The sequence below is a fragment of the Pongo pygmaeus genome, chromosome 1 (genome assembly GCF_028885625.2).
Source record: "Pongo pygmaeus isolate AG05252 chromosome 1, NHGRI_mPonPyg2-v2.0_pri, whole genome shotgun sequence".
Lineage (NCBI taxonomy): Eukaryota > Metazoa > Chordata > Mammalia > Primates > Hominidae > Pongo > Pongo pygmaeus.
The window spans coordinates 50,703,994-50,776,082 of NC_072373.2; positions in this window are offsets into that span (position 1 = coordinate 50,703,994).

Consider the following 72,089-nt stretch of genomic DNA (forward strand, 5'->3'; position numbering starts at 1 on the left):
CCTCAAGAATTTATCATTTTTTGATGGTGAGAATGTTAACAATCTGTTCTTTTTGGCGATTTTGAAATATACAACACATTATTATTAACTGTGGTCTCCATGCGATATGATAGGATCACTAAAACTTATTCCTCTAGACTAAGTGAAGCTTCGTAAACTTTAATAAACATCTCTCCTATCACTATTCCTCTCCCACTCTCCCAATCTCCAGTAACCACATTTTTATTCTGTTTCTATGAAATTAAATTGTTTAGATTCCACATGTATATAAGATCATACAGTATTTATCTTTCTGTGCCTCCCTTATTTCACTTAGCCTAATGTCCCCCAGTTTCATATATGTTGTCAGGAATAGCAGAATTTCCTTCCTTTTTAAGGATGAATAATTTTCCATTGTTTATATATGCCACATTTATTTTAATCCATTCATCTATTGAACACTTAAGTTGCTTCCATATCTTAGTTATTGGGAATAAAGTTGGAGTGAACATGAGATTGTCGATGTCTCTTTGACGTACCAATTTTCAATTCCTTCAGATATATACCCAAAAGTGAGATTGCTGGATCATACGGTAATTCTCTTTTTAGTATTTTGAAGAACCCCTATACTATTTTCCAAAATGGCTATACTAATTATTTACATTCTCCTCAACAGTATACAAGGGTTCTCTTTTTCTCCACATCCTCAACAACATTTCTCATTTCTTTTTTTGATAATGGTCATTCTAACAGGTGTGACATGATATCTTAATGTAGTTTAAACTTGCATTTACCTTATGATAAGAGGTGTTGAGGCTGGGCGCAGTGGCTCACGCCTATACTCCCAGCATTTTGGGAGGCCAAGGCGGGCAGATCACGAGGTCAAGAGATCGTGACCATCCTGGCCAACATGGTGAAACCCTGTCTCTACTAAAAATACAAAAATTAGATGGGCATGGTGGCACACACCTGTAGTCCCAGCTACTCAGGATGCTGAGGCAGGAGAATCACTTGAATCCAGGAGTCACAGGTTGCAGCGAGCTGAGATCACGCCACTGCACTCCAGTCTGATGATAGAGTGAGACTCTGTCAAAAAAAAAAAAAAAAAAGGTGTGAATGTTGGCCATGTGTATATCTTCTTTTGGTAAATGTTTGCTCAGATCCTTTACCCATTTTTTAATTAGGTTTTTTCTTTTCTTGCTATTGAATTGTTTAATTGGAATGCCTTACATATTATGGATCTTAACCCGTTACCAGATATATAGTTTGGAAATATTCTCTTCCAGTCCATGGATGAGAATATATAGATAGATAGATAGATAGATAGATAGATAGATAGATAGATACATAGATAGATAGATAGATAGATAGAGATATATTCTTATATATCTATATATATATTCTTATGTATCTATATATCACTTATGTGTCTCTTCACTCTCATAATTGTTTTCTTTGCTCTGCAGAAACAACTTAGTTTAATGCCATCCCACTTGTCTATTTTTGTTTTTGTTGTTTGTGCTTTTGGGGTAATAGCCAAGAAGTCATTGCTCAGACCAATGTTATGGAGATTTTTCTCTCTGTTGTCTTCTAAAAGTTCTAGTTTCAGGTCTTATATTTAAAGTCCTTTATCCATTTTGAGTTGATGTGAGTGTGTGGTATAAGATAAGGGTCCAATTTTATTCTTCTGCAAGTGGCTATCCAGTTTTCCCAACACCATTTATTGAAATAGTTGTCTTTCCCCCATCGTGTGTTCTTGGCACCTTTGTCAACAATCAGTTGACCATAAGTAGTTGGGTTTATTACTGGACTTTCTTGTTTCTTTGGTTGATGTGTCTGTTTTATGCCAGTACGATGCTGTTTTTGATTGCAATAGTTTTATGAAATCTTTTGAAATTAGGAAGTGTGATGTTTTAAAATGTATTTATGTATGTATGTATGAAGAGATTCAAAGCAGCATTATTTTAAAAATTTTAATAATAGCAAGCTAAATGTTCAAAAACGAGGAGTGGGAAAATGAATTATGACATATATGATGGAAAATAAAAACAACTATATTTTAATTAAAAATCCTGCTTATATTTAAGTATAAATTTTTCAGAACTCAGATAGAGGGTTAAATTCCAGCTTACTAGAAGAGTAAGCATGGGGAAATTAATTTTCCTAAGCTTGAATTTGTTCAACTATATAATTTGTATAATATTCCCTACATGAACATTGTTGCTTTAAGGATAAATAATTCATACAATGACTTTAGCATAGTGCCTGACATTTAGTAAATATTTAGTAGTAGTAGTAGACTCTATTCCTGTGTATGATCATACCCCAATACATAACAAGTTATTATTATTCTTTAACTCTTAGTGCTGGAATTTTGACCATTTTCTATCATATTCATTATATCTTCTACATTTCTGAGCTACAAATGTGTTACTTATACTCTTTTAGATAATAGTAAGCCACTAAATGATTTTATTTTAAAAATATCGTTATCATTAAATTCCAAATGTATTTGTTTATTGAACTAAAAGCCCTCCAAAGTGCTAGAACTCTAATACATACTAGTCACAGGGCATTGATGACAGTATTTAAAATTATTAAATGTTATAAAGCATGCATTTATTTAAACATAAACAACACACACACAGAAAATGATACAATGCTTTATAAAAGTGCTTTATTTAACTTTATTCTCATTCTAAATCTGAAGATAAACTCAGGTTCAAAATTTTAAGGTAAATAAGCATAAGTAAGAATGAGTTAGTTTGAAAGATTAAGTCAATTATGTACTCTTCTCTTTTATATTTCCTCTGAAGGAATTTGAGTGCTTGACAGTTAAATGATATAAAGTTCATTGATGAAAATTCCATTTAATAGTATACTTTTCATGTACATTGACTTGAATTCATAACATAAAAAATTAAAATGTTTAATTGACTACTCATTTGGCTTTGAATGTTGCTCTTGATTTTTCATAACATAACATAATCATTAATAATATAATGATTATTATTTCTGTAACTTAGTTACAAACTTTACCAGTTTTTTAATGAAAAATAAGAAGAATCAAGTCATAACTCACATGCTAGGATGTGCTTTTAAGTAATATTGGGCAGTCATTGCCCAACGGTAGCATCAAGATATCTTAAGAAAGGTATATAAAAAATTAAAATGTATTTCAAATATTTAAAGGAATTATTACAAGTGGGTATCTTTTATCACTAATCTTTCTTTTTCAGATAGTTTGAAAAGAAGAGAGAGTCTAATTTTCATTTGTGATTTCCTTTCAAGACCAGTCATTACCAAACTTTAGTTTAGTTAAAAATTTCTCTTGATGTTTGTCTAGATTTTGCCTTTTTGAGAAAATTTTATTTTAAAGTTTTCTCCCTTTTTTTGTTTTGTTTTAAGCTGACAACATATGCCTCTTTACTGTTTTAAAAGACTCTAAGTATTGGTTCAAAAAAATACAACACATGTTGTTGTTCACTTTTTATTTTTTTGTTTATTTATTTTTGAGACAGACTCTCACTCTGTTGCTCAGGCTGGAGAGCAATGGTGCAATCTCAGCTCACTGCAACCTCCGCCTCCTGGGTTCAAGCGATTCTCCTGCCTCAGCCTCCTGAGTGAGTAGCTGGGATTACAGGCATGTGCCACCATGCCGGCTAACTTTGTATTTTTAGTAGAGATGGGGTTTCACTGTGTTGACCAGGCTGGTCTCGAACTCCTGACCTCAGGTAATCGGCCTGTCTCAGCCTTCCAAAGTGCTAGGATTACAGGCTTGAGCCACCATGCCTGGCCTATTTTTCACTTTTGATCAATTTGCAAAATAAAGTTAAATGGGATTATTATTTACTTTATTGAATTCACACAATGATATGGCCACATGGTTTCCTTTAATCCTCACAAGAACCATTTGAGAAAGGAAATACTGTTCTAAAGGTGAGCACAAGATAGAAATAATATGCCTGATGCCCCAGAACTGATAGAGTGATGGCTCTAAGCTATGTTATCTACTTTACATTCAAATTTTGAGAATTTAGCTTGTAGTGAATAACTATTTCTAAGAAAAGAAGAGTAGTGTATTCCTTTAAAAACAATAACTAAGCTTGACTTCTTTGTCTCTGGGATTTAGGGCATGATAAACCTGTGATCCAAGAACAAAGTTTATACCCTCAGACTACATATTTGGAAACATGACACGCCAATTCAAGTGATTTAAGTCCTGGTTTTCCTTATTAATCATAGAAAAAAAATTTCTACAAGTCAGAGGGTTTACCTGCTTTGTTTGCTGCTCTAAGCCTGGCACCAACAACAATGTCAAACATACAATAGGAGCTCAATAAATATTAGTTGAATGAATGAGTCAAGAATGAATCTACTCATAAAGCATATAATCCAATGCTTTAGGTCTGATGCTGTGAGTCAAAGTTGAGTCGTTGGTGTCTCAGAAAACTACATACAAAGCATGGCATTTATTTCCAGTGGAGTCATAGCTTTTACTTATGTATTTACCATATGAGAATTTACCTACTATAGTTCTTCCTATCTAAGAAATAATTAATGGCAAGACAAACCATCATGAATGAAGTAGTGAAAGAAGGAAGGAAAGAAAGAAGAAGAAAGAAAGAGAGAAAGAAAGAAGAAAGAAGAAAGAAAGAAAAGAAAGAAAGAAATCCTCACTGTTATAATCGTAAAATGCTTTGAATCATAAGACACATCTTAGTTTCAGAGATGTTAAAATGTGAAAGATACATCTTAGAGTAAATGTCATACAGTATTTACCCTCAGAATGTCACCACTGATGGGTTGCATTGTTTACATTAAACAAGGAATATACTCAAATCTGAAAAGGTAATATAAGGAAGAAAAAAATACGGAAAGATTTTGGAAATAATTTTAATTTTATCTTTACCATTTTGTGGAAATGAAATGAATTGTTTGAACTTTACAACTATTTTAAAGACATCCAAGGGTTATTTTATTTGTATATGATTCTTATCCTATGTACTGATCTTAAAATCAAACTTTCTCCTTGACGTTCATGTCAGAATAACTTCTAGGTAAAATAGATTTTTCTTAATTTCTAATACTATAAATTATAGCTAGTTAGAAGGAGTAGCATTTATGTTGCAGACATATTTGTGCTTTTCCAAATTATTTCTTTTACTTTACTCATTGCTGTGACAATCGAATACAATTTTAAATGGTTTTAACCATATTTTCAAGTTCACTCATTCTTCCTGCTCCTTCTAAGAAAGCTGATTGTGAATATGCTGAGCTGCTTACACAGCCCCTCACCATGTAAATATTCCTGAAAAATCAACACCAAGTAGTAGGAATAAAAGATTTCTCTGTATTCACTGCCTGAGTCTCCCTAAGCCCTGGACAGACAGCTTGGACCCGTGGACATAAGGCTTTAGCTAGTGGCGCCAAATCCCACAAAGCCATTTTTAAGATGCCTGGGTTATGCTATCAATCCTCTTACCTTAGGCAACCCCCTCCTGCTTGTTAAGTGCTAACACATGCTTTACAACTGCAGGAAGGGATATGGTTTACAGATTAAAATTAGATGCAGAATTAAATTGCTTGAACACAGCAAAATAGAAGGGTAGTGGATGGGGTGGAGAAGACAATTTGAGCATGCCAATACTCACACACACTTAATTCCAAGACTTGGATTTCCATGAATTTCGATTAGAATTCTTTGGTTCAGGTTCTGCGTTCATTCCTGAGAGTCATTTTTAGAGCAGTAAACATAGACTCTGTCAAAATATATGCAGCCCCATGAAAATGCATGTTCAAATTATAGACTTTACAGCCATGAGAGATTGCTGAGCTAAATACCAGAGCTCCTTTAGAAAGCCAAGCAGAGTAATTTAATGACTACTAATGACATTTGTAACTTTTCAGGCTACTATAATAAGAGTAGTCAGATCTCAGGCTTCAGGATGTAACATGATCACCTGTGCTTTTCAGAAAAGAATTTCTGTACACATCGACAGTATTGTACAGCTGGCCAAGCACATTATTGGTAATGTCAGAAGAAAGGGGAGGACTGATAGCCTTTCTCCAAATCATTAAATTCCTTTTGCAACTGGTAAGCACATACTAATATAGCAATTAAGATAGATTCATCTATATTCTGTCAAAAATATCAGCCATTGCCTGAAAACCTAAGAACTAAACAACTAGAAAAGAAAGAAATAAGTTCATAACATGTTCTTTCCTGGTTTTTAATATGAAGTCATGAAATAAAAAATTATTCATTCATTCAACAAATATGTGCTGGGAGGCCATTTATTTAATGGCATGTTGCTAAGTGTTGGGGGAGATACCATGGTAAGCACAGACATACTACTTTCTGAAAGCTTGAAGTCTAGTGGCAGAAAAAGATATCAATCACACAGTTATACAAACAGAGGGCTCTTAAGTAAAGGCCTAGAGAATAAAAGGAACTAGTAAAAGTTACAGATTTTTACATGCTAGACAGGGAAACTCTTGGTAATGTTCTAAATAAGAATTGAAAAGGAGCTCTCTGGGTAAGCTAAACGAGTCCAAGGTCTATACATGGTTGGATAAAACAAATCTTATAGTTTATTCATTGGTAAAGAATCTTCACTTAGGTCCAGTAAATGTTTGGTGTACTCAGGTTATTCAAAGTTCATAGTCTTTGGGCCAGGCCTGGTGGCTCACGCCTGTAATCCCAGCATTTTGGGAGGCCAAGTAGAGTGGATCCCCTGAAGTCAGAAGTTCGAGACCAGCCTGGGCAATATGGTGAAACTCCGTCTTTACTGAAAAAAAAAAAAAAAAAATGCTGGCATGGTGGCATGTGTCTGTATCTCAGCTACTTGGGAGAATGAGGCAGGAGAATTGCTGGAATGTGGGAGGCAGAGGCTGCAGTGAGCCAAGATAATGCCACTGCACTTCAGCCTAGGTGACAGAGCGAAACTCAATCTAAAAAACAAAACAAAACAAACAAAAAATTCATGGTATTTTATGAGCTTCAACTGGTTAGAACTAGTTGTGATTAAAACTAAATTAGTTTTGAGATCTCCTAGGCAAGCACTGCATTAGTGGAAAATTTTCCACTTAACAGATGTAAATGATAACTGGTAGAGAAGTTGGGGGCATGGATTGAGGATAAGGAGACAAAGAGCATCCCAGGCAGAGAAAATAACGTGTGCAGACCCTCAATAATGGAAGAAGAAATGCAGTTCAAGGAAAGTATAGAGACTCATATAATTCGGCTGGAACAGAGCCTCCCAGGAGGCTGCTGTTACCTGAGGCTAAGGAGGTCTATGCCAAGGCCACACAAAAATGTGTAAGCCATGTTAATATTTATTCTAATGTCTCAAGGGCAATAGGAATCCAGCAAAGTGTCCTTAAATGAGTGATAGACGCAAAGGTTGAAAGGTAGAGGATGATCTGGTTTACGTTTCAAAAAAATAATCACTCTGGGATGGTTTTAATGTTGAACTAACAGGGTTTACTAGTTGAGCTGCTTATACACCGTTTAGGGCCCAGAAAAGAGATGGTGGAATTCAAAACCGATGATTCCAATGAACCTGGGTGATTTCAACAATGAAAGAGAGTGAGAGTGTCAAGGGAGATTATGATTAAGGTGTCCAAATATCAAACTGCACAATATTTCATAAACATAATAACACACTATTTAACCCTTGATCCAAAGCTTTTCTGTCTTAGAGATTGCGATTGGCAACCTGTAAGATAGGCCCCAAAGATCCTCATCTCCTAATATTGGTGCTTTTCTGAAATACCCTCCCTTCGACTGTAGGCTGCATCTAGAATGCAGCAGAGGTGACGGGGGCACTTCCAAGATTAGGTTACAAAAAAAAAAAAAAAAGGGGTTTCTATCTTGGTTGTTCTCTTTTGCTTACCCTTGATAACTCTCTGTGAGGACAACCAGCGGCTGTGTCATGAAGCAGACTTTTGTAGAGGCCCATATGGCAAGAGATGGAGGCCAGCCAACAGCCATGTCAATGAGCTAGCAAGCAGATCCTCCCCTACTCAAATCTTGAGATGACTGAAACTTGGACCAAAATCTTGATTACAAGCCTTATGAGAGACCCTGAGCCAAGAGAAGCCAAGCCAAGCCATGTCACATTCCTGACCCACAAACACGGTGAGGTAAGAAGCCTTTGTTCTTTTAAGCTGCTAAGATTCAGGGTGATTTGTTACACAGCAATAGATGACTGAGAGCTTGCCGACTAAGCAAAGATTTTGCCCTTTATTTTTTTTGCCACTGTCACTATATACTTTTAAATGTCCAGGTGCATCTCTTTACTCTTTTTCACTACTTTATTCCTTTTCTCTTTCCTTATTAAATTATTTATTAAAATGTTATTTTACAGCAATCAGTGTACAGATAGATATAATAGAACGTTTAAATGATTTCAGCTTCAATGGTTTAGAGATTGATAAAGAAAAAAGAATTGAGATAAAAAGTCTTTGTAAAGGTATCTGCTTCTGTAATTTGGCATGTTTAAAGTATGGATAAGCTCAAAGTACAATATATTTATCTTCTCTGTTTCATTCATTTTCAGCAAAAACTCTGGTTATATTGATTAAAAAAGTAACTGCCTTTAAGGGTGCAGTGGTTCATGCCTGTAATTCCAGCACTTTGGGAGGCCGAGGTGGGTGAATCATCTGAGCTCAGGAGTATGAGATCAGCCTGGCCAACATGGTAAAACTGTGTCTTTGCCAAAAATACAAAAACTATCTGGATGTGGTGGTGCATGCCTGTAATCCCAGCTGCTAGGGAGGCTGAGTCATGAGAATAGATTGAACCCAGGAGACAGAGGTTGCGGTGAGTCAAGATGGCACCACTTCACTCCAGCTTGGGCAACAGAGTGAGACTCTTCCCTTCCCCAAGCCCCAGCGACCACACACACACACACACACACACAAGTAACTGCTTTCAGATTATTGTGGTGAGTATGTAATGATAGGAGAAAGACTTTTGATGTATCTCATTCATGATATTTTGTTGCTACTAAATAAGAACGAACAGTGGCTATATAGAAGATACAAAATTATGTCCATGAAAACTTTGCACCCTGGATACAGCAGGGCCTCAGTCTTCAGAATTCCCTCCCTATCTCTACTTCCCCAAAGTATTTCTGAAGGGTCTCAGGAGATTTTACAAACCCAGTCAACCTGCACGCTGCACGATCCACTTTCTTCCACTTGTCTTTTCTTTTGAATTACAACTAGTCCCATTCAGCATCACTGTTCTTTTGGCTGCATGTAATCACACCCAGCCAGCACTACTTTCTCCTGCTGACAGAGCAATCTCACTGGGTAACAACAGCATGGCTGCCAAGTTCTGCCATTTCTGGGTCCCCTCACTCCCCTGGAGTGTTGATTCAAACTGCCAGAGCTTCACCATGTAGACAATTAGGAATTTATTTCATTTTTAAATTGAACACTCTGGCAAAATGGTACCAAAGAACTACATTTTCCCCCAATATCATATAAAGCTTTAACAGAGTGATTCTATTTATGTAGGAAATCAAGCATAAATCCATAAAGTGGAACAAACAGACTCATCTACAGGCCAAGCACCTTGCAAAATTGAAATCTGCACCTCATTTTGATGAAGCTTTCATGATTGGGCTAAACCTAAATTTATTTTGTTTTTGCTTTCTTAGATGAAGCTGCCTGCAAGGAAGTTTATCAATTCTTCATACAATAGATTCCAGGGAAAACTTGGCCAGAATCATCTAAATCACAGCAAAGGCAACTACTTGGCCTCTAACTCCAAAGTAAAATAATAAATAATAATATATGTGTAATAGTAATAATATATATATACACTAGTAATAATAGTAAAATAATAATAAAAGTAAAATAATAAAAGCAGAACTCCAAAGTAGAATAATCTTCTGTCTATTCTTTATTACTTCCCGCTAACAACAGCAACAATAACACCACAAATTTTAAAATGTCTCATGATTTCATGGAAAAAAAACACTAAATTTAAAATTTGGAAAGCATGTGTCAGCCCAGTCTTACCATGAACCACTTGTCTAATGCAAGTCAGACTGATATTCTTCCAGAATCGTATATGGCAATTAATTTTCTTATCTCCAAATGAAGTCTCTGGAAGAGTGGATCTCTAAGCACTCTTGGAACTCAAGATCTCTACAACTGAACTGAGAAAAAAATTGGCAAAATTATATAGGAAAAATTATATAAATGTTAGTTAAAAACTTTGTTTTCCATTTACTTTATTGATATGGGAATTTTTAAAATGCAAATCAATTTTTAATCACATATCCATTTATTCAACTGAGTTATAAAATAGAGGTAGAAGCATTTGCTGGGGTGCATTAATGATTAGGTTGATCACTTGAAAATATGTAGCTGAGATGAGAAAAAAATAAAACTCCAAATAAAATAAAATAGAAAATACATATTAAGGCAGGATAAGTATAAAAAAGGTGTGAAAGAAATGATAATAAAAGGAAACAAATGTAATCCTGATGTTTCCATTTTTTGTACCATCTCATTTCTACTCTTTGAGGAAGTAAGCAGCAGGTTCTGGTTTCTTGATGTTTTCCTTCACACTAGTAATTCCCAATGAGATGGAAAAAAGATTCCAGTCCAACTGAAAAAAAAGGAGAACTGACAAAGACTTCAGATTTTTCGCATTGGCCTCGAACTTTATTTCCAATGATTTTATACCAAAAAATTTTCCTAAGAGCACCCCCAATGTAAATAAAATATGCCAAATGTTTATGCATGTAGGCAACCAAGAAAGACGATTTTATTGCTAAACATTTGTTTGATCTTATATAGCATTTGCATGGGTACTCTTTTACTAATAGAAACACTGTGTGTCTTCTATTATATTTGACTCAATGCTGTCAGAAGGGAATGCCAGGCATTAGCAACATGATGACATTCTGATTCCACAAGAATAATTTGGTCCTACTTGCAAATCTTCACTGAAATGGCTGATTGAAAGCAGTAGTAGAGGAAAATTAAGAAAACAGGGAAGGGTGTCATTCATATTCCAAAACCTTTTAAGAATTCCGTCACTAAATATAGGTAAGTGACCCTAGATAGAGTGAAAGGCTGGCATCTTCATATGTTGCTGATAAAAATGCAAAAACTACAATCCCGATGAAAGGAAATTTGGCACCATCTAACAAAATTATATATGCAATAGCTCTTAGATTTAGCAATCTCACTTCTAAAAATGGATTTCAAAGACTTATTAGAAAAAAACATGAAATGACACATATGTAAAGTTAAACGTTGTAAGATCATTAAATAGAAAAATACTTAGAAACAACTCAAATGGTCATCAACAGGGCACATGATGAAAAAATGATCCCGATTTCTTCTAATAAATCAGCAGGACATATAAAAAGAATGAGGGAAAGTTACAAGTCACCATCTAATGAAATGGTGTGATCTCCTGGATGGTTTGTTAGTATCTGGTGAGACAAATTAGGTGCAGAAGACTGTATATTGTATACCACCTTTGTGTGAGAAGGAGGTAGGAATATTATATATTAGAATATATTTGCAAAAAGAAAACTAACACAAGAACAGAAAAACAAACACCACATGTCCTCACTCATAAGTGAGAGTTGAACAGTGAGAAAACACGGACACAGAGAGGGGAACATCACACACTGGGGCCTCTCGGGGTGGGGGGCTAGGGGAGGGATAGCATTAGGAGAAATACTTAATGTAGGTGAGGGGTTGATGGGTGCAGCAAACCACCATGGCACATATATACCTATATAACAAAAGTACATGTTCTGCATATGTACCCCAGAACTTAAAGTATAATTTAAAAAATTATATTTTTTTTAAAAAAAGAAACACTAGAAAGATAAACCAAAAGCAGATAAACTGGCACAGTGGCTCATGCCTGTAATCCCAGCATTTTGGAAGGCTGAGGCAGGCTTGAGCTCTATGGAGCTACACTCCAGTAGCTCACTGCACTCCAGTGTCATGCACTCCAGCCTGGGTGACAGAGCCAGACCTTGTCTCAAGGAAAAAAAAAAAAAAAGATTGTCTGTAGGTGAAAGGGAAAAGGAATGGAAGTCAGACTTATGTGAATCTGCCTTTTATATTTTCAAGCTTGTAAACATACATGCTTTACATATTCAAAAATTATGTAAAATTTTGTAAATTATGTAACTTTTTTGAATACGTAAAGCATATATGTTTGTATGCTTGAAAACATATGCTAAATTAATTCAGAAATATTAAAGAAGCAATTTAATATCTGAAATGGTTGAAGCGAACTGCATATCCAGTTGGTATATATAGAAAAACCATTTATTCACGTGATTTTATATAATACATAACATTCTTATGACTGTACTACTTTTGCAGAATATACTCTAGGGACACATACAGCCATAAATAAGTGTTGAATTTCATTCAATGGTTTAATTCTTCAGCAATGCTTGTGTTATAAAACTATTGTAACTATATTGTAGGATAATGCAAATACAACAATAGTGCATAAATACTGTTGTTGGAACTAAGATTTAAAGTGAAAAGAGATGCAAATATAAGATCACAGGCATTAATTAAAAATCATGTAATTGCTATATTTTAATTGGCAGTTATTGATATAAACACATCTTTAAAAACAAACATATATGGCATTTCCAAGTATTAGCTACAGCAAAAGTATAGAAGCAATGACAATCTTGCTAAATTGTATTACTCATATTATTCAGGTCATTCTCCATTCCTTTTTACTGAACTCCATTCTGCAAGACTCTCTGCACACTACTTCCCATTTTATAGTAGTAGTAAACTTGCCACGAGGTGGGAGACACGAAGGAAATTAGAGAATAGAAGTTCAGAGGCATCTGTATCCTTATCTGAAGAAGTGAGGTATGAAGATATAGCACCAATAATGATGGAAGAAAAAAATAGCAGTTTTAGCATTAATATATTGTTTAAAGCTAAAAGATTACCAATAGAGAAGCCATATACTACAAATGTGTAGAGGAGGTAAGGAGAATCACAGCAAGAAACCAATAAATTATGCTTGAAGTGAAAAAAAAATTTTTGTTATAGAAAATACAGAACAAAAATAATAAAATATTAAAAAGTGGCTATTTGGCTATTTCTGAGACGTGAGACCAGGGGAGGAGAAAATAGTTTTATTTCAGAAATCATGCTGCTATAAAGACACATGCACACGTATGTTTATTGCGGCACTATTCACAATAGCAAAGACTTGGAACCAACCCAAATGTCCAACAATGATAGACTGGATTAAGAAAATGTGGCACATATACACCATGGAATACTATGCAGCCATAAAAAATGATGAGTTCATGTCCTTTGTAGGGACATGGATGAAATTGGAAATCATCATTCTCAGTAAACTATCGCAAGAACAAAAAACCAAACACCGCATATTCTCACTCATAGGTGGGAATTGAACAATGAGAACACATGGACACAGGAAGGGGAACATCACACTTCAGGGACTGTTGTGGGGTGGGGGGAGGGGGGAGGGATAGCATTGGGAGATATACCTAATGCTAGATGACGAGTTGGTGGGTGCAGCGCACCAGCATGGCACATGTATACATATGTAACTTACCTGCACGTTGCGCACATGTACCATAGAGCCTAAAGTATAATAAGAATAAGAATAAGAATAAGAATAAGAATAAAAAAAAGACAAAAAAAGACAAAAAAAAAGAAATGTTCTATATACTTTGATATTTTTAAACCATGATTACATATAACTTCATGAAAAACAATTTTTAAAACATAAAATGAAATTAAACTAGTATAACCTGTGTTTTACCAGTCTTCAATGGGAACACACGTGCCCTGTTAACTTAATAACCTGTGTTGTATAGCTTTATTTTTAACAAAACAGCTCTTCTAGTCCCCATTACTCTCCATTCCAAAACTTCACAAAATTATTTCTGGAAGTCTCTAAGGTATTTCCCATCAATCCAGTAATAATTATGACTTCTTTATGCACCCATTTAAAGACGCTTCCCTTTGAGCACTGCTGTCAATACCAACAATGCAGGTTTGGGGAACTTTTCCAGTGCTGCTGTTGCCAAACTACAAACCTGGACTCTGACTTGACAAATTGCTGCTAAACAGAAGCTGTGTGGCTTTCAGGATGTAAGTGAGGTGGCTGCTCCTCTTTCCCACCCTCTCACACTCATAACTGAAAGTCTCAGAATTCCCCTTATGAAAAAAAATTATTCCTTCAACTTCTGCCTGCAGTCCTTCTCCCTGTGAAGCTCAAGGAGGAATCTGAGGGGTGAGCAGGGGACTCCCAGCAGGCACTGCTCTGGCTACTCTATATGCTGCTTTCAAACCTGAAAGATGGCAAGGGTGGGGCTAACCTCAAGCATGTGAAAGCTGCCAGAATTCACGGGTTCCCTCATTTCAGTTTCTTTGTTTCTGACTGGTTTTATTTTTTTCAGACACAAGTTCTCTACACTGTGGGTATTGAAACCACCTTTGCAAAAGGTTATGACAGCAAGAGAAAACTAGCGTGGCTGACTCCATCTTGCTTCTAGCCTTACAGACTGGCTGTCCTTTCTCAATCCTGGGCTTAAGCCAAACTAACCACAGGAGGAATTTATTTTGATTTAACTTTAAAGCAATGATGAAAATGATCCTTCCCTAAAACTGATCCCCTCCTTGTTCAGGGATGGAAATTGCCTTAGTAAAACTAGTGAATGGCCATGAGATTAAGATTATGGGAGAGGCTTGAATTCTGCTAAAATACAGATGTAGCTAAATGATAACCAGCCATTTTTCCCTAGTTTGCCTTTATATTGTATAATCCCTTGCTGTTCAGGAGCCATGGAGTCATGTAGTCAGAGGTCACAAGATCTGTGACTTCCCCAACTGTTCCTATAGATAATATCACTGTTGTAAAACCTAAGATTGATATTTTTATTTTTTATTTTTTGAGACAAAGTTTCACTCAGTTGCCCAGGCTGGAGTGCAGTGGTGCAATCTCAGTTCACTGCAATCTCCCCCTCCTGGGTTCAAGTCATTCTCATGCTTCAGCCTCCCGAGTAGCTGGGATTACAGGCATGTGCCATCATACCCGGCTAATTTTTGGATTTTTAGTAGAGATGGGGTTTCACCAGGTTGGCCAGGTTGGTCTTGAACTCCTGACCTCAAGTGATCCACTCACCTTGGCCTCTCAAAGTGCTGGGATGAGAGACAGGTGTGAGCTACCGAGCCTGGCAAGACTGGTCTTTTGAGATGTTTTTCCGACTTCTGCATTCTGGCAACTGACTGACTCCATCCAGAGCAGGACTGAACCAGTCCTGTGGCCCCCACCCAGAGGTAGACACAGTGCATAAGTACCATCCTCCACATCCTATGATTTCACCCTCAACCATTCAGCAGCACTTATTTCCTAGCCCACAGCCTGCCAAATTATCCATAAAAACCCTAGCCTCTGAGTCCTTGGGGACACTGATTTGAGTAACAACTCCAGTCCAGACACTTGACCAGCTCTGTGTTAATTAAACACTTTCTGTACTGCAATACCATACTCTCAGTGAATCGTTTTTTTTTCCTGTGCAGTGGGCAGGAGGAATCCATTGGATGATTATAATATAGTGACCATGTAGCTACGAAAACACACATCTCCCAGCTTTGCAAACACAATGGGACTAAGAGTGGCTCATAATGGACCCTAATTCCAACATCTTAGGACAAGGTTCCGATTGATGAGGAGACGTAGGCTGATCACCAATCCCAATCTGGTTGGCTAGGCAGGCAGTATCAGATAAATCCATAGTTACCCTGACTGAAAGCTTGTAGTGCAGAGTGTGGAAAGAATTATTCCTCAGAAGAATGGCATGGCATTCAGAGGGTGGTGTTAGCTCGCTACAGATAAGAAGGGTATTCTGGTACAGGAAACAATCCAGGTGCGACATCACGGAATGGTGTTATGTCCCCTTAGAGGGCATAAGTTGAGTGCTTTTAGGAGACCTTCTTCATAGATAGCAGAGATGTTTGTGAAGATGGTGTAATTTCAGATCAGCAGAGTCAGAACTATATTCACCCTCAGTCCTATTATGGAGCCTAACTTTTCCATAGCTATTTTGTTTTGGTTTAGGTAAAAACTCTTTTTAAATGTAACACAGAAGTGAGGGCAAAGTAGAGAAATTATAGGTTATCCAGTTATCAGCTGTTAATAACTTTTCTCACATTAGTTTCTTAGATGAGTTATACAGTCAAGGAAAGGCTTTGGTGGAATGAGTTATAGCAGCAAGAGAATTTTGATGCCTGTTTTCATGATGCAGTGCCTACGGAAAATATCAAACAAAGTATAAAATTCTATGAAAAACAAACCATTATCCTTAGAAAGAAATAATTCAGAAAACATGAGATATATAGTAAGGCCTGGGATGAACAGACCTGGCTATGTTCCACACGTAGGTAGTGTTTACATGTCAAGCTTCAAGTTAGACTCTCAGGTTGGAATTCTGGTGGTAGGAGTTTGAACAAGGTACTTCATACTCTGATTCAGTTTCCTTGTGTCAAAGCTACAAACAGTTTTAAAACTGACTTCATAAAGTTGCTGTGCATTTAAATGAAGAATATATATATATAGGAATATATAAATAAGAATATGTAAATTCTTTAAGAATAAAGAATATACAAATAAGAATATAATATATATATTATATAAATAAGAATATATATGAAATACCAAGTGGTGCCTAGCATATCATAAGACTTGAAAAATATTAGTTATTATTATTAGCAGGAATCTTAAAAACTCAGAAGCAGTAAGTTTCTGGAAGTAATGAGGAAATGAAAGGGGAAGAAAGAGAAGTTCCAGGGTCTGAAGAGGCACAAATGGTAATACTTCAGTTCAGTGTGCCATTATGTGGTCAGCTGAGTGACTATAAAGTTGTTCTGGGTCCTCTGGTGCCCAGAACTTCACAAGCATATTTTGAGATGGGATTTTGAGGCTTTTTCCATGTTATGGGGATGACTCCCTCACTCTTCTATCAGGAGATAGGAATTGTGCTATAGAGAAACATAGAGACATGCACACACATACACACACTCACACCACACAAGCACACACACACAAGCAGGTACACACACTGGACTTGGGATCACAAGACGAAGGTCTAAATTTCAGGTCAACCCTTAACAGCTATGATCTTGAGCCTGTCACATTGGGTCCTCAGTTTTCTTATCAGTAAAATAAAAAATCAAATAAATATCATTTATTTGTGAGGCCTGTTAGTCAAAGAAAATCTTACAGGAAGCCCTTGTATACAATTGATAAGAATGATTCTTATTTGAATAAAATGGGGAAAACAGCGGAGTCTTGAAAATTCTTATCTCCTCCCTTTCCTTGATAATCCTCTAGATACTTGGATAACACTGGACAGGAGGACTTCCCAGGCCCCTTTCTGTTTTCAGTCAAGTATTTCAACTGCAGTACTCTCTTCTTTGAAGTAAAATTAACTTTAGAAGTTGTGTACTACATCTTTTGCCTCTACTGTGGGATGACTTTATATTTTGCTTTTTCCCTACTTTAAGGCTTCTTAAAATATATCCTTATGTCTTAGCCAGGCATGGGGGCACGCAACTGTCGTCCCAGCTACTCAAGAGACTAGGAGTTCAAGGTTGCGGTGAGCTATGATCACATCACTGTACTTTGGCCTGGGTAACAGAGTGATACCCTACCTCTTAAAAAAAAAAAAAAAAAGTCTTAATTAATTTTATTTATTTATTTATTTATTTTTGAGATGGAGTTTCGCTCCTGTTGCCCAGGCTGGAGCGCAATGGCACAATCTCTGCTCACTGCAACCTCTGTCTCCCGGGTTCAAGCGATTCTCTTGCCTCAGCTTCCCAATTAGCTGCGATTACTGGCTCCCGCCACCACACCTGGCTAATTTTTGTATTTTTAGTAGAGACAAGGTTTCACCATGTTGGCCAGGATGGTTTCCAAGTCTTGACCTCAGATGATCCACCCGCCTCGGCCTCCCAAAGTGCTGGGATTACAGGTGTGAGTTACCACGCCTGGCTTATTGATTTTAAATAGAATAATCAGTAAACCACTACCAGAAACAACTTTAAAGTATGATAAAATTACAAATGTGTTCATATTAAGCAATCATTAATAGATCACTCTCAATGATCATGGATGGCTCTTACTTTTCTGGCCTAAAAGAGGTCTAAATCTCTCATTGCTGACAAGAAAAAGTTTTCCTTTTGTAACTCATGTTTGTAGCTTTCATTATATTTATAACAACTATAGCTTATACTCAGGGTTCCAGTATTTTGTAGATAAAACCAGGATTTGAAGTCAAAAGAGCTGGCTTTAAATCCAGCTGCTACCAGTTACTAGTTTTATGAAATTTAACCAAATTCTTAAAACTTTAGAGCCACATTATGTTCTCCACTGTATTCAGCTGGTTTTTAGAACACTGTACTTTCTTGATCACCCTCGTAGTTTATTCTCTGTGTCCTTTGTTATGCCTTTCAACTGCCTTTGTTGGTTCTGCCTTCTCTTTCCCACCTCTCGTCATTACAGTGCTCTGGACCCAGATCTTCATAATCTCTTCTTCTCCATTTGTACCCACTGTCTTGATAATATCAACCAGCCCAAAGCCTTTGCATAATATCTATATGTCAATAATTCCCAAGGTTAATCTCTAGCTCAACACTTGTCTTTAACTCCAGACTTATATGTCCAACTTTCATACTTGATGTTGCCGCTGCAATGTGCACTAGACATACTTTCAATATGTCCAAAATCAAAGTCCTTGATCTTCCTCCACAAACCTCTTCCATGTACAGTCTTTCTAATCTCAATTTAAATGACACCATCATAATAGCAGTTTAGGCAAAAACCTTAGAATCAGCCCTTTCATCCCCCAAATCAAGCCACTTAGTTATTGGCTATTCCTTATGATGGTTTTCATTGTAGCCAGGGCCACCATCCTATCTGCCTGAATTGTGATAGACTCTCACCTCATTTCTCCTCTTCCTTTGGCTCTTGGCAGTCTCTTCTTCCTGAGGCAGAGGGAGAAATCCTTTTGAAATGTAAATCTCATGATGTCACTCCTCTCCTTAAAGCCAGTAATGGCCCCACTTTTACACAGAGAAAGAGAGGAAGTCCCTGCAATGGCCCCCCAGAACACATGTGACCCTCCACCTTCATCTTCTATGTCTCTTTACCTTATATATTCCCTTCCAGCCCCACTGGCCACCTTGCTATTATTCTAATAGGCCTTCTCACAGGCCTGTCATGCTCCTGCCTTTTCATCTTTGCAGATGAAGATATGACCTTTACCTGCAGCACCTTCCAACAGATATCTTAATAGCTATTTTTTTTGTCTCTTTCAGGCCTTTGACCAAATATCGGCTTTACAGTGAGACCTATACTGGCCATGCTATCTTATTAGACAAACTGTTCCCCAATCTACCTCTCAAATTTCTCTTTTTCTGTAACATTTAGCCCCTTCCAATATATTACACAATTTATGCAATTTTTATGTATATTAATTGTATACTTTCTCTCTTCCCCCACTAGAATGTAAGCTCCTTGAGTGATGTTTGCTTTTTTAATTGATTCATCCCAAGTGCCTGGAATAGTGCATGATACATAGCAACAGATGAATAAAATTTTAGTTTACTGAATGAATATATATTTTGAAGTGATTTGTGAATCTTAAATAAAATAATCTAAACCACAGCACCCGTCACAGTGATTAGCAAAGAGAAAACACTAACCATACATTATATCTGTTGTCAAGCAATTTGCTAGGGATATCTTCTGGGGACACTGGATCACCGAATGTATCATTTTGGTCATGTGGAAATAGCTCCCTATATAAAGTTGTATGTGAATTCCGAAAGCTATGGGGTTAAAACAAGGAAACTTAATTTGAGAGATTTTTGTTCATCAAATCCCATGCTTGTTTGCATGATGATAAATTTTTGGTGTAAAAAGACTATTCATGAGCATTTTATCAAACAAGATTGCTGTAGAGTAAGTTTCCCACTTAGTGGTAAGCAGTGCATTACCTTAGCTGTCTTCAGGCTGCCTTTTTCTGAACTTATTTATAAGTGTCTCTAGAGAAATCATCACACTTTATTTTGAAGGTTTTAAGAAGTATCTGACACACATGTCTCACAGGTATTTCATTAAGGGCCTAACGAATGAAATGGTTCACGTTTTATAACTAAAAAGAAATTCCCTTGGAATCAGAACAATTATTAAATTCCTTAATACTTGTGATGAGCAATGCTTGTGAACTCACAGGAATCATCATAAACAGCCCTTCTGGACTTTGCAGGTCTTTGGTTTCCAGGTTGGAAATACATGGTTACTATTTTTGGCATATGCAAGACTTTTAAGAATGAATCAAATTTCTATGTTTACTTTAAGGATTAACATATACAGGCAGGACAGATTAAAAAGCTGTAAAATCTTTGCAATTTCAATAAAAAGACATGGAAAAACTTTATTACTTTTTAATTATCTTAGATATTTACTGCTGATAGCGCAGGTGAACAAGATGCTAGTGGAAAACAAGATGCTAGTGTAAAACACCTTATTTTTTTTGTTTTTGTTTTCTTCAAAGAAGAACATTTATCATGTGTTTGAAGGGTAGTGAGTTAACAAGGCTCCGGTGCAAACCCTGACTAACCATGGGGTGGAAGGTTTATAGCAGTGTCACTTCCAGCTGCCAGCAGGTGCTGCTCTGGGTGTCAGGCTAAAGACTCGATTCATTAAGTTCTGCCACTCCAGTACTGTACTCTTTATGACAAGAAAAACAAGAAGGAACAGTGAGTCTCTTATATTTAACCCATGAAACTTAACACTCTGACCTCAATCATATAAACCAGAAGTGAAAGAGGCAATTGCAAATCTGACCAATAAAACTGGTAAAGCACTTACGTGCTGGGAGTAGAAGAATATATGTCTATGTGTATGGGAAAAAGAACAATCTGCAAATTCCTCTGTTAGGTGGTACCAGGACTGGTGTAGTCCATATCCTCTGCAGCATTTTAGACGTGTTTGTGCATGCTTGGTACGCTACTGGGTGGCCCCATTACAAGCTCGGTTACACAGGGGAGTGGGGAAGCCTTGGGGTAGAAAGATATATAAGAGAAGGGCCACACCACCAAAGCCTCTATTGTGGGGAGAAAGTTGAATCCCAAGTCTGTTCATTTCCTTCTCCGGGTCAGGACAGAAAAAATCCATTTATGTCCTAGAAAGGCTTTAAAGTAGATATGAGAGAACTATTCTGTGCTAAAACCCAGACACAGGGCACAAGGCAATGCTACTTTGGAACAAATCCTAGAGCACCAGGGTATAGAAAAGAAACTTCCAGGCATCCAGCAAACATGAGGCTTTGGTGCACAAGAACCTCAGTTTGTTCTGCTTTATGCAGTTAGAACAGGGAAAATGATGAATCTCTTTATCTTTACACAGAATAATGCAAAAAGGTCCACCACTCCCATAGTTTTGCTGTATTTAGGACTAGAATAAATCCCTTTTAAAGCTCCTTTCTATGTTCTCCTGGAAGAGGTGGGGTGGGGAGGTTGAGGACAGGGAAGAAGACTCTTGCTGAGAATGAGAACCTGACTGATGCCTCTTTTGTTTAAGGAAACTCCAGATTGTGTGCTTGGATAGCTTTGAGTAGTTGGGGGTAGGTGGTGAACTGTGATACTGTCTTTCTAAGGAAGTCGCTGGTAGGTAGAGCATAAAAGAATAAAACAGTCTTAAAGGAAACAGACTCTGAGTAAAGATGGTCAGTGAACCAAGTACCAAGAACTTGACTAGGAAGAAATTTTAGTAGTTTATTGATTTTTAAAATTGTCTTAAAATTTTTTGTATTTATTATTCTCTGATATCATCTCCTAGTAATAACCCAACCGACAGTAAACATGTGCCATGCACAATAGTTTATTTGTTACACTTTTGGTGAATTATGAAAAATATGTTGCCTTCAGTACGGCATACAGTAGTGTGACGGAAAGCAGAGTAGAAACGAGGGACTTTTTGAGAAGCAAGCAAGGAGATCTGGAGTAGGCATCCTCAAAGTCATTTATGTGGCTGGCAGCATTTTAAGATGACCCCCTATAAATACAATGAGCTAGCACTGCTGCAATTATGTTATATTACATGGGAAAGTAATTTGACAGATGTAGAGAAGGTTATTCATCAGTTGACCTGAAGATGGGGGTGTCTCCAGGTGGACCTAATCTAATCATACAAGCCTCTTAAAAGCAGACTTTCTTTCAGCTGGTAGCAGAAGATATTGGAGATATTGGAAGTTTCAGGGAGATTTGGCATGAGGTTGGTTTATTGTGGAGGTGGAGAGGGATGGGTAAAATGACCTCAGAGCAGATTTTAGGAACTAAACGTGACCCCGTGACTGAAAGCCAGCAAGAAGACTGGCACCTCACTCCTGCAACCACATGGAACTAAATTCTGCCAACAACATGAATGACCTTGGAAAGAAGTTCTTCCCCAGATATTCCAAATAAGAATGTAATCTGGGCAAGACATTGGTTTTAGCCTCATGAGATCCTAGACCAAAAACCCAGTTGAGCCCTCCTGGACTTCTGACTTACATATCTGTGCGACAATAAATGGGTGTTGCTTTAAGCAGCTAAGGTTGTGGTAATTTGTTATGCAGCATTAGAAAACTAATACACCTGGGAAAACTGGGATGAGAAAATGCTGGTTTTCTTCAATAAGTGGAAGGACATTTGATTACAGCTATTAAAAGATTGGCCTAAAGAGCCTGGAGGATGTGGAGCCATCTAGGTGTCAGGCAATAAACAAGGGTGTTTTTAGGTCAGCACTTATTAGGCATTTTGATTAGGTGTCCAAGGAATACCAAAATCCCCTGTTTGCTTGTGTGACAGCCATGGGAATGTGCCTCTCAACCTTCAACCACAGAAGGTGTAATTGAACTCCAGCTGCTGCTCTTTGAAATCCATCACTGCTTTGTACCAAGACTATGCCTTTCGAGGGGCTGCTCCTTGCCAATCATTGAGTGCAACATGGTTCCTTAGGCATATTCATTATGGAGCAACAAGAGACTTTTCTGATGGCTTTGGTTTGAGGAGTTCTTGACAGCTTTTGTGACACTTCCTTAAACTGTATAGAAGTCTAGGTGCTTCCCTCCAATCTCTCTTCCCTTCTTCCTTCATGGGGGTCAGACTTGCATCCTATCAGACTGTTTTCTCAGCCCTTCCTTCCTTCCTTCCTTCTTTCTTTCTTTTTTAGAGACAGGATCTCACTGTCATCCAGGCTGGAGTGCAGTGACATCATCATAGCTTACTCCAGCCTTGAACTCCTGGGCTCAAACCATCCTCCAACCTCAGCCTCCTGAGTAGCTATGACTACAAGTGCATCCCCCAACATCTGGCTAATTTTTTAAGACTTTTGGTAGAAATGAAGTCTTGCTATGTTGCCCAGGCTGTTCTCAAACTCCTGGGCTTAAGCAATCCTGCTACTTTAGCCTCCCAAAGAACTGGGATTACAGGTGTGAGCCACTGCACCTGGCCTTCACCATTTCTTCATGCAGGCATTTTTTTCTAACAAAATCCTTGTAAGCTTAATACTGTCTTAAACAGTCTGCCTTTTGGAGAACCTGAAGTAACACAGCTGGATTATCTCTCCTCTCAGTTTTAATATTAACATAAGACAAATGCTGATGACACAAATATTACTAACTGAGGCTTTGTGTCTGAGTGCTAATGTAGATCTGTTGTAAACTAGGCAATACGTCATCAAGCCCCCTTTACCTCAGCTAAATTATACCCATGTTCACCTGAATGTACAAGGGCCAGAGGATCTTATCAATCCAAACTTGAGCTTCAGATTCTACCACTACAATAATGGGATGACTGGTTGAGTCAAAGCATCTCCACCAACGCCAGAAGAGAAGAAGTCAGAGAAAAGAACTATTAGGTTGGTGCAAAAGTTTATTGCGGTTTTTGCTATTTAAAAGTAATGGCAAAGACTGCAGTGACTTTTGCACCAACCTAATAAAAGCAAGTCCTTGCCTTCCTGCCTAGATTCCAATTGGCAGTAACTCTGGTCTAGATGCCAAATGGGTCAAAAAAGCATCCAAGGAGAGGGAGAGTGACTAAGTGACTCTTTGGCGGCACTACCTCAGCTACAAGTCTGGTTGAGTGGAAGGAAGGAATAAATTATGATGAGAAGAGCTTTCATTTTTATTTTCTTTAAAGCATCCACCCATAGAAAATGTGGAGTAATCAGTGACCTGGAAAATGACCAGTTGATCAAGATTACTCCTTCCTGGGGAGGAAGATATTAAAGAGAGCAGCATAAAAGAGACTGGAACTCTCCTTTTGGAGTCACTTTGTAGCTTGAGGTGTCCAAATTTCTGGTGGTGGCATCAGAAGACAGGACCGTTGTAAGGTCAGCAATTGTCTTAGTTATTTTCTCTGACTTCTTCTCTTCTGGCATGGGTGGAGATGCTTTGACTCAACCAGTCATCCCATTGCTGTAGTGGTAGAATCTGAAACTCAAGCCTTCACCCTCTGGCCAACAGAAGTATCAGCAGTGAGATATTTGCATGAACACAGCAGGCTGTGGGAATGTCAGGAAAATAGTTTCTCACCTCAGGGGATCTGGGCAGAAGAAGAAAAAAATGGCAAATATCAGAGGATAACATAGTACTGGACACACATAACCCACCCTAAGATCATCTCAGCCATATTGGATGACAATTTAAAGGAAACTTAAGGTCCTATAGTAGCAGACAGGGATTAAAACCTGGGCTGCAAAAGTTACAAATGCATTGAATAATCCTTGGTAGGCATAAATGTATTTATCTGCTCATAAATTTGAATTGTATGCATCTCTCACTTGAAAACAGACTCAGTAAATACACTTTCAAGTATTTATTCTTTCCCCCAGACTTACTTGGAATTTACTCCTTCTCTCTAATTAGATGTAATTTCTATTTTTTCCAATAATGTATGTGTATTAAAAATGATGTGACAATGCTTTTATTTTATGAGCTGCAAGTACATTATAATACAAATATTTCTAAATGGTAAAGATTTTTAAAAGATGAGATGCGTAAAGAAAATCTATGCTCAACTCTTTGAAAGGGATGCACTATACCGAACTGTCTGCCATAGCTCATTTGGGCTATTATAACAGAATATTTTAAATTGGATGGCTTATAAACAGCAGAAATTTATTTATCACAGTTCTGGAGGCTGGGAAGTCTAAGATAAAGGTACTAGCAGATCTAGCATCTGGTGAGAGCCAGCTTCTTCATAGATGGCCATCTTCTCTGTAACTTCACATAGTGGAAAGGACAAGGGAGCTATTTAGGGCCTCCTTTATAAAGGCACTAATTCCATTCATGACCTAATCACCTCCCAGTGGCCCTTCCTTTTAATACCAATACATGGACATGGGAGACCTTGCCTCTCTCTCTCTCTCTCTCTCTCTCTCTGTCTCTCTGCTCTTCATGAGGATGCAAGAAGACAGCTGTCTGCAAACCAGGAAGGGCCCTCACTAGTCACTGGCTCAACCAGTACCTTGATCTTGGACTTCTCAACTTCTAGAAGTGAAAAAATAATTTTTTTGTGTCATTTAAGCCATCTAGTCTATGGTACATTTGTTGTAGCACTACCAACGACTAAGACAATCCTATAACTCATAATTGAAAATTATCTGCCTTAAAACTTTTGGCTTGGCTATAAAAATGTCTTTTAACTTTAAAGCAATAAATGAAGTTGAAATGTAGTCATTATGAAATAAAGTTAAACTTTGTGTCAACCAATGTCTATGAATTAAACTGGCATTTCTCTTTACACTAGGGTGATTTTTGTATGCTATAGTTGGCAAAGTTTGTAAATTATAAATCAGTAAGAGACCTACTTAAAATATGCTTTTGATGAGAGACCTGAATGAACCCCTGAGGCTCAAGCTAGAAGACATCTCACCTTCAAGAAATTCTTCTGCATATTATTTGCCTAGACCCACTGAGGGGAAGGACATTATATGAAGAACAAAAGATCACTATTTTTTGGTTAAAGATTGTTTTAATAGGTCCTTATCAAGGTATATTTTAAATAATATATGAAAACCCTATCATAACAATTGAAAAAATAAACTGGTTCTGAGGCCAGGTCCAGGATTCAGGGATTGAGAGATCAGGAAATCAAATTTTATATAAATAAAGGACCCAGAACAAATCATTAAACCTGAGTTAACATGTATTACTACAGTTGTTCACTCTCAAAAGGAGTCAACATGGAAGGCACTGAAAGAGCACTGGCTTTGTAATTCAGTTCAAATCCGAGTTCCATCCTTTGCCCTTTGCTTTCTGTAGTTCCGTGTTTCTGTGCCTCACTTTGAAAAGTAAAGGAGATAGAAAATGTAAAAATGAATATCATATACATGAAATGGATGGTAATGAGGACATATATTTTAGGTAATGCCATTTTTTTTCTGATGCCTTTCAGCCAGCTATTGGGTCAACTCTTAATTCATGGCAATGAAGTCATTTTGGGAGGCCAGAAAGATGGTGGGCAGTTAGGGAAAACCTGAGTAACTGAAAAAAATTGAAACTTCAAGATTCTCTGGACCCTGTTTTTACCCAAGCTTTAAAAAAGAAAAAAATCAGCTATCCTTTGTGTTTTGTTTGCTTTCACACCTCTTTCCATTTTTTTCTTGGAAATGATACAAAGAGAAGTGCTGGGAAGGAAGGTGTGTTCCCTTTAAATGATACAGAAGAGGGAAAGGGAAGTGTTCGGTAGAGGAGGGCATGGTCCCTGGCTAGGCCTGTCCCCACGGACCTATGTGAGGACAGGTATTTTTGTTTTTCTGCTCAAATGTTGCATTTCCCAAGACCACCCTGGCCTGCCACACCCTCAACCTGTGCCTATTAAAACTCCAAAACCCTAGCAGGCAGACACACAAGTGGCTGGACGTCAAGAGGACGTCGAGGGGAACACACTGGTGGAAGACAACACCTACAGACACTGGCACACTGGCAGGCCATCAAAGGAGGAACAATGAAGTTTGGCTGGGGTGGTCAGAGGAAAGCCTGGGCCTTTGAGTGGCTTGACTCCAGGAGAGAACTACCTCCCTTCTGGCTCCCCCAACTTCTGAGAGCTACTTCCAATCAATAAAACCTTGCACTCATTCTCCAAGCTGAAGGTGTGATCTGATTTTTCCAGTACACCAAGGTAAGGACCCTGGGATACAGAAAGCCCTCTGTCCTTGCAGGAGTCTAATTGAACTGACTAACACAAACTGCCTACGGATGGCTAAACTAAAAGAGCACCCTGTAATACATGTCCACTAGAGCTTCAGTTGTAAACATTCACCCCTAGACACTGCCGTGGGGTCAGAGCCCCACAGCCTGCCCATCTGTATGCCGCCCTAGAGGTTTGAGCAGCGGAGCACTGAAAAAGTGAGCCACACCCTCAACACACATCCTGCAAGAGGGACACGAGAAATTTTCCCATTTAAATTGGGGGCTCGTCTGGGATCTCGGAAGGTCAGTGTGAACAAAAGCAAAACTGTCGGGTCTGCCTTTCTTCCAAAACCCTGCCACCTCTCTCTCTTTCCTGTGGGTAAGAGGCTGTGTTTTCCTTTCATGTCTTTTCTCTCTCTCACACAGTTTGAAATGGCTCTTACCTCTTCATTTATAATGTTAAGAGTTTTGCTACAGGCTGTGGCAATGTTACTAAGTAAAATGAGCATTTGGCTCAGCCACCAAATGTGCAAATCTGACCAATTTTTCTTACAGTTGCCATGTATGCCTCCACCTTGTCAGCCACAGGCATGCATGGCTCAGGGCACCTTTCCCCTCCCAGCTCAGTCGTGTGAGTGTGCCTGCAGCAGGCAAAGGCCAAGTCCGACAGCCATGGGCAGGGGGAAGCCGGAAAAAACCAGTGGTAGCTGGGACCCTGCTGGGTGCTTCTTGCCCACCATGCCAACCAAACTTTTCCTCCCCTGGCCAAAGAATTCAACATGGTCTGACCTAAGGGAAGGATGGGAAAGTTATAAGGATTAGAGGGGCACACTTGCACTATGCAAGGGGTTCTTCTCCTAGCATCTCTCCCTTTTAGCCCCTTAAACTGTTTTTCTCTTTTTTCCTTTTCTAAGTGAGAGGACTCCCTCTCCCAACTCTGTTTCTGGTAGAGAAGTTAACAGAAGAGCGACCCTTGCTGGCTGAGAACTGCAGATTCAGCAGGGCACACGTGAGACACTCTAAACAGAAACAGCCTCTAAAATGCCTTTTCAGTCCCAAACTCGATTCCAAGCTTCAGGCTGAGGCCCTGGAAAGAAAAAACAGGTCTGAGGGATCCAAAGCCAGGAAATAGGCACAATGTAAATGGGCAGGACCAATTCCTGCCGACTAAACCCCCCACCCCATGGAAGGAGGCCATGATTCATGGCATAAACAGGCCCAGGGAACTCAGAGTTCGCCAACAGCAGGGAGAAAGGGAGGCATATGTGAGGGCAGTTAATTCTGATTCTCCAAGTTTTCCCTGCTTTATGGGTACATACTGCATTTGTACCTATGGCCGGCACCTGGCCAAGGTCATTGGGGCTCAGGGGCAAGAGGTGAAAAGTCAAGGGAGGACACTCACCTTCTCTCTCCATCTCACTCTGATATTTTGCTGAAAGAGGAAAAGGAAATAAGGATGCCTCTTTTCCCTGTCTTTCTGAATGGACAACCAGTTCTCTTCATCACCCCCAGCTTATACTCCTCTGGAGTGTATCCTGAACCATTGGGATTGCTTTGACCCTCAGAATCTGGAGGAAAGTGCCTCATAGTCCTCTGCACAAAGGTTTAGCCAAATTATGATTTACAGGAAGGACTGGGTTGGACCCAGGAAGGAACCATTCATTTCAATAGCAGCAGTTGGAACGTTTCTGTAGATGTAAGGACAGATTGTCTGAGGCCCCATATATGCATGCTTTCTATACCTTGCAAGGCAATCCAGACCCTTGCCAACAGTGTAAGACTGATCCAGCTCTCCTGTTTGCCATCTCAGGGAAGGCTGCAAGGGGAAAGTCCAGAGAATTAAAGATATGAGTCCCAGAGGCACTCCCAGCAGAGGAGCCAGCTCCCTCCAGCCCTGCTCCTCTGGGTCCACCCAGACATCCCTATTCTGCTTTAGCCTCTCATTTGCCCCCTCCTAGAAATTCTCACCCTAAACAAGCCCCATTCTCACTCTTGCTGCTCCAACAGATGCTCAGTGAATTTGGGCCAGGTAAGATCCAGGTCCCCTTTTCCCTACAGGACTTAAAGCAAATGAAGGGGGATCCGGGCAAGTTTTCAGATTACCCTGATAGATATATAGAGGCTTTTGAGAATTTCACCCAAAGAGTTGAAGTCTCCTGGAAAGATGTTCTGTTTCTTTTGAATCAAACCCTGGTGGACACTGAAGAACAGGCTACTCTGCAAGCAGCAGAGAGACATAGGGATGAGCTTTGTATCACATATAGCTTCAGGGAAGGAGGCAAATATTATCCCAACTGGAAGAGAAGCAGTACCAATGGATGACCCTAAATGGGATCCTAATGATGAGGTGGAAGCCTGGAAGAGGAGACACTTTCAGGAGTGCATAGTGGAAGGCTTATGTAGAACTAGGACCAAGCCTCTCAATTACAATAAGTTGTCCATGATTGACCAGAGATTTGATGGAAACCCCACTGCCTTCCTGGAGAGGATAAGAGAGGCCTTGGTAAAGCATACCTCTCTCTCTCCTGATTCAGTTGAGGGACAACTAATCCTAAAGGATAAATTTATTACCCAGGCAGCTCCTGACATCAGGAGGAAGCTACAAAAACAGGCCCTGGAACCAGACAGTAGTTTAGAGAACCTCCTTAAAGTAGCCACCTCAGTCTTTTATAATAGAGACAGGGAGGCCCAGGAATGAGAGAGGAAATACAGTAAAGAGACAGAAGCTTTAAAGGCCACCAAGCAAGCTCACAAACCCCAGAATTCTCAGTGTGCACCTGCTAACTGCTAAAGATATGGCAAGAACAGTTATTTCATTCTAAAAGTTTATCCACGCCCATGCAAGGTTTAATGTCTTTCACCTGGGTGAAACGGCTCAGGGTACAATGTTGTTAGTATATTTTACTACTTGTCTCTGTAATCTTTGGCACTAAAATCTTTTTTTGTATAATACACATATTTAGCCCGTGCATACTTAACCTTATAAAACTTGTTTTTTTCCTCTTATGCCTAGAAGCCATCAAATTCCAAAGGGTCAGACAACCGGAGCCTCAGACAATGGCTCCGCTTTGCTAGAAACCCTTAGATAGACCTCTGGGAGGAGTCTGACTGCCATTTCCCCCAAAACAACACGCCGCTGTCAGCAGGAAACAGCTCAGACAGGTCATCGTCCGTATTCTAATGACAGTTAGATGTACCTCTCCAGAGTGGGGAAATGATACTGAAGGGAAGTGCTGGGAAGGGAAGGGCATGGTCCCTTTAAATGATACAGAAGTGGGGAAGGAAAATGCGGGATAGAGGAGGGCATGGTCTCTGGCTAGGGCTTCACCCCTAGGTCTGTGCCCAGGGACCTAGATGAAGACAGGTATTTTTGTTTTCCTGCCAAAACACTGCATTTCCCAAGACCACCCTGGCCTGCCACGCCCTCACCCTGTGCCTATAAAAGCCTCAAGACCCTAGCAGGCAGGGACACAAGCTGCTGGACATAGAGAGGAATACATCCGCGGAAGAAGATGCAAGCAGCTGGACGTCAAGAGGACGTCCAAGGGAGCAAACCAGTGGAAGAGCACACGACGCTGGCACACCGGCAGGCCATCAGAGTTTGGCCGGGGTAGTCGGAGGAGAGCCCTGGCTGCTGAGTGGCTCAACTCCAGGGGAAAAGCATCTCCCTTCTGGCTTCACCATCTGCTGAGAGCTACTTCCACTCAATAAAACCTTGCACTCATTCTCCAAGCCCACATGTGAACTGATTTTTCCAGTACACCAACGCAAGAAACCTCAGGATACAGAAAGCCCTCTGTCCTTCCGATAAGGCAGGAGGTTTTAATTGAGCTAAAACAAGGCACTTACGGATGCCTAAACTAAAAGAGCAAACTTGTAACACAAGCCCACTAGAGCTTCAGCTGCAAACCGCTAGACACTGCCGTGGGGTCAGAGCCCCACAGCCTGCCCGTCTGTATGCTCCCCTAGAGGTTTGAGCAGCTGGGCAATGAAGAGGTGAGCTACACCTCCCAGTGCACACCCTGCGAGGGGAACAAAGGAACTTTTCCTGTTTTAGAAACACCAAAGCACAATCAATCCATCAAACGAAGAAAACAACAACAGCCTAAAAGACAAGGTTGAGGTGGAGGAGAAAAATACAGTATGTATAATGCTCAAACTGATTTTTAACACTGGCCACTTGAGAGTTGACAATATTTATATGATTCAGAAGTGCCAAAAAGCTAAAGAGATTCCCCTAATATAAAGCCAGTTCTATATATTTTAAGAATTATTATGGAGAGCCAGGAGTGATAATTCAACTGAATAATTTTCCTCGAGTGTTAGGCATATGTAGAATTGCCTATTTCTAAAGTAACAAAAATCTTTCTATGAGTGTTTCAATTTCATGTTTGCCTAACAACCAGTACACTCGCTATAAATGACAAGTTGTATACATTCCATTATTGGGGAAGCTATAAAGAAGTTCAAACTTGTTTCCTCTACTTCATTCTTAAACATGAAAAGACAACTGTTTTGAGCCGAATGTGTTTGTTTTCTAATAGAGTTATTATAAAGAGTTCTCTGTCCTCTCCTTTCAGGTATTTCCGAATGTTTTTATTTATTGTTTGAGCAATTCCAGGAACTATGTACCTGTGGTTCATGGTATTGATGGTTCTTTATAGGGCCCCACAGTTTTCAGGGAGGTTGTAAAGCTTTTATTATTTTCGGAGAAATCTCTGCTGTTGTGGTCAGGGTGGATATCTGCTCTGCTGTATTTGATATGCCTAAAAGAACCTGCTTATTACAGTACAATAACGAGTACTCAAAAAGACGTGTAGAAACAGGAAGGAAAAAGTTTGAGCTAACAGAGTTTATGTGAAAATGATGCACAGGGAAAGATAATGGGATGGGTCTCCCACCTAGAGGCTGTGTCTGATCCATACTGATCCTTTACAACCATCAGTCTAAGCTCAGAAGAGGGAATCTCTTTGCATAAGGGCTGTCTTTCTCCTTCTAACAGCTGTGGGAGGCTTGATGTTTTTTGTTGGTCTCAAACAAGGATTAATAATTTTTATTAAAATGGGGTTTAGCAAACCACTACCAACCAATAGCGATTGGAACCTTTAATAAATGATGAAAATGTTATGCTGTTAAGAGATTAGTGTAATCTTGGTAGCACAGACATGGTTCCAAGTGATCTGTTATTTGGTTAGGTGTAGATTTAAATGTACATTTGAGGTTAGTCTGAAGTTAGGACTTAATTTTTAAAGAAATAGTGATCAATTTCTCTCCCACAGTTTATTTTAGATATGCTCAAGCTATCATGTAGACTAATACTGCTATTGTTGCATCTCAGTTTGCTAACTTACGAGGGGCTTAGCTACACATGCACTGATTTATCTACATCCTTCTACTCCAGTTGGTCTCTCTGGGCTTCCAAAAACTCACAAAAGCCATTTTGAATTGATGACACTGCCAGGGAACCAATGGACTGTGATTTATAAATGGGTGACTGATCATTTTTTCATGTCTTTGATATGTGCAGACCCTGCTGAGAAGAGAGCTTGTGCCACATTTCTTGAGGCAGCAAGCTTTCTCTACATTATGGTATCATGGACTTGACAAAACATGGCTGAAAAAAACATCTAGCTAATGTTTAATCTAAATAATTCCAAATACGGCATTAACTATCTAACAAAGAAGGTATATTTACACTGGGAAACACTGAAGAGCATATTTAGAATAACTCAGTACCACTTATGTGGAGGAGGCAGCTAACTCAGTATTATAATTAGAAGAGCAGCCAAAGTCTCACCTTATTGCAAAATATCTTCCCTAATGTAACATGCACACTGCCTATATTATCTATTTTGCCTACTTCACAATATTTGTGTGTGTGTTTATGTTTTGACAATAGAGTACCTTCAGCATTACATTATGGCATTAAGTCTCCAGCTAAAATACAAACACTATTTAGAAAAGGCGACATGCTACGCTTTGCCTGTCACAATCATTCCAGCTGTGACATTTACAGTAATGAGATTTAAAGTGTTTATATATTTAAGAGACTAGATGAAAAACAGAAATAATTTGCAGCAATACTGAAATTTGAAGTTGCCTCATTGGCATTTCTTCATGGTCCAAGATCACGTTTGACTCAACATAACTGAAGGTAAAATCATTTACTCCCCCACCACACCTGATTGCTTTATTTAGACCCCTCTGCCTTCCCAGTCACTTAGGATAGAAACCTCAGGGTTATCTCTGACTCCTCCTTCTTCTTGGCTCTTCTGGTGACATCTGTTGATGGATTCTGACATCCCACCTCCTTTTCTATCCCTTTTCTAACCATATGCCTTGGTACAGGGCTTATGATTGACCATGTAGACATTGCATGAACCTGTTCATGAAGCTACTTGCAATTAAATTAATTAATTTGTTTAGCTGCTGTATTCTTTACTAATTGTAAATTAATTTATGATAGAAAACATTATTTAGTCATATTTTTACATTGATTCATCGATATCTAACAAAGCCCATTGCCTAGCATTTGTGTATATGTTTATGTATATTTTCGCAGATGTGCAATGTCTTTTGATAAAATTCAGCATTATGTAAATAGATCCAAGCTATAAGTCCAGGAACACCAGGTGACAGCATTAATGATAATATATACTATTTTTGAATGCCTACATTGTGCCAGGTAGTTGAAACGTATTCTGTAAGATCAGTCCAACAACCTTCAGAGGCAAGTGTTACTAGTCACATTTTCTAGATAACTAAATAAATATTCAAAGATGTTAAGCAATTGTCTAGATCCATCTAACTCCAGAACCTTTATATCCATAAAGCCAGGTGCTGTGGAAAGAAGGAGAAGGTGTCATGAACAAGAGATAGAAAGGTCCTGATGATAAGCTTTTGCCTGTCTTAAGTTTGGCTCAGATTCCCAGTCTGTCCACTAAGCTCCTTCAGGTATACTAGGAAAACTCACTTTGTGTTATAAAAATTGTATTTGGATGAGCAGTAAGAGAGAATACTGGGTAGTCTAACACTCCATACACACATATAAAGTTACTTTTTGATTGTAGAGCTGTCATTTTCAGTTAGGAGGTGCATAATCACGTGTATGTGCATATGCATGTATGTGTGTCTGTTGATGTTTGAAAGCCCAATATTTGTACTCCTTCAAGTTTCCTGACAAATCTCTTTTCAGAGAAAAATCAGGATACTTATAGCTTAGTGTAAATTGTTTATTGCATTTTTGAGAATGCTGCAAATCCTTTCTTCTCTTGACTTGAGCTGCTAAGCTGATGTCTAAAGCTGATTACACAATTGTGTCCTAGAGTATTTAAAATAGCTTTTCTATGTGTCAAATGTGATAAATGTTGAGACTGACCATTTGTGATTCTTTCTCAGATTGGGAATTCCTTTCAGAATCAAATCATAAACATTCATGTACAACGTATGTCTGAAGTGGATTTGTTTAAATTCCTCTGTATCCCATGTTCTGGAGAAGTATTCTATCTGAGTTGTATTTACTATGTTGAGATTTATTTTCAAAGTAGAATTTCACTGTACAGGTGTCTGTCTATTGTGCATTAGTGGTTTTTCTGTTGTTGATTTTTACTTCCTTGGCTAAAAAGAAATAATCGTAAGTCAGTCAATTTGACAAATATTCTTGTAAGAATTACCCCATTGTCACAGAGGGGTTTGATGTAATTGAACCAACACTCCTTAACTACTTTCCATATGCAAAGAACTCTGATATATGTTTTTGTCTTATTTAATCCCTGACAACACAGTGAGTTGGGTACCATTATCTTTATTATATAGATAAGGGAGCCAGGACCCAGAAACCATAAGGGACCTGCTAAGGTCAGGCATTTGGTAATGATATGAACTCTAACTTGGGATTTTGAGAACAGAACAGGGTTGTATAAATTGTCTCCTCGAGTCTCAAAGCCTACTAGCCACCACATATGTTATTTTAGCAGTTCCTTGTGGTCTCAGAAGTGTAAAGATTATGATACCCAGGACACCTTTGGAACTGAATTATGCCATATCCCTAGCCTGCTAAATAGGCCAGAGATTTGAATGAACACAGCATTGCGAGTACAGATTCTTAAAACTTTAAAGAAACACGAAACATGTTTAAAATGCTTTCTCAATCAATGATTAACATGAAAGTTTATTTTCCAGTCATAGGAAAGGAAACCATAGAGATTCCGTGGATAAATAGTTAAGGTTGTAGAGTCAAAAGCTTAGGAGATCATCTTTAATACTTTTTAGCTTAGTGACCTTGTATAAGTTTCTTAACATTTTTGAGCCTTAGTTTCTTCTTATGGAGTATGGAGATAATTGCACTTATGAATCGTTGTGAGGATGAACTGGATGTTCACTGAGAACTACTGTTATAATTATTATCATTCCTTTAAAACTTTGAGAAGGTAAATTACATGATAAAACTTTTTCAATGGTTATTATTACATTTCAAGACGTGTGATTGGAACTGAGGTATAAATGGTCTATGCAATGCAGTAATTTTTTCCTCAAATTTACATTACCTAGAGGGTAGAATTATGCCATTACTTTTGGTTTCTCATGATAAAACATTTTGGGAGAAGTTATCATATGATATTCTTCCTGTCTGTAAGAAGTATTTTATAAACTAGTCTGGTAAGTCAATAATTTCCTATAATTTATATAGCACTTTTAAAATTCTTAATATTTTACCTACTTTATATTTATAACAACACTATGATGTTGAAAAGCTAAACATTACCATTCTAATTTACAAAAGTAGAAAGTGAAATTGAAAGTGAAGCTTCAGTAAACAAACACATGTATAAATCCGGAGTGCCTTCTCTTAGACCATCCCAAGGAAACATTTTCCCTAATGATAAGAAAGGAGAACACAAGAAAAGACTGAACCACTTCAAAACTACTGTGATTTTTTCACTTTAATCTTAAAGTCTTTTAGAAGCTTCTCAAGCAAACATAGAATCCATTGCAGAAGTGAGAAATCCATTTATTAACTAACAATAAGTTATTTTCTCTTCAAAATCATGATTCAAAGTATTTGCTCTTACTAAGAGGAGAAACTGAGCCTATCAAGACATTCTATAATAAATTTTCACAAGTAATGACATACTGGAGTTATCTTAACATGCATATTTTATCTCTGCATTATGATTCAGTCTCAAAATAAAAATTAAAATACTTTAGAATATAACATCTTTGACAGCTCATTTAAGATTGCTACATTCTCCTGTAGAGCCTAGATGTTGTGGGTTAATTAATGTGTGCAGCTTTAAAAGACATAAACAAACACACAACCAACCACAACCAAAAAAACCCCTCAAAATCCACAAGTGTTCCTACTTCCACTGAAGCTAACGGATGCCATTATAATCTTACCAATAGATGTAAGCAGAAGAATCTTGGTGGGGTTTACCAAGGAACATTTAGAAGAGAACCAACTTGTATACTTTGCTTCTCTTTCTATCTGTCTGAAATGTCAACTTCATGACTGCAGGCGCAACAGAAATGAGGGAAATATAAAGAGAAACAAGAGTCTATAGTCAAGATACCCTTGAGCTACTGTACCAGACTTGAATTGTCCATCTTGATTTTGTATTATTACAAACTGAGTGAATGAATGACTTAGTGACAGAATGACAGAATGAATTTCAATTTTATTAAAGTCATTATCATTTGAGATTTCTGTTATATAAGGCCATACCCAATTATTAAGTGAAATAATATCCACAGGAAAAAGTGACCATACATGAGCTCAAGCAGCGACTTATTGAGGCCATCTGCCTACACGTAGTCACCATCTCTACAAAGACACAAGGTAAAACAAGCCCTTCAAGAAGTGATGGAAAAAAGACTTAATTGATGAAAACTAAGAAATTATACACATATATATAATAAGCAATGTATAACCACAATTACTAGTATTTCACTTGTTTGAAATTTTATTACACTAAAAATAATCTCACTGTAGACCTGAAAATTAAAGTAATATCATAAAACCTAATTTGCTTTTGTTTTTGTTTTATATCAGCTCAATCCCCTTTACAATCCAGTAAACTTTAATCTGAAATAAATGTAATAGAGCTAAACGTCTGCCATAATCTACAGAACACGTAAAAGGTCTATGGTTCATAGACATGAGCAGCCACTAGCTGAGCACCATACGCACACAGGTGATGATGAAATCTGCAATTTTCAAGGAAGTTGAGGCTCCCTTTTAGCCCTGTGGCTGGGCTATATTTCTTAGCAGCAGCTGGAGTGAACCGAGGCATGGAAGCTCAACCACACAGGCTTTAGCAGGAGTTCTCAGTCTGTCTGCCTGCCAGTCTCTGTCCTGTGATCTGTGGGCAACATTCATAAATTTGGTTTCCTGTTAAAAAAAGAAATACTTTAAAAATCGTTTGTCTTCTACTCTTTAAAAACATAGCCCTGTGATAACTATTCAGATTAAAATATGACAATTAATACTTGTTTGTTGATTTAAATAGGATAAGGTAGGGAAAAGATCCCAAAGACCTTTTTTTATTAGACCAAAGTGATACAAAAACTATGTATTTAACAAATTCAGCCCTGGAACCTGGATTCACACCTAGTTTTGTTAATAGCAGCAGGTGATGGGGCTGTGAGCAGTGAAGACTTTGCTGGCAGGCCCTGGCCCTGCCACCTCTCAGTTGAACTCTTGTTCAATGTGCTGCTCCAGGACCCATTCTCTGACAAGGGGGATATCCCATTTCCCTAGCATATAAGACAACTCCAAAAGATTCTTCAATTTTATTACTGTAAGCCCTGGATATTTTCTTGTCTCTGTTGAAATCTTGCCTTAGCAACAAATAGCTTCTACCCCCAAAGCTTTTAAATATTGCTAAACTTTATCATGAATAAGTAACAAAACACTGTGATTCATGACAGCAGATCAGATCCTCTGTCATCATTTCCCTTAAAATGGATCTTACAAATGACCTATTTTACATATACAATATATGTGAAATATGGTTGTAATTGCATCAAATTATAAAGCTAGAGGAGTATTTGATGATGAAGAATGGAAACGCAAGTACTATGAGGTGGAAAACACTCGTCATTATCAGTTGTCACCCTAATAGGAATTACAAGTTAGTTTTATTTTGTCCCTCTTTCCAGTGCAATGCATTAACTTTCTAATTAAAGTAAATGAAATGAAGTCAACAGTACAAGGAGAAGTAAGGGAAAACTTCCTTGAGGGGTTTATAGTAGGCAGAATAATGCCCTCTCCCAAAATGCCCATATTCTAATTCTAGAAACCTGTGACTGTCTTACTCTACATAGCAAAAGGGACTTTGCAGATATAATTAAGGGCCTTGAAGTGGAAAGATTACCCTGGATAATTTAGGTGTACCCAATATAATCCCAATGGTCCCTATAAGTGAAATAAGGAGGTCAGAGTCACAGAGAGTGCTTTGAAGATGCCACACTGCTGGTTTTGAAGATGAAGAAAGGAATTTCTCCATTCCATAAGACAATGTGGCCTCTAGGAAACAGATTCTCCCCTGGAATCTCTGGAAGGAAGGCAGGCCTGCCAACATCTTGATTTTAGCCTAGGAAGACCTATTTTCAACTTCTGACCTCCAGAAGTGTAAAATAATACATTTCCATTGTTTTATGCTACTAATTTAGGGAAATTTATTTCAGCAACAACAGGAAACTAATATAAAGTTGATATTTGATTTGAATCTTCAAGTTTGAATTCAGTAGAACAATCATGGAAAAGAGTGCATTCTCATCAAAGTAAACAATAAATGTTAAAGCATGAAGTTTAGAAGGAGAATGTCAAGTTGACTTGCATAAAATGAAGATATATGTGAGGAGATAGGTGTGTGTGAGTTCTGATTAGGTGACAGAAGGATATTCATACACTCAAGGAATTTATCTGCTCTTCTAAGGAGTTTGAAAATGAGGAACTACTGAGAAAGACTTAATTGTATCTACATTTGGGAAAATTTTTAAAATAGCAGTCACAAGAAACGGAGCAAGACTGAAATGCAATGATAGCAGTTAAGATCCAAAGATCCTAATACCAACCAGGAATGATATTTGATATGACCACCTATATAGGAGCACTAGGATGGAGCAAAGGCATAGCTAAGGTGTTGGCTGGGTACCAAAGGAAAACTTGCTTCTGGTTCTGATTTGCATATGTAGCAACTAAGCAGACATGGCAGGATCAGAACAGTAACTACTGTCCAAGTGACTTAGAAATGCCCTGGCCTCTCCATTACTGCAAAAGATGACGCACAGTAAGAATTTTCAGTAAATTGGAGACGTTATTTAATAAAATCATTCTTAGAAATACACAATTTAAACTTTACTACTGTCCAAGAAAAACAGACTTATTTGTGACTAGAATTCATGCACATTAGCAGGCAAATCTTTAATTTTCTGTTTATCTTAGACTTTAAACTACTTGATCTGTATAGGAGGTTAATTCTCTCCATTTTTACACCAATCTAAATAAATAAAGTGTGATTTTTGACAAGCTTTTAAGCACTGATTAGTCAACAACAACTACAACAAGCAATCCTCAGGAAAGCTTTCTATTTTTCATACCTCTATATATAGGACAATGAGAAGTCATTTATTTTCTCCATGTAATAGAGTTTGAATCTTTGACAGGTTTTATTTGTTGAAGCAATTTACGAGAGCATGAGATACTAAAACATGCCTTATATTAATTCTTTGTTAAGAAAGCATTTCAAAATATTTACTCACTTGTTTTTCTTGCCTTTGAAGCCCAAATCTTTATTTTCAGTCTTTTGCTGATTTCCCAATATGCTTAGGCATGGAGAGAGCATGTGTTGACATTTCTTCTTAGAACCCACCTATATGAATAAATATATTTATAACAATCTGTGTGAATCTTAAATGTGCATTTTACAAATTGTGTATCAAATGCAACATATTATCTGAATATTCTAACCATGTCTCTTTTCTGTATAACTCATCAACTTCTTTTCACTCTCAATAGAAGTGTAGACCAGCTATTTGTTAGATCTGAGTTAGTTTGGCATGCTTACATGACTTACAAAGAAGATACCAATGGAAACAATGTTTATTATATCTCAAAATATAGATTCATATTTTTTCTTCTACAAATTTCTGTGAACCACTAATAAAGTGAATATTTGCATATATTTTATTCACTGAAAGAAATTGACATTATATTCATTATGCCTAGGCATAATGAAAAGGCTATAATAAAATAAATTAAGACATACTGTGAATATTTCAATATTATGGTACCATGATACTGCTGTAAAAGTATTAAGACAGGAAATTGAAACTGAAAATATGTGGGGTCCGTCTCTGATCAGTAGAAATGTAAATAAACAATTATAAAATAGTAAAGTGATATGAAAATAAATGATTGTGTAAATGTTTTTCATTTTCTGTGAAGAAACAATTAAGAACTTTCTTTTTCAAAATAGAAAATAGACTGATAATATAAATCTTAAGACAATGTTAGTAGATGCCTTTAAAGCTAAGGATAATCCGCTGAAAAATGACAGAAAGATAGCCCTGTTTCCCTCATCATCCCAGCTAAAAATAGCCAAAGTCCTACATATGAGTGAGGCTGTCCTGGACAAGAGTGCATAGTTGGTCTGCCTGCTGACCATAGACACATGAGTGAGTTATCAGACAAGCCCAAGCCACAGCAGAATTCCAAATTAAGTAAATGCTTACTCTTTAGGCCACTGAGTTTTGGGGGAGTCACTGTGGCAATAAAGAATTTATACAAAAATTAGTGCCTAGGAAAAGTGATACTATAACACCTAAAATATATGGTGTTGGCTTTTGGAACTAGGTGGCAGAAAGAAGATGACAAAATGGCAAGCAAATTGTTAGCAAAGCCTAAACAAAAATGGTGAGAAAATTATGATAAGTCTGGTAAAATGGACACATGCTATATAACAGCAAATAAATCCGTGTTCACTTTTGAAATTGGTTAAGAAGAACTTCAGGTAGACTATTGAAAGTGTCATCTGGCCTGCACAGCGAAATACACTATCTTCAGAGTGAACAGGCAACCTAGGGAATAGGAGAAAACTTTTGCAATCTACCCATCTGACAAAGGTCTAATATCCAGAAATTACAAGGAACTTAAACATATTTACAAGAAAAATACAACCCTATCAAATAGTGGGCAAAGGATATGAACAAACACTTCTTAAAAGAAGACAGGTACATAGCCAACAAACATATGAAAAGAAAGCTCAACATCACTGATCATCAGAGAAATGCACATGGGCTGGATAAGTAGTTGGAATTTAGTCTATGTAGAGAAGCTTATCACTAACATAATCATAGGTATTGGTTTTATAATTAGAGTTGAATGAAATCAGATTCATAGAAAACCTAAAAAGTGTTTAAGGGAGTTATATAGGAAGTAGTGCTGCCAGATTAAAAATTAAGCTATTTGAAAATTAAAAAGGCTTCTGGGCTTTCAACTTTTTTTGGCCAAGAAGGAACTAAGAAAGTTCCTCAAAGGCCCTGTTTTCTAGTGTTGTCTTTAGAGTGGACAAGGAGGTGGGGAAATGGAAGTAAAGTTGACTTGAACATTGTGGGGGTTAGAGATGCCAATATCTGCATGGTCAAAAATCTGTGTATCCCTTTTGACTCTCCACAAACGTAATTACTAATGGCCTACTCTTGACCAGAAACATTACCAATATCATATATAGTTGATTAACACATTTTTGTATGTTATATGTATTATATACTCTATTCTTACAATACCGTAAGCTAGAGAAAAGGAAATGTTAAGAAAATCATAAAGAATAGAAACTATATTTACTATTCATTAAGTGGAAGTGGGTCATCATAAAAGTCTTCACCCTTATTGTCTTCATGTTGAGTAGGCTAAGGAGAAGTAGAAAGGGGTGGTTTTGCTGTCCCAGGGTGACAGAGGTGGAAGAAGAGGAGGAGGTAGGAAAAGAGGCAGGGGAGGCAGGTACACTCAGTGTAACTTTATGGAAATATATTGTAATTTCTGTCTTTTTGCTTTTTCATTTCTCTAAAAATATTTCTATACAGCAATAGTTCTTCTTCCACCATTTGCTTTAGTATCAGTGCCACTATCAGAGAAGGATCCTTGTCATAAAAAATGTCAAAAGCAGTCTTGAATAAACAAAACCTTTCTTCCATCTAATTGTCTAATGTCAATTTGTTTTCTGGCACTGCTTCTTCTATGCCTTTTCCTCATAATCTGGCACTGGTTGGGAAGCACTCAATTCCATTGAGTCATATTCTGTTAATTCCTCTGATGTGGTGTCTATTAGGTCTTTAATTTCTCCAGGACCCAGATCTGGAAAGCCTTCATCTCATACCTTTTTTTTTTTTCTTTTTGCCATATTCACAATCTCTTTCATAATTTTCTTAATTGGCTCTGTTATAAATCTTGTGAAGTCATGCACAATGTCTGGATACTTTTCTCCAGAAGGAATTTATTGTTTTGGGGTTGGTGGCTTTCATGGCTTTTTCTATAACAATGATGACATCTTTAATAGTGTAACCCTTTCAGACTTTCATGATGTTCTCTCTATTGGGGTTATTTTCCATAGAATTGACAATCCTTTTCATAGAGTACTATGTGTAGTGAGCCATTAAGGTCCTTATGATGCTCTGATCTAGAGCCTGAATTAGAGATATTGAGTTTAAGAGCAAGTAGACCACTTCAACACCTTTGGCATAGAATTCATGGAGTTCTGGGTGGTTACAGATATTGTTCAATACCAAAAGTACTTTAAAAGGCAGTCTCTTACTGGCAAAGTGCATTCTGACTTCAGGGAAAAATATAGATAGAACAACTCCAGAAAAAAAAAAAAAACCTTCTTATTCAGGCCTCCTTGTTGTGCAACTAAAAGACTGGCAGCTGGTGTTTATCTTTTCTTTTCAAGGTTTGAGAGTTAGCAGCTTTATAGATTATGGCAGTCCTAATCATAAACCCCACTGCATTTGCACAAAAATCTTCGGTAAGCCTACCTTTTCTATCTTAAATCTTGGTGCTTGCTTCTCTTTCTTACTAATACATAGTCTTTGTGGCTGTTTTTTTTTTTTTCAAAAGTGTGGCACTGTTGTCTGCATTAAAAACCAGTTTAGGAAGATATCCTTTCTCCTCAATGATTCTCTCAGTGGCACCTGGGAACTTGTCTGCTGCCTCCTGGTCAGCAGAAGGTGCTTTTCCTGTTACCTTAATATTTTTAAAGCCAGCCCTCTTTCTAAAATCATCAAACTATCCTTTGCTGGCATTAAATTATCCAGCTTTAGATCCTTCACCCTCCTTCTGCTTTAAGTTGTCTTACAATGACTTTTTCCTCAAATCATATTAGATTCTTATAGGGATTGCCTTTCTCACACAATCCTGCACCCACATAAAAGCTACATTTTCAATACAAGATTACAGGGTATTTTGAAAAAAGTACAAGATTTTCATGCCTGCTGGTATAGTTGCAGTGACGGCTTCACAAATTTTCTTTTCTTTTTTTATAATAGCCATTACCCTGGATTCATTTATCTTGAAATGTCAGGCAACCGCAGCCACAGACCCCGATATACAGTTTACATTGAGCAATTCAGCTTTTTCTTGTAGTATCATGACTTTTCTCTGGTTCTTCGGAGCTCTTCCCGCATCACTAGTGGCACTTTGTGTTGCAGGAAGTCAGGGACCCCGAACGGAGGGACCGGCTGGAACTGCGGCAGAAGAACATAAATTGTGAAGATTTATCAGTTCCCTATAATACTCTTACAATTTCTTATGCCTGTCTTTACTTTAATCTCTTAATCCCATTATCTTCATAAGCTGAGGATGTACATCACCTCAGGACCACTATTGTACAAATTGATTGTAAAACACATGTGTTTGAACAATATGAAATCAGTGCACCTTGAAAAAGAACAGAATAACAGCGATTTTCAGGGAATGAGGGAAGATAACCACAAGCTCTGACTACCTGCGGGGTTGGGCAGAATATAGCCATATTTTTCTTCTTGCAGGCAGCCTATAAATGGATGTGCAAGTAAAAGAGATATCACTGAATTCTTTTCCCAGCAAGGAATACCCTGGGGAAGGAATGCATTCCTTGGGGGAGGTCTATAAATGGCCACGCTGGAAGTGTCTGTCTTATGTGGTTGAGATAAGGACTGAAATACACACTGGTCACCTGCAGTACCCTCAGGCTTACTAGGATTGGGAAATTCCAGCCTGGTAAAATTTGGTCAGACCGGTTCTCTGCTCTTGAACCCTGCTTTCTGTTGAGATGTTTATCAAGACAGTATGTGCACAGCGGGACATAGACCCTCATCAGCAATTCTAATTTTGCTCTTTGCCTTGTGATCTTTATTGCCTTTTGAAGCATGTGGTCTTTGTGACCTACTCCCTGTTCATACACCCTCTCCCCTTTTAAAATCCCTAATAAAAACTTGCTGCTCTTGCAGCTCAGAGAACATCACAGACCTACCGATATGTGGTGTTACTCCCAGAGGCCCAGCTGTAAAATTCCTCTTTGAACTCTTTCTCTTTATTTCTCAGACCAGCCAACACTTAGGGAAAATAGAAAGAACCTACATTGAAATATTGGGGAATGGTTCCCCTGATAACTTTGTGTACTCCCATGGTGTTAATCAGGGCTTATGGTATTGCACTAAGCAGGATGAAAAATTTGTGAGAACTTTGAGATCATTTTTTACTGCAATACACAATTTATTGGAGAGACAACTTGCTCCTGTGGAGATGATTAATATCACAAGGTGTTTTAAGTGGATACTCACTACATGTGAGCTCACCATAACAGCAACTGGAGGTGGCTAAAAAAAATCACACTCATACAGTATGTACCACAGTCAGTAACATAGTTATGATTTAATACTACATCTTTACATTCATTTACATTTCTGTCCACTGAAAATGGCACCATGTACAGTTGGTGTTTGTGTCAGCAGTTTCAATAAATTTTAACTTTTTGCAATTGATTTGTGTATACTTTATGGTGAGTAAATTATAAAATAAACAAGTATCTATATATATTTTATGCATTCATGACATACCATATTTTTCTTATTCTTTATATTTCCAGACTATATCATTCATCTGAGTTTTTTCCAAATTATCACAAATGCTCAAAGCTTTTTCTAATATAGTTATTGGAAAAAAAATCCACTTATAAGCAGACCTATGAAGTTCAGACTCATGTTGTTCAAGGGTCAACTGTAGTTTCAACTGGCAAAATCAAGAAAGAACACACAGGTAAAATCAAAATCCATAGAGAACAATTAACTTTAGAATGTCCAGGTTATAAAATAAAAAATAGCACTTAATCAAGGACTATTTCCCACTCCCAGAGTAGGAAATTTGGCAATATTTGCTCAGTAGGATTTCAGAATGCTGTTGGTCAGCGACTACTGTTTCATTCATTCTTTTCCACATGAGAGTATTTGTTATAGCTATCATGCTTCTTTTCTACCTTTGTATGTTAGGAGAATGTGGGACCCATAACTTGTCTTTTTGGTCCTTTAATATCTGCATCAAGAGGAACCATATCAGGACCTGATATAAAATTTCAAGCTTTATGCAGCAATTTCAAGCTTCATGCTGCAATTGGATAAAACTTTGGGGATCTTGGGAGGGGATGAGAGGATTTTGCAAGTGGAAGTGATATGACTAGTTGTGGCAAAAGGTAAAGTAATTGTATATTGATGATCAAGAAATGCCCACAAGTCTTTACTCTACCCTCTCATCAGGGCCTTTGCAATGTGACTTTATAATTCCTCCCATCAATAAGCACTTAAATTTGTGACATTTTTTTTCCAAAATGGGACACTGTTGTCTACATTAAAAACCTTATAAATGTCTTATAATTTCCATGTATCTACGTGTCTAATTTTATGCCAGTTCCATACTGCCTTAATTACTGTTGCTTTGTAGTACATTTTAAAATTGGGAAGTGTGAGTCCTCCAACTTTGCTCTTCTTTTCCAAGATTGTTTTAGATATCCAGTGTTGAGTTGTTGTCTATTGTTAAAAGTAGAAACAAAACCTAGTTAAACATATGTCATTGGCTTTGGACATAAGAGGTGTTTGGTGCTTTCCCTGTAAATATGAACATGTTTAGCACAGTGCCAGCTACATTTTATGCACCTGGTAAATGTTTATTTCCATTTATGACTGCTTTCTTTTCACACACAAAGGAATATCCTATAGTGTAAGATAAATTTTGGCAGCTATTAAATTTCTGTGTGCATATTTTAGATCATGGGATTTTCTATCTTTCAATGCAGTATATAGGAATAACCTCTAATGAAATGCATGAGATCACGAAGTTAAAACATAGTGATCTTAGTAAAACATGGTGGGAACTTAAATCATCTGTTCTAGCTGTACAGCACCTCGTGTAACAATGCAGGGCCAGATATGCACAGTGCTGACCAAGCTAGGAATGATAATATCTGACAAGCTAGGTTGCTTTGCTTGTTGATATGGTGATCTCAAGAGAGCTGTCAGGCATTTTATGCCTGATGAACTGTAGAGCAGCCTGTGCTTCTCTGACTGTGTTTTTTCCTGTCTGGGATGTGGGGAAATAACAGAGACATAAACCCCCGGAACCTCTATTTAGTGGGCTGGAACACTGAGTTTTTTGGTAGGCTATTTTCTGGGTATTGCTCAAATTTCCCATAGAAAGCAAGAGCCACTAAAATCACTTCTCTCTCTGCTAAAGGGATTTTCTTGTTCTTTAGATCCCTTCTCTCACCTCCACTATTTTGGTCAACATCCCTTTTTGAATTTTCTCCTCTTTCTTGAAGGGTTACTTATTATAAGCACACCTTTCATTAGACATTGTTATGCTCTTCTTCCATGTCCTTATCGTTATGAATTTCCTGACTCTCCCTGATATTCTCGCCAAATTATCTTTTTTGCAAAGGTTTCCCAAACTGGTGTAATTATAATAAAATCTGAAGAGGATGGTGACAATTTCAGAGAATAGTCAGACACCAAATATACTTTTAAGTAGCTATTGTATTCTAGGCATTCTGTTAGCTACAGAAGACACATCCATGAACAAGATGGATATCTCCCCTTCCACACTACTAAACAAATACTTATATATGTAGTAAGTGCTGTGAAAAAGTGCACGTTTCCATTGGGAGTAGCATTTGGCCAGAGATATCTAGAGGAAATTGAGACTTGAAGAACAAATAAGGGAAGGTTGATGGAAGGAGAATTCCAGCCAAAGGAAATAATGTATGGAAGCCCTGGGGTGGGAGAAAACACAGCCTATTTGAAGACCTAAGAGAAATTCTGTGTTACTGGAACTTAGAAGAAAGAAAGAAAATGAAGTTGTGCATTTGGAAGGAGATACATGAAGTCAGTCTTAGAGACCACTTTTAGGATTCTATCCTAATGTCTAGGGGAAGATTGATGGTTCATCCACAAGGCTGGCATGAAGGGAGTGACATTTTCAAAAGATGCATCTATGGATTGGGGATATATTGGAAGGGGGCAAGTTTGGTATGGTTAGAAGATTATTTCCCAAATCTAGTGGACAAATTAAAATGATATGTGTGTCATGCAAGGGAGTATAAAGAAAAAGAAATTAATTTATTAACTCCTTGAAAGACAGAAACTGCAAATCTTGAGGTTTTGGGAGTAGAAGGCATGGAGAATGACATGTTGGTTGTAGCCTGGGAAAGTAGGGGTATGTAGAAGTTAGACATACCATACTGTGGATATTCCAAAATGTCAGAATGAGAAGGGTGTGTGTATTACTGTAGGCAGGTGGGGTTATTAACAGTTTGGGGTGTGTTAAATTGCGTGTCTGGAATAATACTTTACGGAGGGAAAGCACACACTTCATAACATTCCTAAATATTAAAGTCTATTGAGTTTAAGTTCTTGCTAAGTTAGAAATATTTTTGCCTGCCTGACCTCATCTTATACTGGACTTCAATAAAATGGGTTCTTCATTTGAGTAATAAAACTCAGTCTGTTGCTTGTAAAATTTGAGCACACATCCTCACAAGTCATAGACTGAAGAAAGAGACAGCAGGAGCCAGGGTCCTTGAAGAGAATCAGAAGGTTGATGACTGAGCAGCCTCTGCAAAATACATTAATTTCTATTTTTACCTTCAGATGGGACTTTGAAAGGCAAGGCCACAGGACAAGGGATGAGCCAGAGAAATGCCCTTTACTGACATAGCTTGGGAGTCATGACCATGGACTCTTAATAAACCTGTCACGGTGATTTTCATATTTTGATTCTCTGGAATAAAGCACAAAATTTAAAGGCAGCTCCATGTCATTTTATGAGGAATGAGAGAGTGGAGAAGGTTTGGGAAACAAAAAACAAAAAGGTACCAACCCACGTATTTTAACAATCAGAGGAAGAAGTTTACTTTTCCCAAGTGAAGTGAAGCCAGTGGATGGCCCTTTCTTGTGTGTTTGTGCTGCCGCTTTGCCTTTTGTGGTAGAGAAATAACTTGGATTAAGGAGATTCATATGCTCATGGGATCCACAAAGTTTGTTTTGATGAGACTCTACTGCTTAACCCAGCAAGAGTAGGTAGCCAATATTGCTTGATTTCCTGTCTTTCCTGTGCCTCCTCTGGGTTCTTGGAAACAGACTAAGAAGTTATAATTTTGTTCCCTAAATGCTTCATGCCTGTTTTCCTACTGTGTCTGTTATACATATATGAGTCATTTTCCAAATGTTTAAAAGACAAAAATATTGTGTCAGAGCTCATTGCAGCACCCTGAAATTCCTTGAAGAGACCGGAGTCTCTGATGGAAATTGCTCTGAACCAGGAACCTTGATAATAGCTTTCTATTATAGTTCACTTTGTCACTCACTGGCTGCATGAATCCAGAAAAGCCAATATGTGTCTTCAGGCTTCAGTCTCCAACCTGTGTGCAATTTAAAGCACGGATTGGATGATCTCTAATCATGATTTTATGACTTTTTTGGTTGTATGAAGAACTCTGTTAGATATACTCAAAGACTATAAACATACTAACACAATGGTTATCACTACAGAGCTATTGATGAAAAGAAATAGGGAGGAAAAGTGAAAAGGGAGAAAGAGAAGTACAGAGGAAATGCCAGACTTTAGCTGATGTGACTCATTTTAGTACTTGAACTGTTTTTGGGCCAAATAAGAAACTTCATTTGGTTGTTGCATCAATCAGCTTAAGCTAGATTGTGCTGCAGTAACAAATAGTCAATTATCAGCATCATGAAACAATAATTTGTTTTAAATTCACATTTCATATCCAGTATGGTTTGGTCTTGGCTCTGCTTCATATTTAGTCACTTCTGGGCCCAGGCTTACAGAGCCACCTCCACCAGGGATATACCATTCTTGAATCAAAGGCTACAATAAAATCACATGAGTGCTCTTAAGCTACTGCTGAGAAGAGGCATGTTTCACCCCCATTTTCATTTTATCAGCTGAAGCAAGTCACCCAGACAAGCCTGAAATCAGTGAAAGCAGGAAACATCACCATCTTACAACCACAGCAAGAAACAAGTAGGATCAATAATGCAGTTGAGTACAGTAGCATTTTTATGAAAACTGAACAAAATGTACTGGCCTCATCAAGGCAAGTAAGGGCATCTGACCATAGACATGCTAAACAAAGTCAAATTGTAGTCTACAGAACCATCATTATTGATGATCCATGGAGAATTTGTTCCAGGACTGCTGTCAGATGCAAAAATTTGCAGATACACAAGTCTCTGATATAAAATGACATAGCAATTGCATATAACCCATATACATCCTTTCATACACTTTAAATCGTCTCTAGATTACTTATAATATCTAATACAATGTAAATGCTATGTAAATAATTGTTATATTGTATTGTTTTTTCTCTTTTTTGAGACAGGTCTCGCTCTGCCACCCAGGCTAGGAGTGCAGTAGAGTGACTGCAGTTCACTGCAGACTCAACCTTCCAGGCTCAAGCAATCCTCTCACCTCAGCCTCCCAAGTACCTGGGACTACAGGCACACTCTACCATTCCCAACTAATTTTTGTATTTTTTGTAGAGACATGGTTTTAACATATTGTCCAGGCTGGTCTTTTACTGTTGAATTGCTATATTTTATTGCTTTTGTTTTTGAATATTTTTGATCCATGGTTGAGTCCATGAACATGGAACCTGTGGACATGGAGGCCCAACAATAGTACTTAATGTCTTTCTAACACAGCTACCTTATGAACTCTGAAAAAAATTGTATGCCAGCCAAAGCAGTGGAACAACCATATTCTACTCACTGGATTGTCCTCAACTGTTCAACAATACCTCCCAAACTTGTTCCTGATTTCCTCCCAACATGCAATGACTCCATTCTCATTGTGCTCTTATCTGTTTCACTTAGTTGGATTATTTCTGTTCAAAAATATGTTTGATTTTTAAAACTCAGGGTTTCACAGCTTTTAAAAGTTGTATAAACCACTGTATTTGTTTGATAAATGTGGGTGAATTTGGCTTCCTACAAAGCAATAACAAATCTTCCACAAAGGAAAGTTACTATTTCTGCAGATGGATAAATGTGTACCTTGCTTCTCATATCATCGTTTTCATTTTGCAAGATGAGTTTCTTGAATAGTGGTATCACCTACAATTACTTAAAAAATTAAAATAATTTAGGGCACCTTAGCTTGATAGCTTTCTAAAGATATAAACAAGTTATTTGGTTTAATGAGGGGAAAAAAATTGGTCTAAAGGAAAACGGACTGACAGCTTTGTTACATATTAAAAATCAACCAATAACTGTCTTTTAATGTTGTTGGTGATAGTTGTTTTGTTTTTTAAGCAGGAAACACACAGATGTACTCTGAAAATCATTCTTAGTAGAAGTCTTTAATATCATTTTACTTATAAATACTAAGTATAAATTTTCCACTTAATCTGTGTTAAAATGTAATATTCTTTTATTTGTCAATTAATAGTTTGTAAGGACCAGAAAGTAACCATTTCTATAAAGCAGTTCTCTAGACAAGGTAAAATTGTAAACCACCATTAGATGCTTTTTCTCCTTGCTCTCTGTCACGTGATATTAAAAAAGACTGGCCTGGGCATGGTGACTCAAGCCTGTAATCCCAGCAATTTGGGAGTCCGAGGCTTTCAGATCACCTGAGGTCAGGAGTTCGAGACCAGCCTGACCATCATGGAGAAACTCCATCTCTACTAAAAATACAAAATTAGCCTAGTGTGATGGCGCATGCCTGTAATCCCAGCTACTCAGGAGGCTGTGGCAGGAGAATCACTTGAACCCAGGGGGTAGAGGTTGCAGTGAACTGAGATCATGCCATTGTACTCCAGCCTGGGCAACAAAAGTGAAACTCCATCACCAAAAAATAAAATAAAATAAAATAAAAAATATCCCAATAACAGGGTTTTCTTGTGGCATGTACCATTGTGCTAAATCTTCCATTGATTAACATATTGGAATCTTTCCATTGTTGCTTCACTTCTCAGCTTTTTATGCAGATATATTTTTAAAATTATCAGCAGACAAAACATGTCTCATCCTTTTCCTCTTTATTCATATTCTTTTCATTTGCCATTTTTCAGTATTTAGAGTATGCTGCCCATGAGTCCCATGTTACAGACTGGCTCACTGAAAAATTCAAACACTTCCTCCAGTCAAATATTCCCAACTGTTATTTCTAACAATTCCTTGTTACTTACTAGCTTTATTATGTTGGGCTTTTGTTTTCAAATTCTGCATATTGATTTATAACTAGCTGTTATTTTTAGCTGTGTGATCTTAAACCAGTCACGTGAATTCTCTGGGTTCCAATTTTCTTATCTGTAAAATCAGCAAACTATGAGAATTCATCTGTGTTGTTATGAAAATAAAATAAACTATTGCTAATAAAACTCTTAAAATAGTGCCTAGCCACTGTGGCTCATGTCTGTAATCCCAGCACTTTGGGAGGCCAAGGCAGGGGGATCACGAGGTCAAGACATCGAGACCATCCTGGCCAACATGGTGAAACACCGTCTCTACTAAATATACAAAAATTAGCTGGGTGTGGAGGCGGGCACCTGTAGTTCCCAGCTACTTGGCAGGCTGAGGCAGGAGAATAGCTTGAACCCGGGAGGTGGAGGTTGCAATGAACTGAGATCCTGCCACTGCACTCCAGCCTGGTAACAGAGCGAGGCTCTGTCTCAAACAAACAAACAAACAAACAAAAAGTGCCTGGCACGTAGTGTTCAATAAATGTTAATTATTACTATGGAGATCAATACATGTAATAATATTTAGTTTTCTAATTCAACTTTCCTACTAATGCAGCCCTTTCCATTTCTGACTTTGAAAATAAAAATACTTTCAATAATACAAAAAACGCATTTAACAATTTTACTTACAAAACATTTTTGCACATAACATTTCAGTAAGCTCCATGAAGGTAGGGATCTCTGGTTTCCTGTCTTGGTCGGTGTGGTTAAGATGCTTCTTGGTAACTACTGACTGAATGAAAAACAGAATAATGTCATTTTACACTTACATTTTATACTTGCACCCCTGAGTCTCATGAAGAAATAGTGATATATATTAAACCAATTGTATTCATTTGGTAGGGCTACCATAACAAAGTACCACAGATTGGAGGTCTTGGGCAAGAGAAATTTATTTTTTCATAATTCTGAAGGCTATAACTCTAAGCTCCAGGTACTGGCAGGATTGATTTCTTCTGGAAGCCTCTCTCCTTGGCTGTAGATAGCCATCTTCTTCCTCTGAATTCACGTGGTCTTCCCTCTGAATACTCTCTGCTTCTTATAAAGACACCGGTCATATTGGTTAAGGTTCACCATAAGGATCTCATTTTAAACTTAATAATCTCTTAAAATGCCCCCTTTCTCCAAATAGAGTCACGTGTGAAGTCCTGGGAGTTAGGACTTTCACCTGTGAATTTTGGAGGAATTCAACCCATAACACTAGTCTCTCATATGAGAGTAACATAGAGAACCAACTCTCTTTAGTTATCAGATCCTTTTCTCTTCCATCGAAATGTGCTTTATCTTGTATCAGGGGCCATTGGTAAGCAAAAATTGGACAAAACTAAGACTCATATAAGGGTCTATATCTATTTTCCTTTAAAATTCACATACAGAAAGACATGGGAATAGAGATTAAAAATCAAGATCAAAAATTTTAAAATTAGCAGAAAAATGCCAGAAAAACTACTAAGTGAAAGGAAGTCAGGACGAAGGGAGAAAGGAAGAAAAAGGTCTGCTAGAAAAATAACTTTTTATGTGTCTCTTTTTATTAAAGCTAACTTAGACACACACAAAAAAGTTGTTTTATGTCAGTAATCTAAGAATTAGGGGAAAAGGTAACATTAGCCATAATATTGTTAGAATCCTGCTTAAATAATTTTTAAAAATTTATCCAGATCCTAAACACTCTGAAAGAATTGATAAAACAAGAGCATTTTAAAAAATGTATACACAACAAACTACCAACAAGCAAACAAAACCAAAATTAATTGGTAGAGTTTTTATTAACTGCCCTAGAACTGGCTCCATTTGTGTCAGCCAACAGCTTGTCACAACCACAACTGCGATGTCCAAATTGTGCTGCTTAAAGCCTCAGCCCTTGAAGCAGTGTTCCACACACTATTTCTGCATTAATACATGAACTCAATAAGCATTTGTCTCCCCAGTGGTGCCTCACTGTCTAACTGATATCCTGTCTAACTTATATCCTGTAAATTTGCAGTCTGTTTGACTTCTAGAAAACAAAGCAGTCAGGCTTGCCTGATCTCATCAGTTTAATCATAGAATATCTAACCTACTCCAGAACCCTAGTTATCTTTATATTTTAAAAATTGGCAAAGCAAGAGCTGTTATTAGAGACATGTGTTCCAGACTATAATCAGAAATTGTGAGTCCTTCTGGATGAACATGAAAAGATGAATGTAGTATATTAAAAACGAATGTGGCTAATGAATTACTATGTGCTAAAATTACCATAGTAGTCATTTATAGTATGACATTGTTGAGGTCTTAAGTAACAGTCAAAAAATGCACTTTCCAAGGAATATGATTAGCCCAGAGAGTCATGAATCTGTCAGATAACCCAAGAGAGTGAGTGTATATTGGAGATTCTTACATATTAATCATAGTTTTACCTGAAAGTTTCTCAGCTCTGCTAATTTAAGTCTGAGAAGTCAAGAAATAACACATATCAATCAGAGGAGCTTTATCCCAGAGATATTTGTGAACAAAAATGTACCTTTTCGTGAACTGCATCCTTAGAGGCTTGTACCTTCTTGGTATTAAGCAAATTGATATCATGGTTATATAATGTTGCAGGGAGGCAGAGCGCCATAAAGATGTATTCATTATAAAGAACAAAACCAGATAAACAGGTCTTCTTTCTGTTTTGCCATTTGGGCAGTACATCACAAAAGCCTCCCCTGTTTTGTGCTTAGTGAAAAAAATAACAATAAGAATGACTAGTATTCATAAAATACTTATACAGTTCCAATCACATTTAATGATTTAATAATTAAATTTGATGTTAATCCAATTATCAGATTTAATTCATATAACCACCCTGTGTATTTAATACTGTCATCAGTCCCCATTTTAAACCATGAGAAAGGGAGGCTAAATAGCTTTCTAATGGTGGCACACTCAATGAGTGGTAGATCGTGGACTTGAACTGGGGTATTTGCTGCCAGAGTACAATAACTAACCACTATGCTCTATAGCAATTTGGGGCATAAACCTTTAGTTAACCTTAGCCTAAGAGAGAAAATGCTGAAATCAGCTATATGTGAATGTGTCTTAGTAGGACAGAGGCCAGGTTTCTTTCAAGGAAGATATAACAATAGGACTTAGTCCATGTAGAGAACTTCCTCTGTGAACACCACAAGCACCTTTTAAGCAGTAATGAAGAGTAAGGGCTGAGATCCTGGGTTTGACTAGCAGGTCTACTGCTCACCACCTATGTGACAATGAGAAATTCTTCTAACTTCTCTAAGTTTCAATTTCTTCACTATTTACTTAAGGTAACAATAGTATTTATTTCATGTTTGAAGAAGCAATACAACTTTCTCATTTTTAATATTTTAAAAAATAATGCATAAGTATTAAGAGGCACACATCATTAAGTCCATTTGACAGAAGAAAAAACTGGGATGTAAAATGTCCATTAAATTCAGTAATTTCTGAACTGTAAATCTATGTTTTTCCTCCTAAAATGTGTAGCTTATTATAAACACTCTTTTCAATCTGAATTTTCAAAAGCTACAATTAACTGTTAGGTGATAATAAATTCACTGTCAATGGGGACGTTGATTTATGTCATGGGGTCCATCTAGCAAAGAAGTGGCATTTAGTTAAAATATGAGCTATGTAAGCATCTTTCCTGAGCCTGAGATACCGTGACTTGATGACCACTAAAATATCTGACCATCCATGGCTTTGATTCCTTGGAAGGTTTCAGATTCTATTATCATGCTTCTTCATGTAAGTAGAAAACAGGTGTTATAGTGTCTTTCTCTGTGGCTAGTTACCTTAGTTGGTTATTTCATGTTTCTAATTACATTGAATTATTGGGTTCAGGGCAATGTATTTATTACACTGTGAGCAAGTAAGCTTTGTGTTCTACGACCCTAGGGTAAATCCTTAAATTCATCAAGATTCCTTGAAATGCAAGTATGGATAAATGAACTCCAATCCATTTCCAATTCTGGGAACCAGACTAAGATATATGCACTAATAAAGGCACTCTGGTAACTTTATTTTTTATTCAAAAAATATTAATCCTTGGGTAGAAACAGCTCATAACAAAAAAAAGTGCTACATTTTGCAGAAGGTCATTAAAGTGTTATTAGTCCTAATGTTGGATCTCCTTTCCTAAAATCTGAAATAAACTTGCAAGTTCTGAATTGATACTTAATCTACACCTGCTATGCTAAGTGAGTTTATTTTTAAACTGAATGTATGATTGACTGAATGAATGAATGAACAAATAGATAAATAAAATACCCACACTAGAACACAACTTTTAATTTAATTTACCATTCTAATACCCTCTGCTGCCTTTCGCAGGCATTATAAATATGTCAGACTGAAAGTTGATTCAAGAAAAAAACAGAATTCTCTTTGAACTATTTTATTTCAACTGTGTATTCTCTCACATGTTATGTGGAGTTTATGTAATTTTGTTTTTGTAGAATCAAGTCTCTCATGAGAGCTTTATTTTCTTTCATTTGCATTTATTTTTATGCCTTGTCCTTGCTATTTTTATGCTCAAAGGCCATACTCAGTTATCATTTCAAATAAACAAGGAAAGATCAACTTGAATGAACTGGAACAGAGAAGAGATGTGCACATCAAACAGCACTCAGCCATTTACCAAGATGTAGTGAAATAAAATTTGCTGTAATTTTTAAAGGTAATGAGAATAAGGTTTTAGTCAAAAAGGGGGAACAGATTCTTTGGATCAATGTGGAGGAAGGCTTTGAATGTTGCTCAACACAGATTTGTAAATTTTCTGAAAACATTATGAGACTTGTTTGCATTTTTTTTTAGCTCATCAGCTATCATTAGTGTTATTTTATGTGTGGCCCAGGACAATTTTTCTTCCAATGTGGCCCAGGGAAGCCAAAAGATTGGACATCCCTTTTTTAGATAAATCCTCACTGAGATTTTATGTAAATGAGAGTTGTAGTGACTCACAATGTTAGAAATAACATCCAACAACATATATGTTTCAACTTCCACTTCCAGAAATGGAGTAAATTTTATTGGACTTGCCCACCTTGCCACAGAATACTATCTTAAAATGGAATAAAATATGCAAGACAACACTTAAAAAAATTGGACAACAGAAAGGCAAGGCTGTGATCCTTGAAAGAAAGAAAAACATATAATGAACGATATATCCAACCCAGGTTTCTGCTTGAAGGAACTTTCCAGACTGCAGTGCAGGGGCGTAGACCCCAGATAGAGAACAGTGGTCCATTCTGGTAAAAGAAACAGAGATTGGAGTCTGGGATGATGAGACAGCTGGGATTTCTGGGTCAAGATATCAGTAAGGGGGAAACTACCCAGAATGGGAGCCCCCAGAAGTTTTCATGGGATTCCCTCTCAGGTTCTCTGCCAACAGATGATTTGACACACACAAGGCAGGCCTCCACAGGTTTAGCATAGTGTGGCTCCTGGGGGCAGATTGCTGAGTGAAGACACTCGATATTGTGCAGTGCTAGGAAAGGTGATTTCTGGCTCGTCTGGAGGGAACAAGCCTTGCTGAGCACCTTGGGGCATTCAGTTGAAACTTCAGAAATGTTACACCTTAAAAGTAAATACCACTCTCCGGCATAAGGGCTGAATCCCAGAACCAAGATCAAAACCAAAGTTTAGGGTTCTAACTTAACATAACCCATCACTTACTTATATTTCTATAGTTCTTGTCATTTTGCATACCAATTCGTAAGTTTTATTCATTCAGTAAATAATTTAACAAGTATTCACTGAGCTCCCATTATATACATTAGGGTACAATGGTAAGTACTTTCATGTTGTTCGGCATACATAAAACATGTCCTTGGTATTTGCCTTCTTTCTCATTCATTTAATCACTATCTGCCCACCAAAACCCAAAGCAATTTTTCTGAGCCACATCTCTGTATTTCAATTTGAATATAATTAATCTGAAACCACTATTCCCAAGCTAAAATGAATACAGCCATTATAATGGCAACTGGAAAACTCTGTAGCTGTGTTCAACTGAGAAATGAAAAACAATCATAAGTGAGCAGTTCAGGCATTGTTCATGTCTATAACTCATGCCTTATTTTACTATCATTGTTTCAGATTGTAAAAAATAGCCTTTTCCTTTCACTCTGAAATTATAAGATGAGAAATATAAACCAATGTTTTAATGCTATACCAGCTTTATAGTAACATAAACATGTTGATATTTTGAATTGATTCAAATACTTTTAGTCATCAAAGGGTATTTATTAAACATATTCAACAGTTTATAGAGTTATTTGATATATTCTTTCAATATGTACAAACATAAAAGGAACAGAAATGTAGAGCTTTTCTTAAAAGAATTTAAAGCATAGTTCACATGTCACAAGGATCACATTACTCTCCCTTAACATTTTCAAAACAGATATTTTTACCATTTTACAGATGGAAAAACTGAGATTCATTTTATTTTAAGTAATAAAATCCAGACTTCTCAGGCCCTGTTAGGCATACACTGGCTTCCAGCAAAGCAGCTCCTTGAATTTAAATTTTCAAAAGAGCTGTTTCCTATTCTAGGCTTACACACATTTGATGTTGAATTTCAAAAAAGCAAAAAGCTCTTTGTGTACGAGTTTCATTCTGGCAAACATATCAAGTGCATTTTGCCATAACGTGGGATGAAATGAGAAAAATTGGAAAAGTTTATTAATTATCTACTTAATTGCAATGGTATGAAATAGAGTAGGAGACTCCTTATAATGCTGTAAAATATGGTAATACATTTTCATAGAAGAATAATAAACTAAAACTGCATAGAAATCAAATGAATTTCAATATCTGTTATTAGAAGAAATTAAAGTATGTCTACTTTATTGTAACAGTTCCCTAAATTTATCAAATGTTTATAATTTTGTACTGTATACTGATATTAAAAGATGATAAGGTTTCTAATATACACACATAATAAATCACAAGAAATTCTAACTTCTGGAAGCTATTGTATTAGCATTCAGCTCTAAACTTAAAAGAAAAAAAAGTAACAACAACCAAAATAAAAAACTCTGAGGCTTAAGTCTGCTAATCTAAAACTAATCAGTGACTATTTCTGAAACTATCTATCTAAGAAGGGACTCAGAGACAATTGCTTTTTGGGATTAGTGATATAAGTACTAAAAGTAAAGTAATATCTTTCACTTTTGAAATCCATGTGTCCCTTGGAAACCAGCGGGCCTGAAGCACCCTGACAATATTGGTGCTATACATGAAGGAATGATACCAACACTGAGCACCAAAAACAGAAATTTACATATTAGACTGATGATTCTCAACCAGGGGATGATTCTGCTCCCAGGAGACATTTGGCAATGCCTAGAGGCATTTCTGATTGTCACAGCTTGGGAGTGTACCTGACTTCTAGTGGCTAGAGACCAGGGAGGCTGCTAAACATCTGCTGAGAACAGGAAAATCCCCTACAACAAAGAATTATCTGACCCAAAATGTCAATATTGTAGAAGTTGAGAAACTCTGAATTAAACTAGTATTAATAGTAATCACAACTTTTGAAAAGCATTGAAGTAAACCTATTAACATGTGTCTTAGTTTGTATTGTACTGTTAGAATACCTGAGACTGGGTAATTTATCAAAAACAGAAATTTATTTCACACAATTCTAGAAGCTGGGGAGTCCAAGATCAAGGCACAGGCAGGTTTGGTGTCTTGTAAGGGGCCTGGTCTCTGCTTTCAAGAATGTAGTTTGAGCACTGCATCCTCCAGAGGGAAGGAATACTCTTGCTCATACCACGGAACCATGGAAGGGCAAAAAGAAGATGAGAGAGCGGGCAAGACAAGGCCACTTTTTGTAATGGCATCAATCCCGCCCATGAGGGTGGAGCCCCCATGGACTAATCACTTCTTAAAAGCCCCACTGTTAATACTTTCACAATGGCAACTAAATTTAAAACTGAGTTTTGGAGCGGGCAAACATTCAAATGACAGCAACATGTAAATAAAGTTGTTTGTAGTAGGAGTGAATTTTTAAGATTTCTTTCTTGGTAATTAAAGTGTTATCATATATAGTACATAGATAAGGTATTTTGCAATCTTCCTTGACTGAAATCATAGGAGCCTTTGAACAGGAACAATGAGATAGCTGATATGGTAACTCTGTGTCCAAATCGTATCTCAAATTGTAATCACCACGTGTTGAGGGACGGACCTGGTAGGAGGTGATTGGATCATGGGGGTGTTTTCCCCCAGGCTGTTCTCGTGATAGTGAGGGGGGGTTCTCATGAGATCTGATGGTGTAAAAGTAGCAGTTTCCCCTGTGCTCGCTCTCTCATGCTGCCTTGTGAAGAAGATGCTTGCTTCCCCTTTGCCTTCTGTCTTGGTTGTAAGTTTCCTGAAGCCTCCCAAGCCAGTGGAACTGTGAGGTAATTAAACCTCTTTCACTTATAAATTACCCAGTCTCAGGTATCTCTTTATAGTACTGTGAAAACAGACTAATACAGAAAATTGGTACAAGGAGTGGGGAAATGCTATAATGATAACCTGAAAATGTGGCATCGACTTTAGAAATGGGTAACAGGTAGGGGCTGGAACAGTTTGGAGGGCTCAGAAGAAGACAGGAAGATGTGTGAAGCTTTGAAACATCTTAGAGACTTGTTGAATGGTTTTGACCAAAATGCTGATAGTGATATAGACAATGAAATTCAGGCTGAAGTGGTCTCAGATAGAGATGTGGAACTTCTTGGGAACTGGAGCAAAGGTCACTCTTGCCATGCTTTAGCAAAGAGATTGGCGGCATTTTGCCCCTGCCCTAGAGATCTGTGGAATTTTGAACTTCAGAGACATAAGCTAGGGTATTTGGCAGAATAAATTTCTAAGCAGCAAAGTATTCAAGAGGTGACTTGGCTTTTTCTGAAGACATTCAGTCATATGCGTTCAAAAAGAGATGGTTTGGAAATGGAACTTATGTTTGAAAGGGAAGCAGAGTGTAGAGGTTTGGAAAATTTGCAGCCTGACCATATGGTAGAAAAGAAGAAAAACTCATTTTCTTGGAAAAATTCAAGTTGGCTGCAGAAATTTGCACAAGTAACAAGGAGTGAAGACAATGGTTAAAATGTCTCCAGGGCTTGTCAGAGATCTTCATGACAGCCCCTGCAATCACAAGCCCAGAGCCCTAAGAGGAAAAATGGGCTGGGTCCAGAGCCCTGCTTCTCTGTGCAGCCCTAGGACATGGCACTGAGCATCCCAGCCACTTCAGCTCCAGTCATGACTAAAAGGGGCCAAGCTACAGGTCAGGCATTGGTTCAGGGAGTGCAAGCCCAAGCCTTGGCAACTTCCACATGGTGTTGGGCCTGCAGGTGTTCAGAATACAAGAGTTGAATTTGGGGAACCTCTGCCTAGATTTCAGAGGATGTATGGAAATGCCTGGATGTCCAGGCAGAAGTCTGCTGCATGAGCAGAGCCCTCATGGAGAACTTCTGCTAGGGCAGTGTGGAAGGGAAATGTGGGATTGGAACCCACACACAGAGCCCCCACTGGAGCACTGCATAGTGGAGCTGTGGGATGGAAGAGGGCTACCATCCTCCATACCCTGGAGTGGTAGATCCACCAACAGCTTGGACCATGTGACTAGAAAAGCCACAGGCACTCAATGCTAGCCTGTGAAAGCAGCCACAGGAGCTGTACCCTGCAGAGACACAGGGGCAGAGCTGCCCAAGGCTGTGGGCGACCACCCCTTCCATCAGCATGGCCTGGATGTGAGACATGGAGTCAAAGGAGATTTACAGCTTTAAGATTTAATGACTGCCCACTGGGTTCCAGACTTTGTTTTGCCCAATTTCTCCCATTTGGAATGGAAACAGTTACCCAGTGCCTGTACCCCCATTGTACCTTGGAAGTAACTAACTTGCTTTTGATTTTACTGGAACATAGGTGGAAGAGTCTTGCCTTGTCTCAGATGAGACTTTGGACTTGGACTTTTGGGTTAAAGCTGGAATGAGTTAAGACTTTAAAAGACTGTTGGAAAGGCATGATTGTTTTTGAAATGTGAAAAGGACATGAGATTTGGAAGGAGCTGGGGCGGAATGATATGGTTTGGCTCTGTGTCCCCACCCAGATCTCATCTCAGATTGTAATCTTCACGTGTTAAGGAAGGGACCTGGTGGGAGATGACTGGATCATGGGGGTGTTTTCCCCTATGCTATTCTCATGATAGTGAGGGAGTTCTCATGAGAACTGAAGGTGTAAAAGTAGCAGTTTCCCCTGTGCTCTCTCTTTCCTGCTGCCTTGTGAAGAAAATGCTTGCTTCCTCTATGACTTCTGCCACGATTGTAAGTTTCCTGAGGCCTCCCCAGCCATGTGGAACTGTGAGTTAATTAAACTGCTTTCCCTTATAAATTGCCCAGTCTCAGGTGTTTCTTTATACCAGCATGAAAATGAACTAATACAATAGCATATTAGTTGTGGTCAAGGTGCTGTAACTTAGGACTATATTTAAATTAAGTCCATTTAAAATTTCAAGAAAACCAAATGTTTGTGCTTTTCATCATGGTTTTAAAATATAAATCATATTCTTATGCATTTCTTTTCCCAGATAACATGTTTTAGGGGGCCAGAATCTCACTAGAAATTGCCAGGAAATTTATGTAGATTAACTAAAGCTAAAAATAAGGTGGGTTCATTGACCAGGTTGAAAATAGGTTCTTGCAAACTCTAGACCCTGCTCAGATGCTATTCTGAGCACATTCCTTGATAATGTACCTGGTGCGGTGTCCTACTGAATCAGCATTTGTTGGTGAAAGTGGTATTATTAACTACTACAGCTACTTATAGCTTCAGAGCAACAGTTAATTATTAATCCCAGACCCAAATATTGTACATGTCAAACAAAACCAATAAATGCAAAAAGGTTGTGGAAATTTTTAAAAACTGCTCTAAATTCATACAGACTGAATGAATACTGATTTTGAGGCTGAGGATAATAGTAATGACATGAGTAGAGATGTGAAATCCATGTGAATCACACACGGCTTAGGAATGCTAATGAGGAAAGAACAAGATGTAATGATTTTTTTTTCCTGAACTGAATATGTACATCCTTGCTTTTCCTTTGAGAAATCGTTTTTTAAGGGCTGAGCTAAATTAATAACTTGCTATCCAATAATATATTTTTATTCACAGAAAACTTAAGTTATTCAGTCACTTTGATAAATTACTGTTTCACTCTTTCTATATAAAGTGGGAATAATATTGTGGCTTTCCCTAGATAATTCAGGGGTGAAAGGTACTATATAAAAGTATAGGATTTATTATGAGACTGGCCTTATAGCTTATAGATTTCGTGGTGATTTCATTTGGGCTTAGCTAATGGCTTTTCCATTCTTGCTGGGTAACCAGGAGAACATACTGGATCCTATAGAACTATCCAAACTGGAATAATCTCAAAGGTTCCAACCACAGTGGTAAATGTGTTGGCTGTGCTAGAATCCTTTGCGGGCCCTGTGGCTTATGTTGATTAATCACCTTTCACTCCTAAGCCTTTACATTTAGTATCAAGTGTTTTAAATTCTCTCTTTCTGAAGTGATTTCTAAAGCTCTTTGCAGTTCTAAAATGCTGTGATTCTCTATAAGTACTATTGTTTTTCTTTCTCACAAGACAGTTTCTTCCTTTGAGTAGACACTGATGGATGAATCATCTCCTGAAATACCATCAACATCATAACAGAAATCACCCCATTGTCATAACTTTAGGCAGAAGAACTTCAGGATAGAATCCACCAGATCAGAGTTAACAAAGAAGGAATGTATACAAGGCATTAAAGCACAATGCTTTTAAATGTTCCAATAAAATTGAATGCAATGTATTTTTCATATATATTTTTAATTCTTCTAATGTGAGAGGTAATTTGTGAAAGAACATGTTAAAAATAAAAACTATAACAATGAAAATTGAAGTTATTTAGAAATACAGTTCTAATGAGCATACATGCTATTCTAGGACAATTTAGGCCATCTAGAAACTCTCAAACTCTACTGACTCCACTGTATCTGTGTTCTTCAGTCAGAACCTGAAGATATTTTCATGATTTCTTAAATAAGAATAAACAAAACTCTTTGCCATCAAACATGGATTTTTTTTCAGAACTGCTTTGGAGAATGAAATGTATTGGGTATTGTATATATTTCTAAACTAACTTGTTTTCATTAAAACTATATTCTGCTCATTAAGAAAAATAAAAAGGATAAGGCAGGAAAAGGGAAAAAGTAAGGAAACGCTAGGTGAGAAATAAAGCAGCAGTCATTCAAAAATATTCGTGGACTACAGAGAAATCTGAAGGTCTCTGCTTTTAATACTCAACATCTGCCTTTAAAAACGTATCAATCACATGATCACTAGCAGCTGTTGCATTAGACTTTTAATCAGCCATGATTTTCAAAAGAGAGGAAGAATGTCGCTGGATCAGTGGATGGAAAGTTATTGCTTAGAATGCATCAGCTTGGTACTGGAAACCAATTCAAAATTTAAAGAGACAAAACTTTACTAAGCACTGTAAGCACTATTTATATGTAAAGTGCTGTGCTATGAACAGCATAAATGATCCCACATGTTTGGAAGCCTGAAGAAAACAATGCAGGTTGTGACATGTATTCAAACTGATACATTTAATGTCACATGAAATGTGTTTTTTAAAAAACTCTACCAATCATAGCAAGGCAGGAAAACACAAAAGCATCATACATTTCAATCACAATAAATACTGATTGGAATGGATCCTCCAAATTTTAAGGGCCTATTCCTCTCTAGGTATATGTAACTCCCACTGATGCTATTGGAAATTAATAATCCGTATGGGAGTGAGAACATCAGGGATTGTAGCAATTTTACATCTGTCAGGGAAGAGGCTACTTCTGGTTTGAATTACCTACATGCTTCCTTGGAGAAAACTTGTCAGGTCTGTGCCATTTACCTTTTCATTCTGGCAACATGCTAAAAATTATTGCATTAAAGTAGGGCATGTTGTTCCAAATTAAAGAAAAAAACTGTATTTACTTCCAGCACAGGATACTTTTAAATTTGTCAACCATTTGCTTCTAGAGCTGGTCACAGAGGAATCACTGGTGTTCAATAAGATCAAGAGAGAATTAGATTTACATGTGACTTACTCTGGCAAAATAACTGTTTGTTGCACCCCAGGAACATGTATAATGGGAATGTTTTCTCTAGTGTCATATTCACTGAGATCATGGTGGTGATAATGTTTTATGTGTGATAGCTAAATAAATTTCAATTGAATTCCCTTGAAAGATGTATGTTTACAGTCAGAGTTCTCCTTAAATGACAAAAACAACCAATTTATCTTTTCCTGTATTTATTATTCATTATAAATAAAAGGCATAGATGAACTATAGACATAAATTTTGCATGGTGGTTAATTTTATAATAGGAAATTATTTCTCATAATGGCTCTAAATTATACCCTACAAGATTTATGAGCATAATCATGATTGTTAGCCATCATATCCTGCTCTAGAGCACAACAAACATTTATTGAAGACATATGTGCCTATACCTCCATGTTCAAATATTGTATGTTTAAAAATGATGACAGATAAACATATACAAATACCTTTGCTTTCCTAGAGTTCAGTCATAGAACAAATATAGAACAGATGCAACTGGGATGCAAATGGAGATTAAGAAGTGAAAATAATGACTTCTGTCTTGGAGTGGTAGGAAGAGTGGGATGAGTATCTGAGAAGGCTTTACTGGTGATGGGATATTTGTGTTAGGCTCTGTGGTGTGTGAAGGGCACCCTAAGTAAAGGAAAGCACATAACTGGTAGCAACATAGGTAGCCCTGAACCAGAAGCATGGCTACAATGTAGCACACATATTGGAAAAATAAAAGGGATGAAACGGAGCCCTTAAACTGTAGCTGGATTGTAAACAGTCTTTCTTGCCATGCTTTCATACGTGCAACAACAACAACGACAAAAAACCGGAGAATCCATCCAAATACAGTATTTTCTAACTCTGCTCTGAGAAGTCATAAGATTTACATGGAGTCCATTGGGGACAAAAATGTGGGTGAGATAAGAAGAGGAATGAGTTCCAGCATCCCAATTCCCATACAGATTTCAGCCAGATATGAGCATCATTTATCCACAAGATGCTATTAAAGAAAGAGTTTTGCTATTTAAGTAAAAATAGGTAAATAAAAGAGCGAAGAAGTTTACAAATCACTACATTGTATTTTTGAAATGAGAAATCCACAGATAAGCAATATTTCAGTTGGTTGGTTAGTTGGTTGATTGGTTGGTTAATTGGTTAGGTGGTCAGTTGGTTGGTCGGGTGGTTGGTTAGATGGTTTATAAAGCCATTCTGACAGCTGTTGAAGAATGTGTTTGAGGGTGACAGACCCCTTGTGAAGAAAATGCAACAATTAATGTGAGAGATAATAGAAACCTAAAATAGGTCAATTGGAAAATGAAAAAAAAAAAGAGGGTAGACTTATCCAGATGAACTGCTTAGCACTCAATACCAAATTAGAAAGTAAGATGGTTTAAAGATGGGGGTGTACAGCAGGGATATCCAAAGTATAAACCATGGCCTGGCAGCATCAGTATCCCTGATGTCTCAGGGCCACCCTAGACTTCCCGAATCAGAATCACTGGGTCAGGAGCAAAGTGGGAGGAAGTAAAAATCTGTGTTATAACAAATCTGCCCAATGATTTGTATGTGTGACAAAGTTGTAGAAACACAGATATAAAGGGTGAGCCAATATTCCTAGTTTGGTAAATAGAGTGGGTAGTGACTGAAAAAAAAAGATATATTTGGAGACCAAGATAATTGTTACAGTTTTGGATATGTCATACGTGATATAATTCAAGGGTATCCAGGTAGAAATTAAGAAATGTGAGTCTGGATCTCAAGACAGGAGTTAGGATGGGTTATTGCTTAAGCTAATACATGCTGCTTTAAGAGTAAACTCCTACATTTTAGTGTCTACACCTGCAGGCATTTGTTTTTTGTTTGTGTTAGGCCCCAATAGGTATTATTGGTCGATAGGTTTCTGAAAGTTTCTCTGACTGGTGGCCTAACCAGTTCACCAATTCTCTGACTGGTAGTCTCATCAGCCTCAGGGTGCAGGTAAAAACGAGCATGGAAGACCATGCATGGCAAGCCTGAAAGATGTTGCGTGCTGTGATATTGTGAAATAGATATTTGGTCTTGGTCCATGTTTCCTGGTGCACAGCTCCTAAAACACTTGAAATCTTCAAAGTGATAAGAGTCTTTTGTAAGCTAATAAGATGAGTGGTAAGTGGGGCTCCTAGGTAGCTTCAAGATGAGGGTTGGACACCAGAAAAATCCAGCCGTGATTACAAGGTTAGGACTTTTAGACCCACCTCCCAACCTCCAGGGAGGGAAGAGGGGTCAATTGTTGAGCTGATTATCAATGGCCAATAATGTAATCAATCATGCCTATGTAATGAAACCTCCATAAAAACCCAAAAGGATGGGGTTCAGAAAGCTTCTGGATAGCTGAACATATGGAGGCTCCTGTAGGGTAGCGTGTCTGGAGAGGATATAGAAGCTTTGCTCCCCTTCTCCTGTACCTTGCCTCCAGATGCATCTCTTCCATCTGGCTGTTCATCTGTATTCTTTGTAATAACTTTTATAATAAATGGGTAAGCATAAGTGTCTCCCTGAGTTCTATGAGCCATCCTACGAAACTAATCAAATTGGAGAATAGGGTCAAGGGAACCCTGATTTACAGCCAGTCAGTTAGAAGTATAGGTGACAATCTACTACTTTTGATTGGCATCTGAAGTGGGGGGCAGTCTTATGGGACTGAATCCTCAACCTATGGGATCTAACAGCTGGGTTGATAGTGTCAGAATGGAATTAAATTATAGGACACTTAGTTGGTGTTTACTGAAGAATTTCTTCATAAATAGGGAGAAGCCCACACATTCGGTGTCAAAAGTGTTGTGTTGTGTGACTACGTGAGAACAGGAAAACCACTTGGTTTTTCCCATTTCTACACTGGCATGCCAACTTGAATGGGATAATTCAATCATTTGGTCAAATCTTGCTGCAAGACAGGTGAGAAAATATGTTCTAGCTGTGAAATCAGGAAGAAGGAGAAAGAGATTTAATAAAAAAAATCAGCCAGTCCGGGCCACTCTTGGGTACAGCAGTTTGAGAATCAGAAGTACATGGAATGCTTTTTGAAACTGTGGAAGAGTACAGGCTGTTCTATTTAACATGCCATGCCTTTTGCCAAAAAGCAGCATAAATATCATGAAAAGACATGTCGATATGCTAGTCAACTGATGAGATGTATTGCATAAGCATAAAAAATAAGTTCACAACACTTTCAGACACAAATGTAGAAAATTAGGAAAATAGAAGTAAGGAAAATATTCAGGGTAACAGAACTGATTTTGCTTTCTTTTGGAGGACAGCTCATATAGCTAAAGATCTCTTACAGTTTGTTGAGATTGAAGGAAGCACAACTAGTCATTAAGAAACCCTATTCTTATCCTAAAAAGTGATTATTGTAAAATAGATGCATACGTACTGCTTTCTTGAATAGATACAATATTTATGTAAATATCCTTTTTCATAGTATTATTTATATTTTGACTTTTCTATGAAGCACTCAGTTTGTCTTACATTATCTCATTCCTTTTTTAAAAAATCACATACCTAATAGCTAAGATCGTAGATGAATTGAAAGGTGATAGAATAAGAACTTAGCTGTAAAAGGTTTTTTCCAAAGGCACAAGATAAAATCAAATCAACTCTATTCATATAGAAGGGAGTTGAAATTTCCAGTGTTGATCTAATTTGATAGCTGAAAATGATCCATACAGCATTATGTTTTTTCTTCGGAAAACAATCAGCTTAGTGGTGAGCAGAAAGTTAAGGAACCTAAAATAATTCCTTTATATGGTATGCAGAGCGTTTTCGTCATTTACTTTTCTCCTATCTTTGCAGACTTATTCACTTTATAATTCCTGGCTCACTAGTTTCTCATTGGCATTCTCCCATCCTCATCACCCACCCCCAGCAGGCCTGGAGGGGGCTTCAAGAAACTCAGAAAGCTTTGTAGAGCACATTTGAAAACAACTGAGCAAGAGAGGAAAGCAAGCAGAAAGACACACAGGCTAGATTTAGAAAATGGTTTAGAATGTATTCCTCATGGCTTTTCCTAGTAAGGTAATGGGCCAAAGTAGTTCACTCCATTGATATTTGAATATTCACCATCGTAAGGCCTTTCTCACACATGGGATGACAGTATTCTATAATTCAGGTATGTGTTATTAGGTATAAAGGAGATAAGAACTACCTGAGACCTAATAGTATTTAACAAAGACTCCAAATGATCTCTATTTTGTTATCATTAGTTCCCGTGACAGCACTAGATGAAATCTCCCAGAAGAGGGAGCTCTGGTCGACTGGAGGTTTGCCCTCCCTCTACTCAGACAGGTCACACTGCTAACAGTGGGCTATGGGTTGCTATGGTTATCACAGAAGGCTGCTGAATAGGGAGGGAGCTGTGACAGCTGCTGTAATGTGGAGGGGCCCTTAACCCCCGTAAACTTGTGAAAGTGGTTTCCTTTGTGATGAGCTTGAGATATTACGCTGCTTACTTTCGTGTTGCCAGTGTATATCCTGAGGTCAATAAAGTTTCCTAAGATTGTGTGACCCAGGCTGGTATTTGCCTTCAAAACATTACCCTGGCAACCAGAGGGAAGCCTCAGCTACAGAGAGAGGTAGGGGCATCCTAGTGACCTTTTGTCTGGAATGTACCTCCCTGTCTTCTTGAGAAAATTCTAATCATATTTCAAATGTCATTTCTTTTCCTGAAGTTTGCCCTACTCATTCCCCCAGACCATCTCAGAAAAATCACTTCCCCTTCTGTGTTCCTATCGAGCTTTAGGCCAAATTGCAAACGCAAAACAACTACTTTAAGTTGAAGTGGTAGAAAAGGTAGCTACACAGCTTTGCAAATTTAGTGTCAGCATATCTTCATCTCTCAAACTCAGGTGGGCATCTGTTTTTCCTAAAAAAGCCAGGATAGGGCAAAGTCTATTTCAATTAAACTGTAGGCCAAAGGGATGTGAGGAACGAAAGATGCAAAGCAGAGAAACAAAGTCACACAAATAGAAAGGCTATCACTGCATCAATAATTCACCAGTAACAGGTCTTTAGAAGGTTTACTGGGAAGAAGTAACTCAGTTAAATACAAAGATTAAATAATCTGAATTTAAATGAATACCAAAAATGTCAAAATGGGCAATTTTTCTGCAAATAACCAAGAGAAACCCTAAAATAAAGAACTCGTATTCCAATCCAGATTAATACTTATCCAGAAAATGTTGAGGTCTTGTACTTCAAAGAAAAAGAAAGGAAAACTACCTTTAGTTATGAGGGGGTTTTTGTTTGTTTTGGTTGTGTTATTATTATATTACTTTTAAACTAATGTCTAATAATGAAAAGTATATTAATAGCTATTAATAAAAGGTATTGATAGCTTATGATGTGCCAGGTACTGTATACTAAGGACTTTACGTCAACTATACAACTAAGTATTTTTATTGTCGATATTTTTCAAGTGAGAATATTGAGACCTAGAAAGATTAAGTTACTGGCTGAATGTGACAAAGCAAGGTCGGTTACAAAAGGCAGGATTTAAGTCATGCATTCTGGGTTAAGAATGTGCTCCCTTCAACTCACCATTATATTCTATTGTGAGGACTTTTATGTGAACGTCTATAATACTGTTTGCCATCGCATAATTTGTAACCTCGGTGGAGGAGAAGACAGGAGCAAGGGCCAGGGCAAGGATACCACAAAGCAATGAAATTATTACTGATGGGGCAAGCTCCTCCAAGGGAGATAAATGGATGGGTACAAGAGGACAATGAGTTGACAAGGGACAGAAGAATCTTCTAAGCCAAAGAGAGCAGAATTGACTGAGTGGAGGCATAAATCAGTGCCTTCCTGTGAGCAGTGGCTTTGAGACCCAAGCTAGTTTCCTCATGCTACCTCATGATCTCAGAGTGCTTTGTTTCCAGGTGTTGGGATGAAAGAGAGAGTGGAGAAGGTACACCTGTTGTTGACTGACTTAGACAGAAGTTCTCTGCTCACCGTCCTTCAGTGAGAATTGCTCACATGACCAGATCCATATGTATGTGGGAAAAGAAAACATGGACATTTGGTGAGATCTAAAATTCTAACAAATCCATTAATGGTTATAACCCAACAGTTTATTTGTTTTCTGCTTATTTCTCCAGCCCCTATCTAACCAAACCAGTCTTCTCTTCGTCTCTTTTTTGACACCAAGGCTCTCAAGTATTGTTTCCCTTCCTTTTTCAGTAGCTAATTCCTGCATATCCTACAGAGTGCCTTTTAATTATATCTTCAGGGAAGCATTTTTTGACTTGACCAAATCCTAGATAAGGTTCTCATAACACCACCTACCATTTTTGATTTCAGTATCAATTTTATACTTTGTAATTATTTGACTAAATTTTATTCTCCCGTTCCACTAATAGACTATAATTTGAGTAGGAGCTGTCTTTTTGGTTCATTGTTTTGTTTTTAGAGATTTACAATAGTAGATACTTAATAAATGCTAGCTGACTGAATGATTGACTGGCTGAATAAATAAATACATAAATGATTGACTGACTGGCTGAATAAATAAATACATAGTATCTTTATTAACATTTTATCACTAGAAGCTTTCAAAGAGTAGAAAATCATCCGTCAAAAATACTACAGAAGAAGTGGCATTTGAACTCAATGGATTATTCATTCATTTATTCATTGCATACATTTTGAGTGTCTGTACTGTTAGGGATTATGAGGCACTGGAGACCTATTTGGAACTCAGAGAAACTTTCCATGAATCACCATGCTTACCTTCATCTGGTCTTTGAACACTCTTCCTTCTACTTGGAGCCCTCCTTCACTGCGCCTTTTTCTCTAACTAATTCTTAAACATCCTAGGAGTCTCAGCATAAGTTGAATTTCATCCAGGTACATCCATGACTCCCAAAATCTGTTTTTATTAAAGGCA